The following is a 72,089-nucleotide window of genomic DNA, read 5'->3' as shown; positions in this document are numbered from 1 at the left end:
AAGTGTTGCAGAAAAAGATATTCCTAAAACCGCTTTCAGAACTCGCTATGGCCATTATGAATTTCTGGTCATGCCATTTGGTCTAACGAATGCACTGGATGTGTTCATGGACCTTATGAACACAATTTGTAAGCCATACTTGGATAAATTCGTGATAGTATTCATTGATGATATACTCATTTACTCACGAACTAAGAAGGACCACGAGCATCATCTGAAACTGATTCTAGAATTGCTACGAGATGAGAAGTTATATGCTAAATTCTCAAAGTGTGAATTCTGGATGAGAAAAGTACGCTTCCTTGGACACGTGATTAATTAACAAGGTATACACGTAGACCCCTCAAACATTGAAGCAATCAAAAATTGGGAGACACCAAAGTCACCTACCGAAGTGCGTCAATTTCTAGGCCTTGCTGGGTATTACCGTAGATTCATCGAGAATTTCTCTAAAATAGCTCAACCTTTGACGCTATTAACCCAGTAAGAAAGGAAGTATAATTGGACCGAAGATCAAGAAGAATCTTTCCGGATTTTAAAACAGAAGTTGTGTAGCGCGCCAATCTTGTCCTTACCAGAAGGAAACGATGAATTTGTAGTATATTGTGATGCGTCTCGCTTAGGTCTTGGTTGTGTGCTTATGCAATGAGACAAGGTGATAGCATACGCATCAAGACAGCTCAAAGTACATGAAAAGAATTATACAACTCATGATTTGGAATTGGGAGCGGTAGTGTTTGCTCTCAAGATTTGGAGGCATTATTTGTATGGAACGAAATATACAATATTTACTAATCATAAGAGTCAACAACATATCTTTGATCAGAAAGAGCTAAATATGAGGCAACGCCGATGGGTAGAGTTACTCAATGATTACGACTGTGATATTCGTTACCACCCACGTATAGCGAATGTTGTGGCTGATGCATTGAGTCGAAAGGAAAGAGATAAGCCTTTACGTGTTCGTGCATTAGGATTAACGATCCAAACGAGTCTCACTACTCAAATTCGTGATGCACAACGTGAAGCTTTGAAACCGTGAAACATAAGGTTTGAGAAATTGCGAGGACTTGAAAATGAATTTGTTACAATGTCTGATGGGACACTATATCTACTTGATCGAGTTTGGGTACCACTCTATGGAAATCTGCGTAATCTTGTTCTAGACGAAGCGCATAAGTCGGGATATTCAATCCACCCAGGATCAACCAAGATGTACAAGGATCTCAAAGAACATTATTGGTGGCCTAACTTGAAAAGAGACATAGCCGTTTATGTCAGCAAGTGTCTGACATGTTCAAAAGTAAAAGCTGAACATAGAAGACCACCTGGATTACTACAACAACCAGAGATTCCACAGTGGAAATGGGATAATATTACCATGGACTTCATAACCAAACTGCCAGTTATGTCGCGAAGTCATGATGCAATTTGGGTGATTGTGGATAGATTAATCAAATCCGCACATTTTATACCCATTAGAGAAAAAGACAGAATGGAAAAGTTAACTCAGCTTTATCTGAAAGAGATCGTAGCCAAACATGGCATACCTGTCTCAATCATTTCTGACAGAGATAGTCGCTTTGTTTCTCGTTTTTGGCAATCTCTTCACGAATCCCTAGGAACTTGCTTAGACATGAGCACCACCTATCACCCCCAGACAGACGGTCAAAGCGAGAGAACTATCCAAACATTGGAAGACATGCTGCGAGCCTGTATCATTGATTTCGGAAGTAGTTGGGATACTTATCTGCATTTAGCTAAATTCTCCTACAATAACAGCTACCACTCTAGTATTAAGGCTGCACCGTTTGAAGCTTTGTACAGAAGAAAATGTCAATCTCCTCTTTATTGGGCAAAAGTTGGAGAAAAGCAACTTACATGACCTGAAATTGTCCAAGAGACCACCGACAGGGTCTTTCAGATCAAGGACAGGTTAAAAGCTACAGCCGACAGACAGAAAAGTTATGCGGATAATCGCACGAGACCGTTGAAATTCCAGGTAGAAGACCAAGTGTTATTAAAAATATCGACTTGGAATGGCATTGTCAGATTCGGTAAAAGAGGAAAGCTAAGTCCAAGATACGTTGGACCATTCAAAATCACCGAACGAGTAGGGCCGGTAGCCTATCGACTTGACCTACCTTCGGAGCTCAGTGGAATACACGACGTGTTTCACGTATCCAACCTGAAGAAATGTCTATCTGACGAATCGCTGATCGTTCCTATTGAAGACATTAGGGTTGCCGATAAGCTTCGATTTGTAGAAGAACCTGTTGAAGTCATGGACTGGAAAATTCAGAAGCTAAGACGTAACAGGATTTAGCTAGTCAAAGTCCGCTGGAATTCAAGACTTGGTCCCGAATTCACGTGAGAACGTCAGGATCAAATGAAGGCGAAGTACCCCCACCTCTTCCCAGTAGAAACCGAAACCAGTACTACAACCTAAATTTCAGGACGAAATTTCTAAAAGGATGGGTTAATGAGACAACCGCCAAAAAATTAGACAAATCTGGTAATTATCTTAATCGTAATCGTGTAATTATTAGTAAAATAAATACATAGGAATAATATTTTTAGCTAAAGTTTTTGATTTTAGTTGAGTTTTAAAATATGGAACCCGAAAAAGTTCAATATGTGTAGCTGACACTGTACAGATTGACATCGGGTAATATCTCAAAACGAATAAATTCATAAACATGTCAATATGACCTCGAAAAATTAAATTTTACATTAGGATATTAGAGATAGTGTATAAACTTAATTTTAGAAGGTTCGAATCGCGAAAATTAGAAAATTAGTAACCGAAAGCCACCGTAAGGACCCGACATCAAGTTTCTCAGAAAATTATGTTTTTAGGCAGACATTGACTGTATTCAAATTTTGCTCAAACTCTGATAAAAATTATTAGAAACGGATGTCGTATGGCTAGATAAATTACGAGATATGTTAAACCTTAACACCTAGATAATACCACATGTTATTATTAATCCACAAAACCTTCCCACTCCCCCATCTCTCTCGGCGGCCAAATTTCCCCCAAAACCACCCACTTGTATTATTATATTAATATACATACATACAATGATTACACTAGGTTACTTGTAAACTCAACAAACCATCCAACACACCTATCCTAGAATACAACTCATAAATCTATGCCCTCCTTCTCTCTCCATATATATGTATACCACCACCACTTCACCATCATCACCATTTCAAATTATTATACCCACCATTATTGAAGATTAAGAGCATTTGGTGGAAGCTTAAGTAAATAACAAGAAGTAGGAAGCTAAGGAAAGGATTATAGCTAACACAAGGCCACATTATCATCTTCTTAGAAACCAAATCCGAAACCTAAGGTAACCCACTTCAAGATTTGTGTATATTAGTTACTATTTGATGTTTAAAGCTTAATTTTAGTATGTTTGATAATATACATGCAAGTATAATATGGATGTATGCATGAATGTGTGTGACCCATGAGTTTGCATGTGAATGTATAAGATGGGTTTTGTTGATTATAGGACTTGTATTGGTTGCATATTAGCTGGTACATATTGTCCATATAATGTTACTTGAGTTTGTTTAAATAGGTTTAAGCATTGTTTTAATAATGGAAGTAAATGTGTAAATGGCCAAAGATTAAAGATGGATTATGGGTAAAAACACCCACCTTTGGCCGTGGGTTTTGATTTTGGTGTTCGAATGAAGTTGTTAACTTGTTAAATGTTAAAATGGTTAAGAAAGAATGATAATTTTGAAAACCCACTTGGTTGATTTATTAAAAAGGTATTTGAAAAGTTGTAAGTAACAATAATAATGGTTTTGAAAAGGTAAATAGGATCTTGGAAAAGGGTTTACAAAGGTGTAGAGATTTGATTATCTTGAAAAGTTACTTACACATGCAAGTAATACAAAAATGTGATTCTTATAAAGTTCATACTTGTCTTGTATTGATTTTTTATATGGATTGAAAATGACGAACTAAATGATTTAATGAGACAAATGGAAAAGAATAAAATCTACTAGAAGTACTAGAATGCATGAAACATGATAACTTAAATAAACAAGAGTTTGTGTTAAACTTACTAATAAAAGAAACTTTGTAAATTATACAAGATGTTTTGCAAGATGATTTGATAAGTGAACATAATCTTGTGTGGATGATTAAAGACTTGTGGTTAGGATTACTTTATTAAAATCCATTGTAAAGATTGTTGGTATGATAATAAGGTTATTAAAAATTACTACATATTAGTAATAGAAACCTTGTTGTTAAAGAATCAAGAATGTGTTTGTTTAAAGGATGATAATGGGATGAAAAAAGAGGTTAATATGGGTTATTAAGATCTGGAAATTTTGGTACATAACACCTTGTAGAGACTGTAGAAATAACATGTTCATTGTGTAATTAAAAGCTTAAGTTAAGGTTTGAGTATGTGTAGAAAAAGAATTGTTTTGTGTGCATACTTGTTGCTAGATAATCAAACATGGGTATGATAATATATTACTTGTTATTATATGTATATTTTCTGTACCAAATGGTTTGGTTTTGACATTGTGACTTAAATAGTTTGTTGGTGACTTTAACGGTCGGAAAGTTCGACTTTTAAAGTGAACCGACATGAATTTTTGGAACTGAATTAAAACAGCTACTAATGTCATAATATTCTTATATTTAACATAAGTTAAAGTATAAGAAAAGTCAAGAATAGCAAAACTTAAACCAACCCGGTTCGTGTCGTGAAAACCGACACGAAAACGTCAAAAATTTGCATTTTTAAGAAATTGGCAACAAAATAAAAACCATAACATTTTTATTGAAAAACTAATAAAACTTGACTAGAAACTATATAAAAAGTTTTTTGATAATTTAAAACTAAAAGTTTTCACAAAATAACAACCGGCTCGTTTCTAAGCTCAAAACCGACTAAAATAGAGTCAAAATTCTAAATAAAATAATAACTTAAATTTTCCAAAACACTCCAGCAACTAAAGGTAATAATTTTTATAAATTTTAATAATTGATTTAAATTATTAAATAAAACAACTATTAGTTGATTACTACTTGTTTATATTTTTTTTAAATATGTATTTATATAATTATAAGTAGTAAACTTTATGGATTGTGTTCTTGTATGGATTTTTAGAATAAGAATATATATATATATTGGTCAAACATGTATATAGTTAACCATTTTTGGTCAAACACGAATTCAAAATTAACGAACGTGTACTAATATAGGACACGAGTGTTATACGAACAATCGGATTCAAAGGTGAGTTCTTCCTCCGAAAAGCATATTGTATATCTATATTCGTATTTATATATATGTTTTGAAATCGCATTATACTTACAAATTGTCGTTATTGTGGGACGAATCAATTTGGTTAAATAACTGTTAACCGAATTGAGGGCACAGAAGTGTTGGTAGGTCTATCGGGGTGACCCCCCCACTTCCATTCGCGATCGGTTAAAAGTGGGAATATTTCGAGTATGGTACGTTTCGAGTTATCAAATTGGTAGTCATACACGCGTTGTATTCTTAGCTAGTTTACAACTAACTCTTTTTGTGCTTAAAGGTAAAATGCGGGTTTCGTTATTGTGTTATACCGTGTATAGATCAGTATTGTTGGGAGTATAATGGCCGTACACCATTATATTCATGTGTTGTTCATATATGAATTGTTTATATTTATATGATAAGTTTTTCTCGGGAATAACTCACCAACATTCGTGTTGACCCAAATATTATTTAATTATGCTTTTCAGGTAAGTGAAGATTTCAAGGTGGTATGGAAATGAGAGCGTGGGATGTTTGAACAAAAGTAAAGTATTGTAAACCGTGTATTAGCACGTGTAATAAACTATGATTTTGTAAAATATTTTCTTATAATAAAAGATGATGCTTTTATTATCAATTGTCTATTAGTGTTGGCTATCGGCATCTGTCATAACCCGAACGGCTAAAGTTAAGACTTCCGCTGTGTTAAGTTAAGATTTTCGGGGTGTGACAGAAGTTGGTATCAGAGCCAATAGTTGTAGAGAATTAGAAAATATAAAGTTTTCTAAACTATAACGGTATGTTCAGACACGCGCTCCTTTCCCGCATCTCGAAACGAAATGGTAACAAGATATATATATATATATATATATATATATAATTGAGTATTACTAACTTGAATTGATATGTTCTTTTCAGATGTCGACCTCAGTAGCGATCGAATCCGACTCAGACTCCATTAGCAGCAGTATTCCCCTATCACCAGTTGAGTGGCGCCCGATGATTGCATCAGGAGATGCCGGGTCTACTTCGAGAGCCGCACCCTTAAAAGTGTACACCCGAAAGAGGACCAGGGCAAACCGCGATGCACTGGCTCCTATTGCTGCACTCCCATTGGCTGTGATTCCACTTCCTCCACCACCGCCTCCCGCACCGGAGCCTGTGGTCGAGGAACCCTCCGATCACGAGCTACTTATGGTTCTTCTCGCGAAGTTCTCAGCCTATGAGAACATTGTTCACAACATGGCAAACCGCGTCCTTGCTATTGAACATAAGCAAGGCATTGATGATCAAACACGTGACATGTTGTACCAGTTTGTGAACGAGTTGAGGAATCAGGGATTGCTGATAGAAGCATTTATTGTACTTATTCAATTGAATTTAAAGTTTTTCTTCGTGTGATGATTTGTGCTGCTTACCCTTTTACTAAGAAATGCATTTGCCATCAAGCTTGAACTACCTTGTTGGTAAACCAATTACATGTTTACCCTTAACAAATTTGGTCATGTTCTTTAAGTTAACATGACAAAACTTTTTGTGCCACAATTTTGTTTCATTTTCAGTGGCTTTGGATACAAAAGAAGTACCACCCATAGAGATAGCATCTTTCATTCTTAGTTCATACATATTTCCATTTCTAGAAGCCATCATCGTAATCATGTTAGGAGGGATTACAAATTCAAGTATGAGGATGAAACAGTGTGAATCATCAAAACCAACCTTATAACCTTTATCACACATTTGTGAGATCCTCAAAAGGTTATACTGCAATCCTTCCACATATAACATATTATCAAATGACACTTTGCCATTGGTTAGAATGCATTTCCCCATAATCTTTCCTCCATTCTCTTTACTCAAAAAAGCAACAGGTCCTTCAAACTTCTCTTTATAACTAACAAGAGTTTCCTTGGTCCTTAGAACCACTTTGACCCGCATCATGCTTGTTCTTTGGACAATTATTGTTCACTTTACCAAGCCGGCAATCTCTCTTAAAGTGACCCGGTTTGTGACAATTCTAACAACTCTATTTTGCCTTCTTGTTTGAACTCGTGTTGTTGTTTCCTAGAAACTTACGTTCCCTTTGTACTTATTCTTACCCTTGGATGTTCCAACATCCTCAAACATGTTAAAAGATTGACCAGCCTGTTTTTTGACATCATTGACATCAACAGTTTCAAATGTTCTCAAGCCCTCTTCAATTCTGAAGTGACCTCCAAGTTTATCCAAACTTAATTCACCATTCATGTGTTTCAGATTGTGTTTGAAATCTTTCCAAGAAGGAGGTAACTTGTCAATGATTGATGAAACGGAAATGGATTCATCCATGTTCATGTTTTGTTGTGAAAACTGCCCTAAAATTCGACACAATTCATGGTACTGTTCCACAACAGAACTAGATTCAACCATCTTATAATTGTTTAAATTACTAACAAGAAACTTCTTACTCGAAGAATCTTCTGCCATATACTTGGCTTCAAGTATATCCCATAGTTTCTTAGCGGTTTCAATGTTTTTGTATAAATCAAATAAGGCCTCGGTAGATGTAGTTATCATTCTCCCATTTCGATTTCCTCCTAATCTGTTCCAGATTTCCTTCTTCTTCAACCACCGTCATGGGCGTACTCAACACATGCACCACTTTCATGGTAATCAGAAGGAAGTGGATCTTTTTTTGCCATCTATGAAAGTCCTGGCCTTCGAATTTTTTCTGTTTGTCAAACTTTCATGCCATCTCCTTCAACGATGTCCATTCAACATCTTCACAAAATTAGTTATGATTCTTTTGTTGAGGATTTCTTGAATTTTATATCTTAGGAAAATCTTAGAGTAGTGAATCACTATCAGATTTAAACTATTTGTTGGTTCCCAAATGTTTTGACCGGATAAAACTCAAATTGAGTGCAAGAATCAGTATGGAGAATGAGAGAGTTTATTGAAACATATAACGTATCATATGATCAAACTACGTTATATTAGGGTTTGAAAAACAGGGATGAGAGAGTTCAACCCCAGCCAGGGGAGTTGCCCCTTAGACCCTGCCTGGGGATGCCGCACCTCGCACCTTGCTATCAGGGCCGCTACCCCCGGACCCCGCCAAGGGGGCGTTACCCCCTTGGAGCCCCCATGACTTTGGGGCTTTGCCCCTAAGTACCAAGAGGACAATCAATTATAATAAGATCAAATAAGTGTGCACCTCACACCCGACTTATTTATATTCGTATTACAATTAACTTGATAAACATGTTAATCCTTAATTACACTAAAATCACTAACAATTAGGATAACCCATCCTTAATAAGCATCCCTTAACCATCCTTCCGTCCAAAGCAGTCGGGTCAGTTGATTCATCACCAATCTCTAGTACATCACGTAAGACTTGATCGGACACGATGATTTCCATCTTTTGCACCACTGACTTTATACATTCCACCTCAAGCTTTGTATTTTTCCAGAACTTCTCCACGCTCTCCATTATAACAACTTTGTTAGCCGTAATCGCCTTTAGAATTCTCGATAGTTGAAAGAATGGCAATATCGGTCTAAACGGTTCCATCTAATTTCTTGTCCCGTCTAAAAATGCACAAATATTATGACTAACATCGTAATATTTAACCTTCTCCACAAACAACCAATCAACATATTAGAAAATTTTGAAAAATTTAACAGCTAAAAAAATTTCTAAGTATCAACGTATATGTTTTTCAATGCGTAAGTATACAACGTATAAGTATTATGGACGTATATGTATTTTAAACGTGTAAGTCCTTTAAGAGGATAAGTCATAACACACGTATAAGATACAACAACGTGTAAGTCTTGAATCAACGGGTATGTCATACGAACGGATAAGTCTTATAAGCGTGTAAGTCATGAGCCACGTGTAAGATTTATAAGGGGATAAGTCACTTCCACGTGTAAGATTTTAACCCTGTATATGATTTATAAATCTTAAGATTTTAGTAGTTTATACGCCGTATAAGTCCATGGGACTTATACGCCATATAAGCAACTACCAACTTATACGTTGAACACAATTAGGTCAAAAACAAATTTTCCAAAACAGACATCAATTGGTTATCCAACATGGCCACAAAGGTTCATTTATCCATCGCCAATGATGCAAAACCATAACCCCAATGATTTCTGTCCAAAACCAAATCCAATTTTGATAAAATAATTTTGCACTGTTCATCGGCTGTAAAACAAACAAATACAATAGATTAACCTCAATATTTACCTTCAAAGACTCAAGTGGTGTGCAAATCAACCACAAGAATAAATATCTCAATTATACTGAATATAGATAAAGATTCACATCGTATATGTCTCTCGAAAGAACGTATAAGCAGATAATGAATAGTCAGCGTATAAGATCCCCATATATATATCATAGACTTATAGGCCAGTAAAATAGAAGACTTATACGTTGTTAAATTTCAAACAACGTTAAACTGACAAATTTCACACTTTCGAGCCCAATCAAGTCCAAATTAATGACCTTGATTAATCCACTTGAATTTTAACACCAATTTTGAAAATTTTTTAATAAAAAACAACTACTCGATTCAGATTCTCGGATATCCAACCCCGATTAACCATTCACCAAATTCGAAAAAAATATAGAAATGTAAAATCATTTTGGTTTATAAACGAAAGTGGTAAACAAAACAAAAAGTTTTTCAAAAATAAAACTATTTACAAACACTAAAATATGAATAGTAAGAAACATATTTTTGTGAGTTGAGCAAGGAATCATATTGATCTATCCGTTATTCCACCACAGTTTTCTATTTTAGCTTTATTATGTATGATGTTAAACAAAAGGTTCAGAGACATCAATGATACGATTAAGGTTCAATTAAGCACATGATATCAGATAGTGATCAGATTCTAATCTTGATTCATGCTCAATTTGATTTTACCATGTCACCCCAACTTGACTTAAACCTTAGAACCAGCAGATCAAAACATTTTTAAACTTTTTATTTTGGCAATCTTCGCAAAAATTTTCCACAACAAGGCATACCCCCGTTATCAAGCAATATCCTAAGTTTCCTTTATCATGGATGAGTATGCACGATTTCATCTGTCGGTTTATAGACATTGTGTCCCCTGGGTCTATTTCTTACTAGTATTAAGACGCACGCAAGGGAGGAATAATGTATGTCTAACAACGTGTTTGATCAAGTCAGTAGTGTAGGTTCTACAGAGTACAAGGTGATCAAGTTTAATGATATTTCAAGGTTCGCTCTTCGGGCACATTTTTAAATATTCACCGAAATGAATACCTAGATGATGAACCTCATAAAAACCCAATGGTTCTAGAAACCTAAAGCATCCCATCAATACAAGATTTAAGGCCATAAACCATACACCGCTGAAGTGTTGATTATATAGTAGATGCCTAAAACACTTTTAATAACACTTTATATATGACAGTCTATTATTACATTTCTGCCTTCATTACCAAGAATTTATGCTAGAGTTTTAACCGATCTTTCAAATTGGTTAGTTAGGTGTATATCACTTATTCTGTTACTTTTTTGTTATAAAGCCTACCAATGCACCAAACATTAAGAAATATACCTTTAATCTTCATTTTAACGGTACTTGGAACAAGATGATCTATGTACTATCATTTTCCTATTTATGCTTCAAAACTCATTTTTGAGGAGCATTTTCTATTGTTTTTATATTTTTATACTTTTTCAATGTTTTTTTGGATGTTGTGCTTTTTCAAATGTTTTTGTATTTTAAGATTTTTATAAATGTTTTTGAATATTACCAAACCATTCCTCCCCCTAAAAACAAAAACTATTTATAATAGATAAAAATAAATAATGTTTACAAATAAACATGAAGTTGAAGAATAGTTACTCAAGGTCAGAATCCAAAACCTCGGGATCACTCTCTTTCACACCTCCCAAATTCTTAATAAAATTAAGCCCCAAAAATTTTGAAAATCTGTTTTTTTTTTTCGAAAGCTTAGTAAAAAGATCAGCTTTTTGTATGTCGGAATGAATTTTGTCTACGGTTATCAACTTCTTTTCGTAGCAATCAAGAATGAAGTGATACCGTATATCTATATGTTTAGTTTTAGAGTGTTTATGTGGTTTTTAGTTATGGAGATAGCAGCAGTGTTATCCACAAATATGGGAGTAATAAGAAATTTCAAACCAAATAGTGCATCTGCTGTTGTATCCATAAAACCTGAGAAGAACATCTGGATGCAGCCACGTACTTAGCTTCACAAGTAGAGAGAGATATATTTGTATTCTTCTTACACGACCATGTTACCAAACCGCTTGTTGGGATCGAAATTTGACAAAAGGAAGATTGGAATCTTCTCAACCTCCTCAGAAATGTCAAAGTATTGAAAGCGAGCAAACTTAGCCTTCGAGCAAGCTTAGACTTAATTCAAGCAAGGTATTTTACTCAACCAACAAAGTTATCTTCTTGAAATCTTCTCAGTGTTAGTTCGAGCAAGCTACACTTCATCAAGAAAGGTTGTTCTTCAATTCGAACAAGGTTTATATTAGAGTAAACCCTTGGCTAAACAAAACATTTTTTTTTGGAGGGGGGGTCGAGCAAGGTTTATTAATAAACAGTGGTCCAAGCACACTTGAAGGAAGTTATTGAAGAAATTATCCTAAGGACTTCCATCAAGCAAGATTTAACCTCGAGCAAGCTACAGTGTCACCAGCACACTTAACTTATTCAAATAACTTAAGTAACAAAAGGTTGAAGGGATCCAGGAAGAACAAGTTTGCTCGAAGGATATTATTGAACAATGTTTGATATTATCATGAAGATTGAAGTCTGATTGAAGGATATTTTCTAAGCAAAATATCCTAAGTAAAGCTTACTCGGAGAACTGTTCCAAGTAAACTTATGGTTACCAGGTCTGCTTGACAAGTATAAAAGCTTACAAGCTTACTCGAAGACTTGTTTACACTTGTAATATTTTGTAATATGTATGAATATGTTAACTATCAATCATTAGGGTGTCTTGAAGGTGTCAAGGCATGCCTATTTAATGAAACTTTAGTTCACTCCAATGATAACGAACACAGAGCGTATATTTTGATTTGACGGTTGCCATTTCCTGAAAAAGAATATCTTTGTACGAAAAAGTTGCCACAAATACAAACATTCAACTTAGAATGGATTTGAGTATTACTAATTCTGCATGTAATATTCACTAGAACTTCACAAAAACAGAACTCATAACCGTCTTTTCAACACGCTGATGTTGGTTGCGAGACAGATTGTTGTGTTGACTGATCGGTCCTACAAGTGGTATCAGAGCTAGATACACAACCGTTGCTCATAATTCTTACCCAAGTTTAGGCTTCCTTCTAATTCTGACTCGGTAAGCTTGAACTGAATGATTTCCGACACTCATTGTATGAGGTTAGGGTTTCAATTTCATGTTTACTAACATCTCTGTTTTCTGTGTAGGTTATTAATTAATCGAAGAACAGGTTCATAATGAATATCCTTTAATTTCTTTTTCAAATTTAACTTGATGCATAATAAAGTAATGAACTTTAATGACTAATTTTAGTTTGAATGTGTTTTTTTTTTGTGTTTGTTCCGAAATATGGTATACCCATTTGAGACGAAGCATAATATTTGCGCCTTTCTCAAAATCACATAAGAGAACAGGCCGGTGGAACTGATGATACAATGGCTCATACGATCAAATCTTCGGTTTGTTTTAACCAAAAGCCCTGTGATATACCGAAATCATCACCTTGACTTTTGGAGTACAACACAGTTGGATGCGATGTAAATGGCCATCGAATTGAGGCCACAGTGGTTGGACATACTGAAATTTTGTAAGGGAAATCATAATGTTGAATGATAACCTGGATGTTCCATTATCTTATACTTCCTAATGATTGTTGAGGATCTACCAAGAGACAATGGGGTACCAAGGTAATGTATATGAAGGGTAGTTCCAGAAGGGTATTTTCCCGGTGTTTTACCGTTTACACCACAAATGGGAACATGAACCCGGATGACCAGGGAGATATCAGCAGCCACAGTTGTTGTTGTTGTTGTTTATAATAGGCCATTCAACTACTCAAGAATAATTTTTGAAGGCTTGGTGGTAAACCTGAGAAAATGGGTAAAGGATCGATTCCTTATGTATCCGATTGTCCTGCAAATAATTAATGATGTTGTTATCCAGGAATACAATGTAAATGATGTTGAAGTGAATACTGATGAGAATGAAGCTGAGGGTGAAATGAATGATGACATGGTGGTTGAGAACAATGTTGTGACTGAGGTTGAAAAGGAGTTTGATGATAATTTAACTGAAGTTGATATGAATATGCAGTAGGTTGAGGTGAATGTGGAGGATGAGGATGAGGTAAATAAAGATGAAATTGTTTAAAATGTTGTTGAGAACATTGTTGAGAATCTGATAACTGATGATGTTGTGAATACTGGAGATAATAATGATCAAAATCAAGATGATTATGATCTTGAAATTTGTATGGAGACTTTGACAACATTGAGTCATTAATTTTGGTTAAACAGGATAAACAAGTTGAATTGAGCTAAATGACTAATTTACAGAAATTGATGATTTCCCAGAAGACTTCCCACCCACAGTGTTGAGAGAAGTAGGCCCATCTAGACCGGAAAATACTGAAAACGAAAGGATGAGAATCAAGGGGAAGGCAATGACTGAGCATGAAGGCCTGCTGCAACCCTTGAAACATAAAAGAATTGAGTCTAGTGATGAGGTACTCTTTGTTGATGAATCGACTGAAGAAGCGATTAATAGGCATGACAAGATTGTGGGGGAATGGATGCAGATGGAGATGATAAACAGATATTTGACTGACAAAGAATTAGAGGAACAAAGGGTTATGATGGAGGAGTTTGAACTCAAAAAGAAACTTTAGGAAGATAAATGAGAAATTGATCAAGAAGTCATTGAATGGTTGTTGAGGTTGCATCAAGAAGAAGATGTTGACAATGCTCTTTCTATTGTACTTCTGCAGACGAACAAGCTCATTATCACGACCTTCTGCAGACGAACAAGCTCATTATCATGATCAAAATCACTTTCATTCGTTCTCCATTTGTTCTCTGAAGGTGCAACATAATCAGGATCCCGTAGATGCCCATAAATAGCACAAAACATCGGAAGTTCTACCTCAGACTTTTCCTATAAAACTTCAACTTTGCACATCAATTCTCAGACATGTGAGCCAATTTCATTTCTTCAACAGTGTTAATCACCTCTGGAATTTATGATCTACAATTAACTGAATGAATCGCGGGTACATCCACCACTTACTTTCAAAGTACATCTTCATATGTTCAAATATAACCTTTGAAAAGTTATATTTCAAGTTTTAGCACAATGCGGTCATCATGCACATTAGATAATCCAAAATCTCCTCATAACCTCCTTTTTGATGACAAAAACAATGAACAATCATGTGAACCAAGAACTTGAACGACCTCGATAATCCAGTCTTCAAGTAAGCAAGGCAACTCTGTTTCTTAGATGCCTATGATACAGGACCTCCTCAAAGTAGAAAAGTCCATCAACTTGTAGAAGAATGATCTTCCATGTTATTGATCCAACTTGCATCTGAATAACCTTCTATAACTGAAGGAAATCCATTATTATTCAAACCATAATCCATGGTTTCTTTTGAGTACCTAAATACTCGATTTATTGCTTGCGAATGATTTGAACTTGATTTGCTTGTATATCTACTAAGTTTTCCAACATCATAAGCTATATCCGGTCGAGTACTTATCATTACATACATGAGAGATCCTATTGCTCTTCAATATTCAAGTTGATTCACTGCGTTACCTTTATTAGGTTAGAACTTATAAGCGAGATCCATAGAAATACTAACAGGAGAACAATTAAGAAAATTAAATTTCTTTAAAATTTTCTCAATATAGTGAGATTGATATATCGAAATACCATTGTTCTCATGCTTGATCCTTATACCAAGGATCACTCCAGCCTCCCCCATATCTTTCATATCAAAACAAGATGATTAATATTTCTTTGTTTTATCAACCTATCTTGGTTTGTACCAAATATCAACATGTCATCTACGTATAAACAAATTATGACTCCTTTACTAGAAGCATCAAATTTGCTACATACACACTTGTCTGACTGGTTCAATAGAAAACCATTAGACAACACCATATCATTAAATTTTTGATTCCATTGTTTTAGTGCTTGCTTTAAACCATAAACTATTTTAACAAGCTTACACACCTTATGCTCATTACCGGGCATAACAAAACCCTCCGCTTGTTTCATATATATCTCCTCGTCCAATTCACCAATCAAGAGTGGAATTTTTACATCCATTTGATGAATCACAAGATTACGTATTGCTGCTAAAGCAATCAACAATCTTATTGTAGATATTATTGCTACAGGAGCATATATATCAAAGTAGTCTATTCCTTCCTTTTGTGTAAAGCCTTCGATAACCAATCTGGCTTTGTATTTATCCATAGAACCATCTACTTTCATCTGCTTCTTGAAGATCCATTTACAACCAAGGGGTAAGTCAGATAATTTCCAAGAGTTATCTTGCATAATAGAATCCATCTCATCATTAATCTCTTCTTTCCAGAAAGCAATATCCCAAGATGCCATAGCCTCACTATAGGTTTTAGGATCTTCTTCAACATTAAAACAATATTCATATTTATTTTGAATCTCATTTCTAGATCCTTCAACTATATATAAGTGAAAATCAGAACCATAGTTCTTAGGCTTTCTAACTCTATTACTTTTTATTGGCTCAGTTGAAGTTGATGGAACATCATTTTCATGATTAATTGATTGAGAATTACTTGAACTTACAATCATGTTCTTTGGTCTAGGTATAGATGAAAACCTTTTTTCATCCCAAATTGCATACCTTGCCTCAATAACAGTGTTTACTGATACGTAGACATTAGGTTCTATAATATAGAACCTATATGCCTTGGAATGCTCAGCATATGCAACAAAAATGCAATCAATACCTCTTTCACTCAATTTTTTTCTTTTGAGTTCAGTAAGCCTTACTACAGCTCTACAGCCCCATATTTTAAAGTAATGAAATTTTGGACGTTCACCATGCTAAAGTTCCTAAGGGGTAATTTTATTCCTTTTATTAGGAATCCTATTTTACAAATAACAATTGTCAACATAGCTTCACCCCAAAACCCATCAATAAGTCCCGAATAGGATAACATAGAACTTGTTGGTGCATAGATGTTAGTAGTTCATATGTCTAATGTCTGTAATCGAGTCTGTAATATTGTTTATGTAATTGTTTGTGTAAAAGCGAAGTTGTTGACAAGTTCGCTTAGGCGAACTTGTTAACCAAGCAAAGTTGTGGACAAGTTCGCCTAGGCGAACTTGTTCAACGAGCGAAGTTATAGACAACTTTGCCTGAGGCGAAGTTGTCGTGTATTTATATTGTTTACTGTTTACTGTTTATGGGTTGTTCGTTAGAGAGTTTAGTTGATCGAGTCGTGTAATTCAGTGAGTCTATTGACGTGAGTCTGTAAGTAACACGGTTCGAGTTATCAATATAACGTGTGGTTGTTCGTATCGTGTGTACGTGTGTTCGTGAGCTAATATTCTCCGTCCGTAACGATCTACACAGGGATTCCGCACCTGTGTATATCGGGATATCTCGTGTAATCCGTCCAGGGAACCTACAATTGGTATCAGAGCTTTTGCTCGATTGTGTGGTTCGGGATATTCACGCGGGTGTAGAATTCGTTCCATTTCGGGTATTACCGGGACGAGTTTTTGGTGTTTTTGCTCATTCTAGCTTCCTACCAGTGTGTTTAAGCCTTCAAACCGTCAAAATCGACGTTAAAATCCGTTTTTCAGATCTGCAGAAAGTTCAAGTTCGTCAGGCGAAGTTGCTGTTCATCAGGTGAAGTTGCCGTCAGGATACTTAGGGTTTCAGCGAAGATATAAGGAGAAGCGAAGTTATTCACAACTTCGCCTTCCTCCTCAACTTCGCCTTACTCAGCGAAGTTCTTCTCAAGTTCGCCTAGTTCAGCGAAGTTCTCTTCAAGTTCGCTTACTTTCTAAGTTCGCTTACCCTAAGCGAAGTTATTCTCAACTTCGCTCAGTCACGCGAATTTAAGAAGAATCCAGCGAAGTTATTACTTAAGCGAAGTTATCCTTAACTTCGCCTACAGTACTGTTTCGAAGAAATTTTTTTTAACTTCGCCCTTTTCAGAATTTTTCGGGTTTCTTAGTCTTCAAGAAGGATGTCGTCGATCAACATTTCGGAGCTTGTAAAGATGGAAGTTGAAGCGGGGTCAGCTACAAAGGCCCCAAGGTTGCTTAAGGGAACCGACTTTGTTGCGTGGAAGGATCGGTTCATACAGTATGTTAAGTACCAGGATGCGAAAATGTGGGTATGCATCCAAGATGGATATATTCCACCGATCATGGAGTATGAGGGTCGAGACCAAATCAAGAAATACAGTAAAATGGAAGAAGAGGAGAAGAAGATGTATGAAGCCGAAAGCAAGGCTCATGCTGCAATCACAATGGCTCTTCCACAGGAGATCCTCCATACATTCAGAAAGTATACATCAGCTAGAGAGCTTTGGGAAGCTCTTGAGAGCAGATTCTAAGGAAATGTAGGCATTCGGGCCTCAAAGATAAAGTTACTCAAGACTCAATTTTCAGTCTTTAAGTACTTAAAGAACGAATCTCTTGATGATATTATCACTCGATATTATCATCTATTGACTGAATTGAGTAATTACTCCATTTCCTACCGAGAAGAAGAGATTGTAGAAAAACTTCTCGATGCTCTCCCACCAAAATGGGAGATGTATACTGTACTGATGAGAGAAAACAAAGACTTCTCTACTTATGATCTTGAAACCACGGTCAACAAGCTCAGAACTTTTGAGCTTAATATGGTAAGAAAAGAAACATCTATGGATCAGGTTCAAGATCCGGGCATGTACGGTGCTAAAGTAAACTCCAATACAAGTTCAAAGACTGATTCTGCCGCCTACTACTCGAAGGGTGAGTCGGGTGCCAATTCTTCACAGGAGGGGCATGTGTCAGTAAACTCAAATAGGGATGTTTGCTTTGTTGCGGGTGGATCAAGTGGTACTCAACAGATAGCAAGCCATAGTAGTGGATCTTCAAGTTCCTCAAGCAATAATTACTCTAAAATGCCAATGAGCGTCAAATCTGCTGAAGAGCAGTTTGGCCTCTATGCTTCATTTATTGCTTCATATGAAAACTATATTCAAGGAAAGGTGGTTGATCCAGCGATGCTAGATGAAGACTATGACCAGATCGATGCTGATGATCTGGAGGAGATGGATTTACAATGGCAGATGGCCATGATAGTGAGGAGAGTGAAGAAGTTCATGAGAAAGACGGGGAGAAAGTTCGTTGGTGGCAGGCCAGGGTTCGACAAGTCCAAGGTGAGGTGCTATAACTGTCAACAAAACGGGCACTTTGCCAAAGATTGCAGAAACGAGCGAGTTGAACGTGGTCAGGGCCGGTCTGCACAGCACACTGGAAGTATTAAAGAAGTCAATGCCATGCTGTCCAGAGAAGCAGGTGAATACAACTGGAACCTGCATTCGAATGAAACTGGTGAACAGGCAAATATGGCTAAGGTTGAGAATGAAGAACGTGAGAAGACTACCGGAGAAGAGAAAGCTACTGGTAAGGAAAAAGCTTTCATGGCAGATAACAATGATCAAATCTCCGAGGTAAGTTCTAAATCTATTTGTACTAAATGTGAGAATTTGTCTAAGCAACTTGCTACCATAACTGATCAATATGTTCGTTTAGATGCTGAATTTAAAACTCTTAAAGAAGATCATCACTTTACGAAAGCAAGAGAAAACAGTTACAAAGTTAAAATAAAAGCATGTGAAAAAGATGTTAAAAGCTTAAAAACTAAACTTGCTGAAAAAATTGAAGTAATTGATCTAAGTTATTAGGTTTTAGAAGAAAAGACTAAATTGATTGCTGAACGAGAAAAGCAGATTGCTGACCACCAGGTGAAAGTAGTGGAACTGAACCGAAAACTAGAACAGTTCAGAAATTCCTCAGCTATTCTTGATCACCTTGTTAGTGATCAAGGTACCTCTACAAAGAGAGGAGGAATTGGTTATCACGAGGTTCCACCACCGTATAACCACAATTACACTTTTAACCCTAGTGTTCAGAAATCTGCTGATTTTGAAGTTCCTCAGACAGCTCCAATCAAGGTTACGAGTAAAGAACCAAGTGTTAGTAGTGGCGAAACAAGTTCGCCTGTTTCAAGTGTAAATATTTCTGTTACGAGTCAAGTCTCATCGGATTCGGATAAGTTGTCCGAATCGGGTAAGACAAAAGAGAAGGTAGTGTTACCCACTGGTAGAGAAAAAGATAAAACTTCTAAAAGGAGTACTCCACTCAACCCGTACGTCCCACCTTATGTGAGACGAACGGCCGGTAACACTGCCTCGACATCCAAAACAACATTTGAAAAGAAAATGGAGTATAGATGTTGTTTTAGATGTAATAAGTTAGGACATCTTGTGGCAGATTGTCCTCTGACGCCGAAATTCAGAGGCGTGCGGCCTATCAAAACTGAGCATAAGGATAATGGTAATTTTAATACTGCTAAAAATGAAAACCCTTCAAAGTTTCGAAATGTAACTAATTCAGGTTTTCACAGAAACAAACCTCAGTTTTACAATGCTAATCACCAAACTGTAAGATATAATACTTTCAATACACATAGGTTTGGAAGGCCTCACACTCAATTTCCAAGGAGATTTCCTAATAGGACTGACAGGAATTATCCAAATGCTAACTTTGGAAAGCAGAAGTACGGGATGTATAGATCCAAGACCAATTGGTCTTGGGTCCCTAGATTCTAATCATTTGCTTTATTGTGCAGGAACAGTTGAACAGGGCTGCCCACAGTCTTTGGATTGTAGATAGCGGCTGTTCCCGGCACATGACGGGTAACAAATATTTGTTACACGACTTAAAACCTGTTCAAGGAGCGAGAGTTAGTTTTGCAGGTGAAAGTGGAGGAAGAATTACGGGAAAAGGAACGGTGTCCAATGGGAAAATGACACTTGAGAATGTGAACTTTGTAGAAGAGCTGAAGCACAATCTGCTGAGTGTGTCGCAGATTTGTGATAAGGAGTATACTGTTCATTTCACGAAGAATGAGGCGATCGTGTTGAAGCCTGGTTTTCAGATACCAGTCGAGTGGATAGTGATGACAGCTCCACGTGATACAAATACTTATGTGATGGATATGAGGTCTACTGAAATGGCCTCGGGAGAATCATGTTTAATGACGAAAGCAAGCGAATCAGAATCCGAACTATGGCACAGGAGAATGGGGCACATTCATCTTCGGAAGATGAACCACATTGTCAAAAATGGGCTTGTGATTGGCGTTCCCTTGAAAAGTTTTAACTTTGAGGACAAATGTATAGCATGCAAGAAGGGAAAGCAACACAAGAAATCCCATCTCACCAAGAAGGTCAACTCTATTGCCAGTACTCTAGAACTGCTTCACATGGATCTCTTCGGTCCAGTGAATATAAAAAGTCTAGGAGGTACTTCTTACTGCTTGGTGATCACTGATGACTACTCGCGATATTCGTGGGTATATTTTCTGAAATCGAAAGATGAGACGGCTCAAATGGTGAAGAATTTGATTACTAAAGTTGAGAACGTCATGAGTAAAACAGTTAAGTTCATCAGAAGTGACAATGGAACGGAGTTCAAGAATTTTGAAATGGAGATCTTCTGTCTTCAGAAAGGAATTGAACATCAATACAGCGCTCCGTATACTCCGCAACAGAATGGAGTGGCTGAAAGGAAGAACCGAACTTTAATTGAAGGAGCCAGGACTATGCTGGCAGATTCGAAGCTTCCTGTGATGTTCTGGGCTGAAGCGGTTGCTACAGCCTGCTATGTTCTGAATAGAGTGTTAACCGTTAAGAGACTTGGTAAAACTTGTTACGAGCTTATGCATGGAAGAAGGCCCAACTTGAGTGGTCTTGAACCATTCGGGTCCCCTTGTTCGATCTTGAAGACAAATTCGAAATTTGGAGAAGTAGCCGATGAAGGAATATTAGTCGGTTATGTTGTTGGTACTCCCAACCGACGTGTCTTCAATACTTCGACTTGCAAGGTGGAGGTGGTGTGTAACACCGATATCACAAGTTACCAACCGCCAAAACCAAGCAATGGACCTGCTGAGCTTTTCGACTATGTTAAGCTTTTTAAGTCGTTTAACGTACCGGATTTGGAGATTTCTGAAGAAAAAGAAAAAGTTGCGACGAAGATGATACTCGATGAGGAAGAAAATCTAATGCAAAGACAGCTGATTGATAAGTGTCAACCTTCCTCATCAAACACTATCGGTACCCCTGCTGCCTCAACTGAAGAAGAATTTATCAATCCTTTTCACTCTCAGCATGAAACAACCATTGATGAGATCTCTTCTAATTTGGAAGATAATTTGCATGTCGGTTCTGTTCCGACCACGAGAATTCATAAAGATCACCCTTTGGATAATGTGATTGGTGATGTGTCCTCAGGTGTACAAACGAGAAGTAGCTTGAATGAACACACCTGTGTTTATACAAGCATTAAGGAGACAAGAATAATCGATGAATGCCTGTATACCTGCTTTATAAGCCAGATTGAACCGAAAAATTATCAAATGGCTTTAAAGGACAGCTCGTGGGTCGAGGCCATGCAAGAAGAGTTGGCTCAATTCGAGAAGATGGAAGTTTGGACTTTGGTTGAAAAACCAAAGAATGTGCATGCGATAGGCACAAAATGGGTGTTTAAGTGCAAGAGAGATGATAAGGGGATTATTATCAGAAACAAGGCGAGGCTGGTCGTGAAAGGTTTTAATCAACAAGAGGGGATTGATTATAACGAAGTGTTTGCTCCTGTCTTCAGGTTGGAAGCCATAAGATTGTTTTTGGCGTTTGCTGCTTATGAAAAGATGAAGGTTTTTCAGCTAGATGTGAAGAGTGCGTTTTTGAATGGGAAAGTTGATGAGGTTGTGTATGTTGAGCAACCTCCGGGTTTTCCTGACCCAGACTATCCAGATCACGTGTACAGGTTGAGCAAGGCGTTGTATGGATTACATCAGGCACCTCGTGCCTGGTATGCAACTTTATCGGATTACTTGCTCGAGAATGGTTTTGAAAGAGGGAAAATTGATAGCACGTTGTTCTTCAAAAGAGATGGAAGCGACATCCTGCTGGTACAAGTCTACGTGGACGACATTATATTTGCTGCATCAAAAGTCTCCATGTGTCAGGAGTTTGAAGCCGTCATGAAGAAAAGGTTTGAAATGAGTGCTATGGGTGAACTAACTTTCTTTCTAGGACTGCAGGTTGATCAGAGGAAGGACGGGATGTTCATTCATCAGACGAAGTATGTTCAAGATGTGCTCAAGCGCTTCAAGATGGAGGACAGTTCTCCATGTGATACTCCAATCTGCGTCAATCACAAATTGGGTGCTGAAGTAGACGGTGATGCAGATGTGGACACAACTCAATATCGGGCAATAATAGGTTCTTTAATTTACTTAACTGCATCTAGGCCTGATATAATGTTTGCTGTTTGTCTTTGTGCACGTTTTCAGGCAAATCCAAAAGAATCTCATTTGAAAGGTGCAAAGAGGATACTGCGGTATCTCAAGGGCAAGCCGAAGCTGGGGTTGTGGTACCCGAGAGGAGGAGACTTGGAGCTGGTCGCTTACACAGACTCTGATTATGGAGGGTGCAATCAGAGTCGGAAGTCAACAACTGGAGGTTGTCAGTTTCTTGGTGGCAGATTGGTGTCGTGGCAATGCAAGAAGCAGACTTCAGTCGCAATCTCAACCTGCGAGGCAGAATACATGGCTGCATCCAACTGCTGCTCTCAGGTTCTTTGGATACAACAACAGCTGCGCGACTATGGTCTGAATTTCTTACTTACTCCTATTTGCATTGATAACACAGCTGCTATCTCAATAACTAACAATCCCGTGAAACATAGTAAGACTAAACACATTGACATACGTCATCATTTCATACGGGATTGTGCTGAGAAGAAACTGATTATTCTTGAAAAGGTGGATACGCTTGATAATTTCGCTGATTTATACACTAAAGCGTTTGACAAATCCAGATTTCAAAACCTTATTGAACTGAATGGGATGATCAATCCCGAGTAACCATGTTTTTCTTGTTTATTTAAAAAAAAAAAAAAAAAAAAAAACGTCATTAATCGCTTAAAATTATCTCGGTTACATTAGTTTGAAGGACTTGTCTTCGGATGTGTTTTGGTCCTCATTTTCTACTTGTAGATTTTGAGGATAGCCATTAACCAGATTACTGATAGTGACCGGGGCGGTTTATGATGAGTTTTTCTTTCTTTCGCTTAAAATTAGTCGATCATACTTAGTTAGAAGGACACATACTAGTATGTGGTCGGTCCAGCTGATCCATTGGATCTTCGGGATAGCCGTTTACCTGAAGACTTTGTTTTGGTCGGGGCGATAAATGTTAAAATTTTTTAAGGGAAATGAAATTATTTTTCAAGTCTGTTACTTCGTAAGAAGTTCGTTAGCTATGTTAAACGGAAAATTGATCCAACCTTGGAAAATGATAGATATACTAATTTTGTGTGCTTAGCTAGTGAAGTTATTAGGCTTAAAAGGCTTTAGGACAGTCATTGTGTGTCATGGTAACTTTTAATGGTGCGTAAAAGTAGACGTGATACAAACTAATTTTACTTGATTTTACGTGGAAACTCCTTAAGAGTTTTGCATGTCTTCATATATATCTTTCCGAATGATAGGCAGAAAAGCGTTTACCCAGTCATACACGAGCCCATGTGTGTTCTGATTCCCGTGAAGATAGCGTCTCAAGATACTGCAGTGATCCAGATTCGGGACTTGCAGTAAATTACTACTTTGAAGTCTATGTTTGTTTTAAAAAAAAAAAAATATAATATATATTTGGAGTTATTGAAACATATTAGTGATGATAGAATCAAGACTTCTCAATCTTAGAGTAAGAAGAAGAACGGGAACCAGAAGAAGAGTGCTTACATGTTTAATCAGACACTATGGGTCGAAGTCAATTCGGGATGACTTGGGGAAAGCCAAATACGCTTTGAGGATAGATAGGAGGCATCAATATTTCTGAGTTGTTGCCCACTTAAATTTTGAGGCATAATTGAACCTAACTCGTATCACAGAAACGATGAAAACCATCTTAAGTTATAACTGCTTACAACCTGTCTCTATATGTCATAATACAGCTAAACACGGATCTATGTGACAGTCACGTATTTAGTATGATTCCTGTTCGGATCTTTTCTAAAACGTAGCAGTCCCTATCGAGACTGAAATTTGATCCCTTATACTTTAAATTTTTAAGTTTTTGTACTTAGATAGTTTTATGATTTTTTTAACTGGTTACTTAGAATTGATCACGTCATTTATCTCTTCAAGGAAAGTTTTATAACTAAATTGAAAAATGTTCAAACTATAAGGTTAAATTTTGTAAATATATAGGCGATGTTGTTGAACAGGCGAAGTTGTGAATAACTTCGCCTAGGCGAAGTTATCCGTAACTTCGCCTGTACAACTACGCCCCTATATAAGGATGTTCAAATGTCAGAACTGTTCATTATATCAGCGAACATATCCACAGCGAACTTATTATTCTCCGGCGAACTTGTTATTAACCTCGATTACGTGTTATTTATTCTGATTTTCACACCGATCAAAGGTTCGAGATGTTGTTTTATCATATATTACAAGTTCCTTCATGCTAATCAAGGGTCGTTTCGACCCGGGTATTACCCTCGAACCGTCGGACCTTCAAACCGATTTTCAAAACTTGTTGTCACGTGTTAATCACCATTCTGATCGTCAACATGTCCTTAAAAACCTTGTTTTAAGGATCCTTAATCGTCTAAACTAGCCGAAACATCGGATTTCGATGTTTGCAGAATCTTACTGTCGACGTTTCAGATTCAGGCGAAGTTAGGATTTAGGCGAAGTTATCCGTAACTTCGCCTGGAGCTTAAGTTCGCCAGAGGCGAAGTTATCCTTAACTTCGCCCGAAGCTTAAGTTCGCCTGAGGCGAAGTTATCCGTAACTTCGCCTGAAACTTAAATTCGTCTGAGGCGATGTTGTGATGAGGCGAAGTTAACATTAACTTCGCCTAGATCATTTTTACTTATATTAATTAGACGAACTTAAAGCTGAAGCGAAGTTGTTCCCAACTTCGCCTCAACTTTAACTTCGCCTATACAGAGTTTATCACAACTTCGCTAATTGTAACAAAGCGAACTTGTGCTATGTCTATGTGTCGTTCTAACTTGGTTAGTTTGTTGCAGATATGGCTGCAGTAGCAGGTGCTGGAAGTGCAGGAGGAGATGATGGTGACAATCAGAGACAATTTTTCCCGGGTCACAATATGTACATTACACTTGACCCGGAGGCGAGCGGTGTGGACGACTATCGCGAGATCATCACCTTCTTCCTACGCTCGAGGATTTTTCACGCGATCACCAACACTCTGCCGATATCTCTGCCGAATATCAAAGACTTCTGGCAGACGGTCGAATACGACTGTCGTGTTGAGCCCCCGGTCATGAGAGCAACGGTGAACAATCAAGTAGTTCAGTTCAATTCTGAACAGATCCGGGTGGCACTACGGTTCGGAGAGGAGACTCGAGACGATCCAACTGAGTTCGTAGCTCCGTTTCGTGATGGAGCGTTTCTCCGAATGGGCTACTCTGGTCCATTAGGAGATATTCAGAGGAGGAAGGGTTTCCTTCTAGATCAGTGGCGCTTCCTCATGCACGTTATGATCGTTTGCATGTCTGGGATGAAGGCGGGCACTGACGGCATGGGTGCGACCATGCAGTCTGCAATGACTGCACTGACCTATAACAAACGTTATAGTTTCAGTCAAATGGTCTTTTACGAGATAGACAGGCAAAGAAGGGCGATGTCTCGGGAGCGGTTCATTATGTACCCACATTTTATTCAAATGATATTGAACCATGTGGCTCCGAGTCTACCTCAGAGACGCCCGATCAGATACGTCGAATCAGTGAGCAAACGTATCTTTGCTCAATGCCGCACGTCGAGTGCGAGGAGCAACCCTGAACGTCGTCCCAGGCATACTCCACTGTTTGGGTTTTTAATTAACCCAGAGTATGTTCCTGCTGGTGGGGACGAGTTCAGAGATCCTCAACCACGACAGGCAAGAGCAACTCAAGCTGTTCCTGCTCCTGCTGTGCCTGTTGTGTCTGCTGCTGAGGATATTGATCTTGAAGCTGTTTTTGGAGGTCAAGGCTATTTTGACATGGATCACGTTGAAGAGGTGCAGGTCTCGGCTGCACAAAGTTTGGGTATGACTAGAGCAGCTACGTCGATGGCTGACTCCGATTTAGATGAGATTATGAATGAGGGGAGACGGTTGATGGTGTCTCGGGAGAGAACGATTGGGAAGAGAAAGAGAACGGAAGATGATGAAGAGTCAGAAGAGGAAGAAGACATACATAAGCTGATTAGAAGATCAAGACGGGAGAGGACAGGTGCTGGCATGGGAGCTAGAGAGACTTCAAGGACTGTACGATTTGCTCCGGCCGCACTGTCTGGTATGTCCATTGTTCCTTCTTCTGTACAGGTGACAAGTACAAGCGCTGCGGATGTTCACGTGGTGGCTACATCAACGGCTGGCATTCCATCCACCACTACCATCCAGACGTCGACTCCGGAAATCGTGTCTCTACCGCCTCCAACGCTTACTCAGTCGGTGGTAGCAGCACGATTTGTAGAGTCAACGGTCGTTACTGCTGCAGGGTTATCAGGTATGGTATCACCTGCGGTTACGCCTGCTTCTGGTGTCTCGCCTTCGCCTACTTCAGATTCAGAAAGAATAGCTTCACCAGAGCGGATCGTGGCAGAACAATCGAAGACTATTCAAAGCCTAGTGGAAGCAAATCAACTTCAGGCATCCCTCCTGGTTGAGCATGGGAAAGTTATAGATGCCTTGAAGGAGTTCTTGGCATCTCAGGGGGAGATGAGCTGTAAGGGCGACGAGCTCAGAACGAAGAAGAGAAATGACCCTGACGATGATCCCAATGCATCGAAAGATGCAGGTGGTGAGCTGCCAAGAACTTCTCAAGCTCTTGGTACTTCCACAGCTGAGGGGGAGTCTACCGACGTGGCTGGTGGTTCTGGTGATGATGTAGTGTTGGTGGAAGATGATGTGATTGATGCGCTGAAGGAGCTTGATGATGATATGTTCAGCGACGATGTGCTGTTTGATGAAGATGTGCTGCCGAGTGATGTGATTGAAAAGATCGGTGAGCAGATTGTGATTGAAGATGGAATAGAAGAGGGGGAGATAGTAGAAGAAGGAGTTGAACACGAGATCCCTGATGTAGAGAAAGCCGACATGGGTGCTGAGATGGATGAGACTGAGTGGGAGGAGCAGCCTAGGTGGAAGGAAGGCTGTGCTCATTGGTTTATTAAGACCAAGAAGCCTGATGTTCCAGCCATGTTCAAGAAAAGTTATAACATCAAAGGCTATGCTGAGTCGAAGAAGGGAATTATCTGTTGGATTTATGATGAACAGATAAAGTTGTTTGTGGTGAAGAGTTATGATGGTATTCAATACTTCAAGAGAATGTTGAGATCTCTCAATACGTTGCCGGAATGCGAGGTGAAGGATTTGGCCAGATTGGGCCTGATAAATAGAAGTGACAACAATATGGCAAGAATGATTGAGAAGATTGTGTGGAAAGAAGGCATAAAAGAAAAAAAGTTTGAACTATTAAAGCCACAGAAGGGAAAGCTCGTGGAGGATACAGAGAGGGGATTGAGAGCAGATGGCAAGCCATGGATGGTGATGAAGTACAAGCCGATCCGATGCATCAAGGAGGTTCCGATGAAGAATATGCCTCAAGATGTGTTGAAGAATCTAAAATGGTGGTACGTTGATTGCCAGACTGCTGAAGCTGTGATGGAAGATGAGGATGAACAAGAGATCCTTAGAGTTTACGATCCGATGCATCTTGTAAACTTATCGCAAGCTGATCTGAAGATGCTCAACGAGAAAAAGATCTTTTATATTCCAGCTTGGAAGGATGAAGCAAGAAAGTATCAACGAGTTGTGACGGTATGTGTTAGAGAAGGAGTGCACGCGTGAAGATACAGGATTACGAGACAAGAGCTGAAAGATCAAGATATGAAGCTACTGCCAAGGGGGAGTCTGTTGGTGCATAGATGTCAGTAGTTCATATGTCTAATGTCTGTAATCGAGTCTGTAATATTGTTTATGTAATTGTTTGTGTAAAAGCGAAGTTGTTGACAAGTTCGCTTAGGCGAACTTGTTAACCAAGCGAAGTTGTTGACAAGTTCGCCTAGGCGAACTTGTTCAAAGAGCGAAGTTATAGACAACTTCGCCCGAGGCGAAGTTGTCGTGTATTTATATTGTTTACTGTTTACTGTTTATGGGTTGGTCGTTAGAGAGTTTAGTTGATCGAGTCGTGTAATTCAGTGAGTCTATTGACGTGAGTCTGTAAGTAACACGGTTCGAGTTATCAATATAACGTGTGGTTGTTCGTATCGTGTGTACGTGTGTTCGTGAGCTAATATTCTACGTCCGTAACGATCTACACAGGGATTCCGCACCTGTGTATATCGGGATATCTCGTGTGATCCGTCCAGGGAACCTACAGAACTTATCATTTCTTTTAATGTTCTATTCTTTGTCTCGGTTACACCATTTTGTTTTGGTGTATAAGGAGACGTGGTTTGATGTATAATTCCCACCCATTGAAAATAACATGGATCGGAATATTCACCTCCCCTATTCGTGCGTAACGTCTTAATTAAAGCATTTCTTTGAAACTCTACTTCGGTTTTGTATATTTTAAACCTATCTAAAGGCTCATCTTTAGAATGCAAAAGATACACATAACAAAACCTAGAAGCATCATCTATAAATGTAACAATATATTTTTTATTTCCTAAAGTTGGAGTTGCATGATAATTACATAAGTCAATATGTATTAATTCAAGCACCTTTGTTTCTCTTTTAACAGGAGCTTTAAACGGTTCTCTAGTTATCTTAGTTAACTTACAAGTATTACATTTTTCACTATTTAAATCAAAAGCCAGAATCAAACTCATTTTTGACATATCTTTTAATCTTTTATTATGAGCATGTCCTAATCTAGCATGCCACATTTCAGATTCATTTAAAACAATATTAGAACTGGTGGAAGCCATTCAAACAGATTGATTAACAAACAAAACATCAACATTTAACTTAAACATACCATTACATAGATAACCGAAACCAACAAAAGTACCATGTCTTGACAACATATACTTGTCACTTTCATACACTTGCTTATAACCACAATTACTTAAAACAACACCAGACAAGAGATTCTTTAGAATCCTGGGAACATATAAAACATTGTCTAAACACAAACAATTTCCAGAAGTAAAAGCAAGCTTGACTTTGCCTAGTCCCTTGATTGGTTCGGTTGCAACATTCCCCATTTTTAAAATAAATCCATCTTCAACGTCTTGAATTTCTACAAACCATTGAAAATTTTTTCATACATGGCTAGTTTCACCCGAATCAACACACCAAGCAATATCATCATCCTGCACAAAACATGTTTCATAAATTAGTGAAACATAATTCTCAACCTAATTAAAATTGTGTACAAAATTCTGATCTTGTTCTTTCCTTGGTCATTAGAACCACTTTGACCCGCATCATGCTTTTTCTTTGGACCATTATTGTTCACTTTTCCAACCCAGTAATATCTCTTAAAGTGACCCGGTTTGCCACAATTCCAACAGCCCTCTTTTGCCTTCGTATTTTGACCCGTGTATTGTTTCCTTGAAACTTACGTTTCTCTTTGTACGTATTCTTACCCTTGGATGTTCCAACATCCTCAACCATGTTAACAGATTGACCAGCCTGATTTTTGATATCATTGACATCAACAGTTTCATATGTTCTTAAGCCCTCTTCAATTCTGGAGTGACCTTCAAGTTCAACCAAACTTAATTCACCCTTCACGTTTTTCAGATTGTGTTTTAAATCATTCCATGAAGGGGTAACTTGTCAATGAATGATGAAACGGAAATGGATTCATCCATGTTCATGTTTTGTTGGGAAAACTACCCTAAAAATTTGACACATTCATGGTATTGTTACACAATAGACCTGGACTCGACCATCTTGTAATTATTAAAACTACTCACAAGAAACTTCTTACTCGAGGAATCTTCTTCCATATACTTGGCTTCAAGTATATCCCACAGTTCCTTAGCGGATTCAATGATTTGGTACAAATCAAATAACGTATCACACATACCGTTCAAATTAAGGCCGAGGCAGATGTAGTTATCATTCTCCCATTTCGATTTCCTCCTAATATGTTCCAGATTTCCTTCTTCAATCATCGGCATGGCGTGCTCAACACGTGCACCACTTTCATGGTAGTTAGAAGGAAGAACATCTTCTTTTTCCATATGCGAAAGTCCTGGGCTTTGAATTTCTCAAGTTTGTCAAACTTGCCCGTCGTCTCCTTCAACGATTGTCCATTCGTCATCTTCACATAATTAGTTTTGATATTTTGTTGGGGATTTCTGCAATTGTATATCTTTGGAAAATCTAAGAGTCGTGAATCACTTTCAGATCAAAACTATTTTCTGGTTCCCAAATGTTTTGACCGGATAAAACTCACATTGAGTGCAAGAATCAGTATGGATAATGAGAGAGTTTCTTGAACCATGGAACTTATCATATGATCAAACAACGTTATATTAGGGTTTGAAAAACTTGGATGAGAGAGTTCCACCCCAGCAGGGACGCTGCCCCTTGGACCCTGCCAGGGGATGACGCCCCTAGCACCCCGCTACCAGGGCGCTACCCCTGGACCCCCGCCAAGGGGGCGTTTCCCCCTTGGAACCCCATGACTTATACCAATAGGATAATCAATTATAATAAGATCAAATAAGTGTGCACCCCGCACCCCGACTTATATAGATTCGTATTACGATTAACTTGATCAACAATTTAATCCTTAATTACACTAAATCACTAACAATTAGGATAACCCATCCTTAATAGGCATCCCTTAACAAAATTCATCCAAAGCGGTCGAGTCAATTGATTTATCACCAATCTCTAGTACATCACGTATGACTTGATCGGAAACGATGATTTCCTTCTTTTGCACCACTGACTTTATACATTCCTCCTCAAGCTTTGCAATTTTCCAGAACTCCTCCACTCTCTCCATTATAAAAACTCTATAGCCGTAATCGCCTTTAGAATTCTTGATCATTGAAAGAATGGCAATATCGGTCTAAATGGTTCCATCTTATTCCTTGACACGTCCAAAAATGCACAAATACTATGACTAACATCATAATCTTTCACCATCTACACACAAATAAAAAATCAACATATTAGAAAACATTGAAAAATTTAACAGTTAAAAAAATTTCTATGTATCAACGTATATGTTTTTCAACGTGTAAGTATACAACGGACAAGTATTATGGACGTATATGTATTTTAAACGTGTAAGTCCTTTAAGAGGATAAGTCAAAGCAAAAGTATAAGATACAACAACGTGAAAGTCTTGAATCAACGGGTATGTCATACGAAAGGATAAGTCTTATAAGAGTGTAAGTCTTGAGCAACGTGTAAGATTTAAAAGCGGATAAGTCACTTCCACGAGTAAGATTTTATCCCCGTATATGATTTGTAAGATCATATGATTTTAGAAGTTTATACGCCGTATGAGTCCATTGGACTTGTACGCCGTATAAGCAACTACCAACTTATACGTTGAACACAATTACGTTAAAATAAAGTTTTCCAAAACAGACATCAATTGATTATCAAACAAGGACACAAAGGTTCGTTTATCCATCGCCAACATTGCAAAACCAAAACCCCAATTATTTCTGTCCAAAACCAAGTCCAATTTTGAACAAATAATCCTGCGCTGTTCATCGGCTATAAAACAAACAAATCCAATAGATTAACCTCAGTTTTTACCTTCAAAGACTCAAGTGGTGTGCAAATCAACCACAAGAATCAATAATCTCAATTATACTCAATATAGATAAAGTTATACGGTTAAAAAGATCAAGAACAAGATTCACAGCGTATATGTATCTCGGAAGAACGTATAAGCAGATAATGAATAGTCAGCGTATAGGATCCCAATATATATATATATACCATAGACTTATACGCCCGTACAATTGAAGACTTATACGCTGTTAAATTTCAAACAACGTTTAACTAACAAATTTCACACTTTCGAGCTCATTAAAGTCCAAATTAATGACCTTGATAAATCCACTTGAATTTAACACCAATTTTGAAATTTTTTTATTAAAAAACAACCACTCGATTCAGATTCTTGGATATCCAAACCCGATTAACCATTCACTAAAGTCGAAAAAATATAGAAATGTAAAATCTTTTTGGTTTATAAACGAAAGTGGTAATCAAAACAAAAAGTTTTTCAAAAATAAAACTATTTACAAACACTAAAATATGAAGAGTAAGAAACATATTTATGTGAGTTGAGCAAGGAATCATATTGATCTATCCGTTCTTCCACCACGGTTTTATATTATAGCTTTATTATGTCTGATGATAAGCCAATCATTGTTATTGTTATTCACTTAAACTCTTAAACAAAAGATTCAGAGACATCACTGATACGATTAAGGTTCAATTAAGCACACAATATTAGATAGTGATCAATTTCTAATCTTGATTCAGGCTCAATTTGATCTTTACCATGTCCCCCAACTTGGCTTAAACCTTAGAACCATCAGATCAAAACATTTTTAAACTTTTTAATTTGGAAATCTTCGCAACAATTTTCCACGACAAGGCATACCTCCGTTATCAAGCAATATCCTAAGTTTCCTTTACCATGGATGAGTATGCACGATTTCATCAGTTGGCATGCAAACATTGTGTCCCCGGGGGTCTGTTTCTTACTAGTATTAAGACGCACGCAAGGGAGGAAAAATGTATGTCTAACAACAAGTTTTATCAAGTCAGTAGTGTAGGTTGTACAAAGTAAAACTGATCAAGTTTAATGACTTTTCAAGGTTCGCTCTTCGAGCACATTTTTAAATATTCACCGAAATAAATACCCTGATGACAAACTGCATAAAGACCTAATGGTTCTAGAAACCTAAAGCATTCCATCAATACAGGATTTAAGGCCATACAACCATACACCGTTGAAGTATAGATTATATAGTAGATGCTTAAAATACTTTTAATAACACTTTATCTATGACAGGCTAATATTAAATATTTGCCTTCATTACCAAGACTATATGCTAGAATTCTAACCCATCTTTTAAACTGGTTTGTTAGGTTTATATCACTTATTCTCTTAGTGCTTTTGTTTTAAAGCTTACCAATGCACCAAATATTAAGCAATATACCTTTATACTTCATTTTACCGGTACTTAGAACAAGATGATCAATGTACTATCATTTTCCTATTTAAGCTTCAAAACTCATTTTGAGGAGCATTTTCTGTTGTTTTTGTATATTTTATACTTTTTCAAAATTTTTGGATTTTTTTCTTTATCAAATGTTTTTGTATTTTAAGATTTTTATAAATGTTTTTTGAATTTTACCAAATCATTTCTCCCCCTAAAACCAAAGACAATTTATAAAAGATAAAAAGAAAGAATATTTACAAAGAAACATGAACTTGATGAATAGTTACTCAAGGTCGGAATCCATAACCACGAGATCACTCTCTTTCTCACCTCCCAAAATCTCAATAACATTAAGCCCCAACAAATACGAAAATATATTTTTATCGAAAGCCTTAGTAAAAAGATCAGCTTTTTGTTCGTCGGTGTGAATTTTGTCTACGGTTATCAACTTCTTTTCGTAGCAATCAAGAATGAAATGATACCGTATATCTATATGTTTAGTTTTAGAGTGATTTATTGGGTTTTTAATTTTGGAGATAGCAACAGTGTTATCTACAAATGTGGGAGAAATAAGAAATTTCAAACCGTAATCGCGCATATACTATTGTATCCGTAAAACCTGAGAACAAAATTTAGATGCAGCCACGTACTCAGCTTCACGTGTAGAGAGCAATATAGTTGTCTACGGTTAGTAAAAAGATCAGCTTTTTGTTCGTCGGTGTGAATTTTGTTTACGGTTATCAACTTCTTTTCGTAGCAATAAAAAATGAAGTGATATCGTATAACTATATGTTTAGTTTTAGAGTGATTTATCGGTTTTTTAGTTTTGTAGATAGCAGCAGTGTTATCTACAAATGTGGGGGCAATATGAAATTTCAAACGGTAATCGCGCATATACTGTTGTATCCATAAAACCTGAGAAGAACATTTAGATGCAGCCACGTACTCAGCTTCACGTGTAGAGAGTGATATAGTTGTCTGCTTCTTACACTGCCATGTTACCAACGTGCCATGTTACCTCCTCAGAAATTTCTAAGTATTGAAAACGAGAAAACATAGCCTTCAAGCAAGCTTAGACTTAATTCAAGCATGGTATTTTACTCAACGAGCAAAGTTATCTTCTAGAATTCTTCTCAGTGTTAGTTCGAGCAAGCTACACTTCATCAAGCAAGGTTGTTCTTCAAGTCGAGCAAGGTTTGTTTTAGAGTAAACCTGTAACACCCCGCAACCGCAGCGGAAACGTGAACGGGATGCAACAGACACCTCTGATATCAACCACATTGTTTATAAAGAAACTGAATGCATTAATATACTTCAAAATTACAATATCTCATCTTTCATTATCGTCTAGGTGATACACACTTCATACAATACGATTCATAATTCTATCTGATATAATGTATCCTAACGTCCAGCACACAAAACTTACACACATCAAGCACTTAGCACGTAATCAATCACTTTATCTTAGTTGTACCTGAAAAGCATGTGAGAAAACGGGTCAACTACGAATAGTTGGTGAGTTTCACAATTTTAGTAATCCATGATAAATCCATATCATAACATAATAATACCTGGGGACACAGTCAACCCATAAATACATTTAATAACCTCTGGGAACTCTGTTACCCCAGAAACATACTTCCAATAACCTCTGGGAACTCTGTTACCCCAGAAACACACTTCCAATAACCTCTGGGAACTCTGTTACCCCATAAACATACTTCCAATAACCTCTGGGAACTCTGTTACCCTAGAAACACACTTCCAATAACCTCTGGGAACTCTGTTACCCCAGAAACATACTTCCAATAACCTCTGGGAACTCTGTTACCCCAGAAACTGTTGCGGGACCTTACAATATTAACCACTCAAACAATTACCATTTCAATACATTACCGTACGATTCCCGTACATTAAACATTATATAAATACATTCATTTCCATGCGTTCAGCACGTACTTAATCATTTTGATAAAAACATGCTTTCCGCCCCGGGAAAATATTTAAAACAGTTCAGTAAAAGGGGCTCGTGAAAACTCACCTTAGCACATGCAAGTAGGTAACAACAATCAATATCAGTTAACTCGTCCAATCTGTAATATGATCCCTACGATCATTATTATACAATTATTGTTTATATAATCTTATCAATCGGTACACCTGGGGACACTGTCAACCCAGCACTGTACCCGTTCTGGGGGCAAGGTTAACCCAGAAACACTTCTCCGGACTTAGATTGTGATGTCGTTTAGAGTTCCAAGGTCACAACTACTATTAGTCGTTTTTCTCGTTTTGCGTGCCTAGCACTGTTATCCGTTTTTATGTTTCAAAAATGAGTTTGGTCACACACGACCCGAAAATAGTGGTTGACGGATAATTTAATTAAAGATGTGAAATTATAGCTCGGTTTAGACGTCCCGATTGGCCGCGGGACCCGTTTCCGTCTTTGGCGTACCGGAAACTATTAAAATAGATTAAAATTACTCAAATCATCCGAATTATTTTCGGATGATTTATTTTTACTTGTTTAGCTCATTTATATGAAAATAGTTCATTTTTAGGGTTTTTGTACACCAGTCAGCTCGCTTAAGCGAACTTCACCGGTTTACGCGTTTTACTTTAAAAGTTTGATAATTAGCACGATTAATTATCCGTTTACTCTCGGATCTTGAAATTTTGAACAAATCACTTTTTAACAGTGGGGAATTCTATAAAAATATTTCCAGAATTAATTCTTATATCTAACATTTACTTATCTATTTTTAAACACCATTTAAACACTAAATATGTCGTAAATACCAAACGATCTTAGAAAAATCCCAAATTTCTTCTGGATGTCCCCTGCCATCCACATAGTCCCCTGTAATTTTTCCAAAACCAAAATCTTCTTTTAAATGACATTTTTACTAAAACCGAGCTAGGAATCCCTAGAACTCGTTTAACCGAAAAGCCTACTTAGACTTCTCCAACGGACCTCAAATTTTGTGTGTGACTTATACATGATATGAAAAGCTTATCCACAATTGTCCAGAATTTTTCATGATATTTAACTATTTTTCACCATTTTTGGCCATAACCGAGCATTAAATTCACCAAATATTCATCCTTCATCCAAAAATTACCAAAATTTCACAGAACTCATATTTCCATGTGTTTAACACCTCTGTAAAATTTCGTGACCTAACTCTAAACGACCAACAATCTGTCCAAAAACACATACACCGACAAAAACCGAATATACCTTTCGTTTTCCGCCACTACAAGCTACAAACTCATCTTTCCGCCTTATCTACCACTAAATACAGAGCCTACAAACAACATACCACAATACCAAGCAAGTTACACTCACGATCAAGCCATTTCTTTCATGGTTACGGTTATGATACTAAGAACAAAGATTTAACCGTAAAAATTCGTTTTTGACTCGTTTAACTCATTTCTTGGACCAAGATCCCTTGTATAACTTGTATACATCACTTGATCATGCAAGAATCGGTTTCATCTCGGGTTTTCACCCATTTTTCATTTGAAACCTCATTTTCTTGAAAGAAAACTTAAGAAAATAAGATAAACACGTATATAACACGATCATTACCTCATTATTCTTGCTAGAATTGTCGGTTTTTGGATTATGAGTTAGAGAGAATTGAAGAATGTTGAGTTTGGTTTTTGAAAAAAAGAAAATGAATTTGTTGTTTGGTGAGGTTGGTCCGATCGGACCTAGTGGATGGGTGGGGTGGGACCCACTTGTTCAATCTTGGCCACTCATTCGGATTACGCAATCCGGATAATGTTGTGGATAATCTGGTTCAGTTCGTTTTTCGGTTAAACGTTTAATTCGGCTTAAAACGGTCGTTTTTTTTCGAATTAAAAATGAAATTTATATAAAACCGATTTAAAAACTTTAAAAACTTTAACCATGATGTTTATTAACTTAAAACATCATATCATTAATTATCGCGCATCTTTTTCGGCTTGATCGATCGTCTCTTGCTCGGTTTGGTATTAAAGGTTTCGTTTAAGGTACCGACGTACCATTAAATCGAATTTCTTTTTCTGTGCCGTAAATCACTTATCCCGAAGCTTTAATACTTCGTAGTCATTACTAAACATCATATAATTCGTCATTAACGTAATCCCCTAGTCGTTCGGGTTTCAATAAATATCGATCGATTGATCGCATATTCAATACGGTGATTTATATATTCACGTACAATCAATACAATGAACCATGTATTCTCGTATAATTACCATGGTAACTCCTGTACCCGACATTACATATGACGTAACTAACGTCTATCGGTTAGGGCATACCTGGTTTCGTCGGAATCGTTACATTCTCCCCCCGTTAAGAAATTTCGTCCTCGAAATTTTACACGCCCACAATCTCCCTTCGAGAGAAAGGTGGGGGGTTTTTCCCTCAGAATTCATCCTCGCGTTACCAATTATAATCTGGTCTTCGCTGTGAATTCCACTTAATCTTACTTACTAAAGCTTGGTATCTCCAAACTGTTTAGTTTTTCCGTCTATTATCTTTTCGGAATTAATTATGATAACAAACATGTCTTCTAAGAGTACCTCTATTACTATTACTTTCGTTGCCTCATCGCTTAGGCACTTTTCAATCCGTATACATGGCAAAATATCATGTATAGTACTTAGCCACTAGAATACTATAATCGATAAACTAGATGACCAACCATGGAGATAGTTCTCATGGGGTCCAATTTATTAAGAAGCTATTTTCGGTTTTGCCAAACCTCATATCACCTCTCTAAGGTGACGCCTTAAAATACCTTGTCACCTCTCTCCGGCGACAATGGTTCCCTTTGAATGTTGACATAACTCCTTTGCCAATCACGCGCTGCTTTCAACTTGTCTTAAATATTATAAATCCGATTGGTTGTTTCTCGAATCAATTCAAATCTTATGGCTTGATTGACGCCCATTTTCAATTTAACAAATTGGTGATAATTACTTCACCCATAGAAAGCTTCAAGCTCTCGATGCTTCCTTCCTCTCCTTCCAATAATGAAAGTAGGATGACTATTTCGATTTGAGATCATCGAAAATGGTACTCCACGACGAGTTACCATTTCAACATTATGAATTTGGGCGAGAATACATCGTGGTAATCGTCGTAGATTAGGATGAAATGTGAGGATTGGTTAATCAACCCGCGATTACCCAATTTTCCTCATGCCTTTGATATATACCTTGGGAATTTGCATCCCGAAATCCAATGTAATTTATTCCCACTATCATTGGCGAATTTTCTGTCATTGTGGCGTTCCCAAGGGTTTTCGGTATGCAGCCTTATCTCTTGCATAACTCAATATTCACCAATACACGTGACCATATCTTTCTCCAAACTCGACCATTAATAAAAATCCTTTCAGATATCCGTATCATCAATAGTCAAATCCGATCCCGGATGTATGGATTATTTCGATCTATGCGCTTCGTCAATGATTAATTCACGAAGGTCATGGAGGGTCGGGATCCAAACCCGATTTTTGAAATAGAGAATTTAGTCCACACGCTGTTCGAAACTCTTCTCATTGCCGTAAAGTTCCTCCTTTTCCAATTGTCCCTCTTTCAACGCCTCACGTTGACCGACTCGAATCAGATCCGAAAAGTTCGACTGGGCTATCATCCCCAACGCCCTCATTGGCAATGGCTTCACCCGATCTTTCCTACTCAAGGCATCGGTTCCGACGTTAGCCTTGTCGGGGTGGTAACGGATGTCACAGTCATAATTGTTTAACAACTCAACCCATCTTCGTTGCCTCATATTTAGTTCTTTCTGATCGAATATGTGATGCAAACTTTTATGATCGGTGAAGATGGTGCACTTCGTATCGTAGAGACAATGTCTCAATATTTTAAGTGCATAGATAACCGCTCCCAGTTCTAAGTCGTGAGTAGTGTAATCTTACTCGTGCACTTTTAACTGTCGGGAAGTATAGGCAATGACCTTATTATACCGCGTCGACACGCATCCTAATCCTCTACGCAACGCGTCACAATACGCGACAGAACCATCGTCTCCATCGGGGAGACTTAAAATCGGCGCTTGGTACAATTTTAACGGTTTCTATTTTATTTGGATCTTTGCGTAATCCTTGTTGCTTTACAACATGACCAAGGGATTATGCCCTCTTTATTCAAAATCACATTTCGAAAACTTCGCGTATAGCTCATCTTGCTTTAACACTTCCATAATTTTCCTTAAATGTCGTTCGTGCTCTTCTTTATGTTGCAAATATATCAAAATATTATCAATGAATGCTATGACAAATTTGTCAAAATAAAGTTTACAGACTCGGTTCATGAGTTCCATGAACACTGCCGGCCCATTTGTTAGCCTGAACGGCATGAATAAGAATTCACAATGGCCGAACGAGTCCAAAACGCTGTTGTTGCAACGTCCCCTTCTTGGATTTCTCATTTGGTGATAACTATAGCTAAGATCAATTTTTCTAAAGATAAATCGCCCTTTGCAGTTGGTTAAACAGATCATTTACTTCGAAGAAGTGGATACCTATTCTTGATCGTCACTTTATTCAATTCTCCCTACTCGATACATATCCTAACACTTCCGTCCTTCATTTCCCAAATACACCGGTGCACCCCATGGCGAATAACTAGGTCGTATACAACCTTTATCCAATAATTCTTGCATTTCAGTTGGCGCAAGTCGGTAAGATGCTTTAGCAACAGGGCCAGCTTGAGGTATTAAATCGATTCTGAATTCGACCTGTCGGGTTGGCGGTAATCCAGGAAGTTCTTCTGGGAAAACTTGTGGATATTTGTGTACCACCGGGATATTTTCTATATGTTTTCTTTTAAAATACTTTGGCAATAACGTTTGTTAAATACACCACGTCTTCTTGTCGTAAATATTATAACATCTCAAGATGAGATTTGAGTGGCAACATAATACCGTACACTTTTCTCTGTATTTAATCGCTTCATCGTCCGAAAGAGAACTTCTAATCATCTTCTTTTCATATTTGATTTCTGCTTCATGTTGAGTTAGCCAATCCATGCTAACTATTACGTCAAAACTTCTTTGCTTTACTGGTCGTAGGTCAATAAGGAAAGGTTAATCGTTCAGAATAATAGGACAATTCCGTACAATTTAGTTAACCATTAGGGATTTACCGTTAGCGATTCTACAGTATAGGGTTCTATAGTTTCACTATTCGGTATCTTTCCAAAGGGTAGGAGGTTAGCAGGAACTAACTTCCATCGACGACCGTAACAAATATCACTGAAGCCTATTGATTTAAAACTACAACGTACTTAATACCGCTTTTGGATCATGACATGCTTTATTGGAATTACTCACAAAAGCACGGCTCCTTGCTTGTTCGGAGGTTGATGCTTGTCATGAGGTTCGTCTTCCAACGACACCTTGGTTCATCTTTGGGCAATTTTTCTTGAAACGTTCTGTACTGCCACATTCATAGCAAATACAACTGTTTGGCATAATTTGATTTCTTTGGGTGGATTGTTATTGAAGTTGTTGGGTTCGGAGTGGTTGTACAGGAATGGGTTGGGGGTTGCCGGTTCACATGGCTTCAATTGGTTCTACAATTGGGGCATTACGTCCATCTTTACTACACCTGTGGCCCACTATCACTCGCCATTCTTCTTTCTGCCGATAACTATATTTCCCACATTTAAGGGAGGACCCTTTACGCGGTTCATGGTTTCACACCAGAACAAGTCTTAGTATAATTCTGGGTTGTAGGACATACCTACTTATTCACAAGTCTATCTTGCACTATACCTTTATCATTTCCCTTCTTTAACACTCGACGTCTCACCTAACGTCCTTCCAGTCCGTTTCTCATAGAGTAACATATATCAATGCTGGCTTGTGACACAACCCTTCCCAAGGTTGTATATTTTACAGGATTGACTATACTCCTTATCGATGGAGTTAGTCCCCAATATTGCGCTTACTTCGCTTAGTTTCAGGAGTAATTAGCCATGTTACCAGACATGACAATTCCTTTAAACGATTAGCGCGTTCTAAGTGATCAGCACACCACATTTCTATCTTTCATAGCTCAGTTTCAAATCTCTGAACTCAATTACTCGAATAAAAGTGCTCTAGCACAAGAATTTTAAATCCTAACCATATTATCTGAACAAAAATTTTCTAACTATAATTTTGTACCATCGTGTTCCATCACGATACAACATAATCTCCCAACATATCTGTAGCATATTTCACTACACAATATTCTAGACTCTTACCAATATCCTTAACCATTTCGATCTTTTCCATCCACTCGCTAATCTATTCCTCCCTTTACCATCAGTAAACTATTAATAATTTCCTTACCACAAACAACAAACATATCCTTCACACAGGATCTAATTCATTACGACTACTATTCATGTTTAGTTTATAACTAATACTTGTAGTTATAATAGCATTCGGGGTAACATTTTCACTCTTAGTAATTACATTAAGAGTTGAAATATTCATAATCATGTGATTGCTCGATCCATAATTCTGCGATCACATTTGCATCAATACTAGCAGTGAACAGTGATACGACATTCGGTATCATCAACTACTATCTTTGAGCAATCAACTGAATCATATCAATCTCCATCATTGGAGTTACTCTTTTTATGTCATTCTGCCGTACTCAACCCGTACGCAGTAATCAATACTAATCTCACCGTATAACTCGTTACCAGTTCAATCATAACAGCAGGTACACATACACACCAAATATTATCATATATATTACACATATCAGTATCTAATATATATGTCCCACAAATATAAAAACATATGAACTTAACCTGACGTCGGTTAACGTCTACTTATGGTTCATAACCCTTGTCACCCTCTGACATATAGGTCTTTCTCAACAAAGATCAATGTTTAACATGCTTGATTTCAATATCCTTCTGCATGTCAGCATAACCGATACATGCTCACCGTGAGCACCAAACGATTACATACCACGGAGTTATAATATGCGTGTTTATTCGTATATCCGGCATACACAGTATACCACCTACGAACAAACAACCAACTATGCTATAATGATTCCAACACTTCTTTGTGTATAGGTAATCATTCTATTCGAGCATACATGGGTGTAAACATCTAACGGATGTAAGGATAACATAGGAAGTTATTAGAATAGGCAGTACCGGTGTTGGTAGGGTATGGGATTTATCAATTTTTGGTTGGGAGTGACGGTTACTAGACATTTCGGGTTAATGTCAAACGAGAGATTTGACTTGGTACCATCACAACTATAACCCGATAAGTCCGACTTATCACCAACCGATGCTCTAGAAATTTCAGCATCCTCGGTACTTTTTATTATCACATCCCCCGGTTCCTTATCCGGGTCTTATTTCCCAATACTTGAACCCACAAGATATGCACACGTATATATATATATACACACTAGCACATATAAATAATATTATATACTGTACACATATGTTGCCCTTTTTTACCTATTAATGTACCCCGTGACATTCCCCTGAATTCCCTCGTGCGGAAAAGTCTGTTATTATGTTCCGGACCATAACAACTCACTTGTCCATCCAAATTCATCCAGACCTCGTCACTATAAATTATTAGTTGTAGTTTCCTGGACGGATCGTACACGGGATATCGCTATCTACGCAGGTGCGGAATCCCTGCGTGGGTAGATACGAGCGTAGAATATGTAAAACACGAACACACGATACAAACGAAACCACCTTATATTATAACTCGAACCACGTCTATTACAGACACTTGACACGTGAAATGATCACAGCTATATCGAACTCTGAAACAAACTCTCTAAAAAAACCAGTAAACAGTAACCCGTAGGTTACTTAAATACACGACAACTTTGCCTCAGGCGAAGTTGTCAATAACTTCGCTCGTTGAACAAGTTCGCCTAGGCGAACTTGTCAACAACTTCGCTTGGTTAACAAGTTCGCCTAAGCGAACTTGTCAACAACTTCGCTGTTACACAAACAATTACATAAACAATATTACAGACTCGATTACAGACTTTATACATATGAACTACTGACATCTATGTACCAACAGACTCCCCCTTGGCAGTAGCTTCATATCTTGATCTTTCAACTCTTGTCTTGTAATCCTGTATCTTCATGCGTGCACTCCTTCTCTAACACACACCGTGACTACTCGCTGATATTTCCTTGCTTCATCCTTCCAAGCAGGAATATAGAATATCTTCTTTTCGTTCAACGCTTGTAAATCAGCTTTCGATAAGTTAACAAGATGCATCGGGTCATACACCCTCAGCACTTCTTGTTCATCTTCTTCTTCCATCACGGCTTCAGCAGTCTGGCAATCAACGTACCACCATTTTAGATTCTTCAACACATCTTGAGGCATATTCTTCATTGGAACCTCCTTGATGCATCGGATCGGCTTGTACTTCATCACCATCCATGGCTTGCCATCTGCTCTCAATCCCCTCTCTGTATCCTCCACGAGCTTTCCCTTCTATGGCGTTAATAGTTCAAACTTCTTTTCTTTTACGCCTTCTTTCCACACAATCTTCTCAATCATTCTTGCCATATTGTTGTCACTTCTGTTTATCAGGCCCAATCTGCCTAAATCTTTCACCTCGCATTCCGGCAACGTGTTGAAAGATCTCAACATTCTCTTGAAGTATTGAATGCCATCATAACGTTTTACCACAAATAACTTGATCTGTTCATCATAAATCCAACAGATGATTCCCTTCTTCGCCTCAGCATAGCCTTTAATGTTATAGCTTTTCTTGAACATGGCTGGAACAGCAGGCTTCTTGGTCTTGATAAACCAATGAGCACAGCCTTCCTTCCACCTAGGCTGCTCCTCCCACTCAGTAGTCTCATCCATCTCAGCCCTCACATCGGCTTTCTCAACCTCAGGGATCTCGTGCTCGACATTTTCATCAACAATCTCTCCTTCCTCTATCACATTTTCAACCATAATTTCTGCACCAATCTTTTCAATCTCACTGATTGGCAGAACATCTTCATTAAATAATACATCGTCGCTGAACATGTCATCATCAAGTTCCTTCAGCGCATCGATCACGTCATCCTCCACCATCACTACATTATCACCACCAGCCGCTTCGGTAGACTCCCCCTCAGCTGTGGAAGCCCCAAGAACTTGAGAGGTTCTTGGCAGCTCACCACCTGCACCTTCCGGTGCATTGGGATCATCGTCTCGGTCTTCTCTACGCTTGGTCCTCAACTCATCACCTCTACAGCTCATCTCCCCCTGAGATGCCAAGAACGCTTTCAAGGCATCTATGATTTTCCCGTGCTCAGCCAGGAGGGATGCCTGCAGTTGATTTGCTTCCACTAGGCTTTGAATGGTCTTTGACTGCTCAGCTACAATCCGCTCTAGTGAAGCTATCCGTTCCGAGTCAAAAGAGGGCGTGTCCGCAGGTGGTACCGTACCCGATACTCCTGTAGTAGTGGTGACCGTAGACTCAACAAATCGTGCTACTACCACCGATGGAGTAAACGTTGGAGGTGGTAGAGACACAATTGCTGGAGCCGACGTCTGGACGGCCGTGACCGATGGAGTGTCAGCCGACGATGTAGCCACTACGGGAACAACCGTAGCGCTTGTACTCGATACCTGCACAGAGGTAGGAACAAGGGACATACCAGACAAGGCAGGTGGAGCAAAACGTGCAAACCTTGAAGTCTCTCCGGCTCCTACACCCATACCTGTCGTTTCCCTTCTTGAGCGCTTTCGCACCAGCTGCACAGCCTCTTCTTCATCATCTTCCTCATCGTCGTCGTCAACAATTCTTTTCTGCTTACCCACCGTTCTCTCATGCCTCACCATCATCCGTCTGGCTTCTTCCATCACATCATCAAAATCAGCTTGTGGACCCGAGACTGGTATATTCTCATGTGGATCAAATCGGTCCATATCAAACAACCCTTGCCCGCCGAACATGGCGTCAAGATCAATCTCAGAAGCTGGCACAGCAGCAGATACAGCAGTAGATACAGCAGGCGCAGCTGATACAGCCTGGGGTGCTGCCGCCTGTTGTGGTCTTGGGTCTCTGAACTCTTCCCCCGCCGCAGGCACATACTCCGGGTTTATAAGATACCCAAAGAGCGGAGTATGCCTGGGACGCAGCTCAGGCTTGGTTCGTGCGCTGGAAGTGCGACACTGAGCAAAGATACGTTTCGTCACACATTCCACGTATCGAATAGGGCGTCTTTGAGGTAGCGACGGAGCCACATGATTTAAAATCATCTGTAGGAATCGTGGATACATTGTAAACCGCTCACGCGCCACAGCCCTCCTCTGACGATCGATCTTGGAAAAGATCATCTGAGTAAAAGAATATCTTTTATTGTAAGTCAGGGCAGTCATAGCAGACTGCATCGTCGCACCCATTCCATCAGTGCCCGCCTTCCGTCCTGACATACATACTATCATGACGTGCATTAGGAAGCGCCACTGATCTAATAAAAATCCTTTCCTTCGCTGTGTATCTCCTAAGAGACCTGAATACCCCATCCTCAGGAACGCACCATCACGAAAAGGAGCAACAAACTCCGTGGGGTCATCTCTTGTTTCTTCTCCAAATTGCAACGCCACCCGTATGTGTTCAGAGGAAAACTGAACAACTTGACCATTAACGGTGGCTCGCATCACCGGGGGCTCAACCCTGCAATCATACTCTACCGTCTGCCAAAAGTCTTCAATATTTGGTAGTGAAATAGGCAGGGTAGTTGTGATAGCGTGAAATATTCTTGAGCGCAGTAGAAAGGTAATAATCTCCCTGTAGTCTTCCACGCCTTTTGCATCTGGATCTAGAGTGATGAACTGGTTATGAGCTGGAAAGAATTGCCTCTGATCGTCACCGTCATCACCACCAGCTCCTCCAACAGCAGCCATATCTGCACTAAACGAACCAAGTTAGATAACCGTTAAGCAACTCACAAGTTCGCTTTATACCATGAGCGAAGTTGTGATCAAACATGTATAGGCGAACTTATAGGTGAGGCGAAGTTGGGAACAACTTCGCTTCATCTGTAAGTTCGTCTAATTAATTTTAAGTAAAATGATCAAGGCGAAGTTGATGTTAACTTCGCCTTATCACAACATCGCCTAGGCGAAGATAAGAGTTAGGCGAAATTAAGCTTCAGGCGAAGTTGCGGATAACTTCGCCTCAAGCGAATTTAAGCCCCAGGCGAAGTTGCGGATAACTTCGCCTAAACCCTAACTTCGCCTACATCTGAATCGGCGACTGTTCAGATTCAAACGGCCAAAAATCCGATGATTTCACACGATTTGACGATCCAGGAGAGAAGAACACAACATATTAATGTTATTAAGACGAAAAGTTCGTCCATGAACACGTAACACAAGTTTGAAAAACTCGGTTTTGAAGGTCCGACGACCCGAGGTCTCGAACCGGGTAAAAACGACCAAGAAAAGAACATGTTTGTGAGGTATATCGACAACACGTACCATCAACCGATAATAGAAACTGAGAAAAGAAGATCGAAAACGAATAGGAATCAAGTTCGCCGGATAATTCTTAAGTTCGCCGGAAAACTCGGAGCTTAAGTTCGCTGATAATTTTGAAAATAATGAAATTTACTGTTTGAAAAACCTTATATAGGGTCAGTGTAGTTCAGGCGAAGTTACGGATAACTTCGCCTAGGCGAAGTTAAGCACAAGTTCACCTGATTCAACAACTTCGCCTATAATTTCAAAATCACACCTTTAAGTTTGAACATTTTGCAATTAACATTTGAAACTTCCAAAAAGAGTTAAACAAAAATGATCATGTCTAAGTAACCGGTTATAAAATAATACAACTACAAAAATAGGAAAAACTTATAAAAATTTAACAAATAAGGGATCAAATTTCAGTCTAGTCAGGGACACCACGTTTTAGAAAAGATCCTAACAGGAATCATACTAACTACGTGACTGTTACATAGATCCGTGTTTAGCTGTATTATGACATATAGAGACAGGTTGTAAGCAGGTAATATACTTAAGATGGTTTTCATCGTTTCTGTGATACGAGTTAGGTTCAATTAATCCTTAAAATTTAAGTGGGCAACAACTCAGAAATATTGATGCCTCCTATCTATCCTCAAAGCGTATTTGGCTTTTCCCAAGTCACCCCGAATTGACTTCGACCCATAGTGTCTGATTAACTTGTAAGTATTCTCCTTCTGGTTCCCGTTCTTCTTCTTGCTCTAAGATAGAGAAGTCTTGATTTTATGATTACTAATATGTACAATAACTCCAAATATTTTTTATTTTTTTTTTTTATTTTTTTTTTTTCAACAACATAGACTTCAACGTAGAAATTAACTGCAAGTCCCGAATCTGGATCACTGCAGTGTCTTGAAACGCTTTCTTCACGGGAATCAGAACACACATGGGCTCGTGTATGACTGGGTAATCGCTTTTCTGCCTATCATTCGAAAAGATATATATGAAGACACGCAAAACTCTTAAGGAGTTTCCACGTAAAATCAAGTAAAATTAGTTTGTATCACATCTACTTTTACGCACCATAAAAAGTTACCATGACATACAATGATTGTCCTAAAGCCTTTTAAGCCTAATAACTTCACTAGTTAAGCACACACAATCAGTATATATATCATTTTCCAAGGTTAGATCAATTTTCCGTTTAACATAGCTAACGAACTTCTTACGAAGTAACAGACTTGAAAAATAATTTCATTTCCCTTTAACAAAACTTTTGACTTCAATCGCCCCGATCACGTCAAAGCCTTCAGGTAAACGGCAATCCTGAAGATCCAATGGATCAACTGGACCGACCACATACAAGTATGTGTCCTTCTAACTAAGTATGACTGACTAATTTTCAGCGACAGAAAGAAAACACATCATAACCGCCCCGGTCACTTTCAGTCGTCTGGTTAATGGCGACCCTCATTCTCTACAGGTAGAAACGAGGACCAAAACATATCCGAGGATATGTCCATCAAACTGAGGTAACCGACTAATTTTAAGCAATAGTGACGTTTTTTTTTTTTTTTTTTTTTTTTTTTTTTTTTTTTTTTAAACACAAAAACATGGTTACTCGGGATTGATCATCCCGTTCAGCTCAATTAGGTTTTGAAATCTGGATTTATCAAACGCTTTTGTAAATAAATCAGCGAAATTTTCTAGCGTATCAACCTTTTCGACCTTAATCAGTTTCTTCTCAGCACAATCCCGTATGAAATGATGACGAATGTCAATATGTTTAGTTTTACTATGTTTCACGGGATTGTTAATTACTGATATGGCAGCAGTGTTATCAATTAAAATAGGAGTGAGTAAGAAATTCAGACCATAGTCGCGCAATTGTTGCTGAATCCACAAAACCTGAGAACAGCAGTTGGATGCTGCCATATATTCAGCTTCGCACGTTGAGATTGCGACTGACGTCTGTTTCTTGCACTGCCATGAAACTAATCTTCCACCGAGAAACTGACATCCTCCTGTTGTCGACTTCCGACTCTGATTGCACCCTCCATAATCAGAATCCGTATAAGCAACCAGTTCCACGTCTCCTCCCTTCGGGTACCACAACCCTAGCTTCGGCTTGCCTTTGAGATACCGCAAAATCCTCTTCACACCCTTCATGTGAGATTCCTTTGGGTTTGCCTGAAAACGAGCACAAAGACAAACAGAAAACATTATATCAGGCCTAGAAGCAGTCAAATACATCAAAGAACCTATTATAGCCCGATACAAAGTTGGGTCCACATCTGCGTCACCGTCTACTTCAACTCCCAACTTGTGGTTGACGCAAATTGGAGTGTCAAATGGAGAAGAGTCCTGCATCTTGAAGCGCTTGAGTACATCATGAACATATTTTGTTTGATGAATGAACATCCCATCCTTCTTTTGATCAACCTGCAAACCTAAAAAGACGTTAGTTCACCCATAGCACTCATCTCGAATCTTTTCTTCATAACGGCCTCAAAATCCTGACACATGGAGACTCTTGATGCAGCAAATATGATGTCATCCACGTAGACTTGAACTAGCAGGAAGTCACTTCCTTCTCTCTTCACAAACAAAGTACTGTCGATCAAACCCCTTTCAAAACCATTCTCTAGCAAGTAGTCCGATAACGTTGAATACCAGGCACGAGGTGCCTGATGTAATCCATACAGCGCCTTGCTCAACTTGTATACATGATCAGGAAAGTCTGGGTCAGGAAAACCCGGAGGTTGCTCAACATACACAAACTCATCCACTTTCCCATTGAGGAACGCACTCTTCACGTCCAACTGAAACACTTTCATCTTCTTGAAAGCAGCAAACGCCAAAAACAATCTTATCGCTTCCAACCTGGCCACCGGAGCAAACACTTCATTATAATCTATCCCCTCTTGCTGATTAAATCCTTTAACGACCAGTCTCGCCTTGTTTCTTATAATGATCCCCTTTTCATCTCTCTTGCATTTAAACACCCATTTTGTGCCTATTGCATGCACATTCCTTGGTTTTTCAACCAAAGTCCAAACTTCCATCTTCTTAAATTGAGCCAACTCTTCTTGCATGGCCTCGACCCACGAGCTGTCCTTAAGAGCCATTTGATAATTTTTCGGTTCAATCTGGCTAATAAAGCATGAGTACAAACATTCGTTCATTATACCCGTTTCCTTAATGCTTGTATAAACACAGGTGTGCTCATTCAAGCTACTTCTGGTTTGTACACTGGAGGACACATCACCTATAACAGTCTCCAGAGGGTGATCTTTGTGAATTCTCGTGGTCGGCACAGCACCGACATGCAAATTATCTTCTAAATTAGTAGAGAGCTCATCAATGGTTGTTTCTGGCTGAGAGTGAAAAGGATTGATAAACTCATCTTCAGGAGAGACAGCAGGGGAACCGATAGAATTTGATGAGGAAGGTTGACAATCATCAAATAGTTGTCTATGTGCCAAATTTTCCTCCTCATCTAGAATCATCTTCGTAGCAACACGTTCTTCTTCTTCTGTACGAACCAAATCAGGTATGTTAAAAGACTTGAAGAGCCTATCATAGTCGAAAATCCCAGGAGGTCCGATGCTCGGTCTTGGCGATTTGTAACTCGTAATGTCGGTGTTACATACCACTTCAACCTTGCCGTTCGTTGTATTAAAGACACGCCTGTTGGGAGTCCCAACTTCATAGCCGACTAAGATTCCTTCATCGGCTGCTTCACCAAACTTTGAATGTGCCTTTAAAATTGAACACGGGGACCCGAAAGCTTCAAGTCCACACAAATTGGGCTTTCTTCCATGCATCAGCTCGTAGCATGTTTTATTAAGTCTTTTTACCGTTAACACTCTATTCGGGACATAACAAGCTGTAGAAACAGCTTCAGCCCAGAACACCACCGGAAGCTTCGAATCAGCCAGCATCGTCCTGGCTCCTTCAATTAAAGTTCTATTCTTCCTTTCAGCCACTCCATTCTGTTGCGGAGTATACGGAGCGCTGAATTGGTGTTCAATCCCTCTTGACAGACAGAAGATCTCCATTTCAAAATTTTTAAACTCAGAACCATTGTCACTTCTGATGAACTTCACTCGTTTATCCATAATGTTCTCAACTTTGGTAATCAGATTCTTCACCAGTTGAGCAGTTTCGTCCTTTGATTTCAGGAAGTATACCCACGAGTATCGTGAGTAGTCATCAGTAATCACCAAGCAATAAGTTGTACCACCTAGACTTCTTACATTCACAGGACCGAAGAGATCCATGTGAAGCAGCTCTAGTGTACTAGCAATTGAGTTTACTTTCTTGGTGAGATGGGACTTCTTGTGCTGCTTTCCCTTTTTGCATGCAAGACATTTGTCTTCAAAATTGAAACTTTTTAAGGGAACACCCAACACAAGCCCATGTCTGACAATATGGTTCATCTTCCGAAGATGAATGTGCCCCATTCTCCTGTGCCACAGTTCAGATTCCGATTCGCTTGCTTTCGTCAAAAGGCACGAATCTTCCGTTGACATTTCAGTTGAACTTAGATCCATCATATACGTATTTCGATCACGTGGAGCCTTCATTACTATCCACTCTTCTGGTATTTGAAAACCAGGCTTCAACACAATCGCATCAGTCTTCGTGAAGTGTACGGTATAATCTTTATCACAAATCTGCGACACACTCAGCAGATTGTGCTTTAGCTCTTCAACAAAGTTCACATTTTCTAACGTCATCTTCCCGTTAGTTACCGTACCCCTTCCAGTTATTCTGCCACCACTCTCACCGGCAAAACTGACTCTTGCTCCCTGAACAGGTTTTAAATCTTGTAACAAATTCTTGTTACCAGTCATGTGCCGGGAACAGCCGCTGTCCACAACCCAAAGATTATTGGAAGCCCTGTTCAACTGTTCCTGCACAAACAAAAAGATTATTAAAATTTGGGGACCCAAGACCTCTTGGTCTTGGGTCGACTAACCTTCTTATCAGAACTCACACACCTTGACTGACCATAGTTAGCATTAGGAAAATTTTCACGATTCCTAACAGGATACCTCCTTAGAGACTGATAGTGAGGCCAACAAAACCGACGAACATTAAGAGAATCAAAAGAATTATAGCATTTGGTTTGGTTATTAGTAGTGTGAAAACGAGATGTGTTTCTTTGAAAACCGGTATTATATCTCAAATTTAAATGGTTTTCATTTTTAACATTTAAACGATTTCCAGAAACCTTAGTCTCAGTTTTCGACGGCCTCACCTCTCTGAAACGCTGCTTCAAAGGGCAATCAGCAACAAGGTGCCCTGTTTGATTACATCTAAAACAACATCTATATTCAGCTTTCTTTTCAGCAGATGTTTTAGATGTGGAGGCAGTATTACCACCCGTACGTCTCACATAAGGTGGGACATATGGGTTGAGTGGAGTACTCTTTTGAGTTGATTTAACCTTTTCTCCACTAGTGGGTAATACTTCCTTCTCTTTTGTCTTACCCGACTCGGATGACTTATCCGAATCAGATGAGACTGGACTTGAAATTTTAATTTTTGAGACAGGCGAACTTGTTTCGCCTTTACTAACTTCCGGTACTTTACCAGTTTCCTTAGCAGTACCTGTCTGATCAGCTACAAAATTAACAGATTCATGAACACTAGGATTGAAAGTATAATTATGGTTATATGGTGGTGGTACCTCATGGTAACCAATTCCTCCCCTCTTAGGTGAGGAACCTTGATCACTGACGAGGTGATCAAGAATAACAGAGGAATTCCGGAATTGCTCCAGTTTCCTATTTAGTTCCACCACTTTTACCTGGTGGTCAGCAATCTGTTTTTCTTTTTCAGCGATTAATTTGGTTTTCTCTTCTAAAACCTCGTAGCTTAGATCGATCACATCAATTTTTTCAGCTAATTTTGTTTTTAAACTTTTAATGTCCTTTTCACACGCTTTAATTTTTATTCTATAATTATTTTCTCTTGTCTTTGTAAAATGATGATCTTCTTTCAAGGTTTTAAATTCGGCATCCAATTTAACATACTGATCAGTAATTGTTGCAAGCTGTTCAGACAAGTTTTCACACTTAGTACAGATAGGTTTAGTACATACCTCGGTGTTCTGATCATCAGCCATGAAGGCTTTTTCATTTTCAGCAGCTTTCACACCCTCTTCAGCTGCAACCTTCGCCATGTGAGCTTGTTCAAAGAGTTCTCCAGAGAACATATTCCAGTTGTATTCACCAGCATCAGACATCATGGCTCTATTCCCATTGTTATTTCCACTTTGCTGTGTAGTCCTCCCCTGACTACGTTCTACCCGTGCATTAGTGCACTCTTTTGCAAAGTGTCCATTCTGTTGGCAATTGTAACACCTCACCCTTGACTTGTCAAATCCTGGCTTTCCACCTACGAACTTTCTGCCAGTCTTCTTCATGAAACGCTTCACTCTTCTGACTATCATCGCCATCTGCCACTGCAAATCCATCTCCTCCAGATCATCAGGATCGATCTGGTCATAGTCTTCTTCCAAAAAAGCAGGGTCCACAATCTTCCCTTGTATGTAGTTCTCGTAAGAAGCAATAAAAGATGCATAGACTGCAAACTGCTCTTCAGCAGATTTGACACTCATTGGCATCTTAGTGTAGTTATTGCTTGAAGCACTGGGAGAGAAACTACTTTTGGATGCTTGAGGTTTTGAAGCACTTGATCCTCCAACAACGAAGCAAACATCACCGTTCATGTTTACAGACACATTTCCTTCATGAGAAGAGTCAGAACCTGACTCTCCTTTGGAGTAGTAAGCAGCAGAGTCAGGCTTCGAACTTGAGCCTGAGTTAACTTTGGCACCATACATACCATGGTCTTGAATCTGATCTGTTGGTGTCTCTTTACGAACCATATTAAGCTCAAAGGTTCTGAGCTTGTTTACTGCTGTCTCCAAATCACAATTAGGAAAGTCTCTGTCTTCCCTCATTAGAACAGTGTACATTTCCCACTTCGGTGGGAGAGCATCGAGAAGTTTCTCAACTATTTCCTCTTCTCTGTAAGCAATCGAATAGTTGTTCAGCTCTGTCATTAGATGATAATATCGGGTGATAATATCATCGAGTGATTCGTTCTTCAAATGCTTGAATACAGAGAACTGGGTCTTTAACAGCTTAATCTTCGAGGCACGAATACCCACGTTCCCTTCGAATCTATTCTCAAGAGCATCCCAAAGCTCTCGTGCAGAAGTGTACTTCCTGAATGTATGGAGAACCTCTTGAGGAAGAGCCATAGTAATTGCTGTTGGGTTTCTATGGAATTTATAAACTTAGTTAACCATTTAACTAGTCACAATTAAGGCGGAAGCGTGATATTTACAAACTAAACATATGTATCCATGTGTTTATATATGTATATGTTCATGAATAACCTAGTTTATTCATGTTATAAGATTACCAATAATCTATTTACTAGAAACCCGAAGCAAGGATCAAATGATACGGAAAAGCTAAACTATCAAGCTTGTAAACACTTACATTCTTAACCCTTTAAGAGTTTAGTAGATGGTTGAAGAAGATGATGATGTGAATGCTAGACTTTCAAAGGAAAACCCTCAAACGGAATATACCCCGAGCCTCCAACACACACCGAGCTATGCTAGGAAGCTTGAACACGAAAAACCCGAGACCCGAGCCCTTCCTTTTTCTTTTTGCCGTAAACAAGAAAGAAAGAAAGAAAGGAAGAGTTGTGTTGTTGTTTTGTTTTCTTGAAAGTATATAAATAATGATCTTGATCTTTCATACTTATGATTACACACCATAATGCAAAACATGGTGTTAGGTTAGTAGTCAAGTAAACTACACACAACCATTCACCAAATGCATGACAAGATCTTGACCAAATCATGGGGTGTGGGGCCCACCCAAAACCGGCCCCAATTATTATATATATATTTTTTTTTTTTTATTATTTTATTTATTTTATAAAGTATAAAATAAATATATAAACACCCCATCTTTTATAAACCTTTTTACAAAAGAACACATAGTTAAATAATCATTCCAATAATAATTATTTGAATAAATAAATTAACCAATTAATTTATTTAACACTTTCAAGTAATTATTCAGAAACCCGATTTCTGAATGTGTCGTGTTCTGTATTTGTTTTATAGATCATACCTCAACAAATACATAATTGGTGTGTGTCTAACTCGTTATTGGGTATGACCCGACTTGGATCAAACACAACTAGCCACATTAACCTAATTACGTGTCTCGGGCATACGATATTCCAACAATCTCCCACTTGCACGAGACTCATAGGTAGTTAACGCTAATGGTGAATACCGCCTAACAACAGTTCACCATCGCTAGTGTGTTTGACTAAGTGCCATTCAATAACATCATCCCCTTCAAGTCCATACTTGATATGATATAGGTAAGTCTTATCATTACATCCCTTTGTTGCTAGATGTCCTGTCAAATCGAAGAGACACAGATTGATCATTCTCTCATTGATTTAACTTAACAGGCCTTAGACATCTAAACTCTCAACACATAAGAGGAACAAATCCCATCTTGACTGCATACATCCTTGTTGACATCTCGTATGATATCTGAGCTCTTTCTTTTACGTCATCGTGTTACCGAAAAACAAAGAAGAGAGTCAAGTTATCAGACTTGATGAAAAGACCAGATCCAATATGCATCTCAGGTCAAAGGACACAATGATACTCGCCTTTACTCAAGGATTACTTATGATCAGTTGCACTAACTCTATGAAGTGATCCTTGAGAGCGGATCATGTCCAATATTTGTATCCCACAAATATCTATGAACCTTGGTGGCAAACCTATGCCCTATATTCATCACATGAATATCAACCAATCCGGGTTCATAATAGTCTTAACTTCATACTTGTTCCCACAAATATGATCGACTACGGACGTTTAGAACAACATAAGTCATTCATGGATTAAACATGCAAATATAGAACATAACTCATTGAATAATTAAAACATAATTAATTTTCATGAGATACCCATTACATTCGTTCTTATACAAACACTAAATACAGATTAAATCCACTCACTAGAATACCGAAGTCCTAATGCACAAACATGACCCTCATGCTTTGGCCTATCGAGGAGCTTCGTGAGTGGGTCCGCAATATTTTGATCGGTATGAACTTTATGAATACATATCTTTCTCTTTTCAACTTCATCCCTTATGTAGTTGAATCTGCGCTCAATGTGCCTCGTTTTCTGATGAGCACGAGGCTCCTTGATCTGTGCAATAGCACCCTCATTGTCACAGAATATCTCTAGGGGCTCCTGAATGGTAGAGATAATCCCTAGATCCATGATGAACTTTTTCATCCATGCAGCTTCTTGGGCTGCCATTGAAGCGGCGATGTACTCAGATTCTGTAGTGGATAACGCGACAACATCCTGCTTCGAACTCTTCCAAGAGACAGCGCCTCCATTTAAGATGAAGACATATCCCGACTGTGACCGAGAATCATCTCGGTCAGTTTGGAAACTCGCATCCACGTAACCCTTTACGACGAGTTCCTCCTCACCAGACCCATATATTAAAAACATATCCTTAGTCCTTCTAAGGTATTTTAATATATTCTTGACAGCCATCCAATGACTGTCACCTGGGTTGTGCTGGTATCTACTCGTTATGCTTAAAGCATACGAGACGTCCGGTCTGGTGCACATCATTGCATACATAATAGATCCTATTGCCGAAGCATAAGGAACATGCTTCATCCTATCCTGCTCTTCCTTAGAGCTAGGACTTTGGGATGAGCTTAACACGGTTCCTCTAGGAATAGGTACCAAACCTTTCTTAGAGTTTTCCATCCTGAACCTTTTTAGGATTTTATCAATGTATGCACTTTGATTGAGTCCGATCAATTTCCTTTGTCTATCCCTATAGACCTTTATTCCCAAGATATATGTCGCTTCTCCAAGATCCTTAATTGAGAAACGACTACTTAACCACGTTTTAACGCTTTCCATACTTGGTATATCATTTCCAAATAAAAGTATATCATCGACATACAAAATAAGGAACATGATTATACTCCCACTAGCCCATTTATACACACACGCCTCATCACCGTTTTGGACGAAACCAAACGCTTTGATTTCTTCATTAAAACGATGATTCCACATCCGTGATGCTTGTTTCAACCCGTAGATTGATTTCCTTAACTTACATACTTTATCAGGATTAGATGGATCGACAAAACCTTCAGGCTGAACCATGTGGACATCTTCCTCAAGATATCCATTAAGAAAAGCGGTCTTGACATCCATTTGCCATATCTCATAATCAAAATGAGCTGCAATGGCAAATAATATCCTGATCGACTTAAGCATCGCGACCGGCGAGAAGGTTTCATCATAATCAATCCCTTGAGTTTGCGTGAAACCTTTTGCGACAAGTCGGGCTTTGTAAGTATCTAAATTTCCATGCATATCGGTCTTCTTCTTGAAGACCCACTTACATCCAACCATTTTGGAGTTAAGTGGACGATCAACCAATTCCCAAACTTGGTTATCGTGCATGGATTGCATCTCGGCGCTCATGGCTTCAAGCCACTTGTCACAATCAGGTTGTGACATAGCATCTTTGTAGGAGATCGGTTCATCCGAATCGACCAAGTAGCAATCATCCACGAGAAATCCATATCTCTCGGGAGGTTGACTAATCCTACTAGATCTGCGAGCAATGTGTGTATGATCAACCATTTGATCACTTTCAACATCCTCGTGTTGAAAACTAGTATCGACCAACTGTGTATCATCCAGTGATTCTTGAACCTCTTCAAGTTCCACTCTCTTTTCACTAGGTCCTTCCATAAGGAACTTAGTTTCTAAGAAGTATCCTTTGCGTGAAACAAACACCTTTTGTTCACTAGGATCATAGAATATATATCCTATATCATCCTTTGGGTATCCTATGAAGATACACCTGATGGATCGAGCCTCAAGCTTATTTGGGGTGTCACGTTTAACATAAACTATGCATCCCCATACCCTTAAATATGAAAAGGATGGAACCTTTCCATGCCATATTTCATAGGGTATTCGATCCACCTTTTTGGTCGGGGCCATATTCAAAATACGAGCCGCTGTAAGTAGCGCATATCCCCAAAATGACGGTGGTAGCGAGCTTCGTGCCATCATTGATCGAACCATGTCCAACAGTGTTCGATTCCTCCTCTCGGATACTCCGTTATGTTGAGGAGTACCAGGAGGAGTGAGCTGTGAAATAATTCCACAATCTCTAAGATGACTTTGAAAAGCATCACTTAGGTATTCGCCTCCTCTATCGGAGCGGAGTACCTTGATTGTTCGGTCGAGCTGATTTTGTACTTCTTTTTGAAATTCCTTGAACATTTCAAAGGCTTCATGTTTGTGTTTCATTAGATACACATACCCATATCGACTAAAATCGTCGGTAAAGGTAATGAAGTACCTTTCACTATTCCTACTAGTGGGCTTGAGAGGTCCGCATACATCCGTATGTATGATACCTAACAAGTCCTTAGCCCTTTCATTTGTACCTTTAAAAGGTTCTTTGGTCATCTTGCCTTGAATACAAGATTCACACTCATCAAACGAACCTAACTCATTTGTTTTCAAAAGACCATTCTTTTGGAGAGTATTTACACGATTCTTATTTATGTGTCCAAGACGACAATGCCAAATGTAGGAATCACTCAAATCCTTTTTGAGTCTTTTAGTGGAAGTTTGATATAATGAGCTATTTAAGGTATTGTCATGAACCAATTCATAAATACCGTTGTTTGGTATAGCTTTAAAATAAAAGATACCATTAGATGATACATGCATTTCTGATTTTACAAATTTAAAGTCAAAGTTACATTGTCTAAGAAGGTGCACAGAAATAATGTTCCTAGTCAAACTAGGAGCATACAAAACATTTCTCAAAACAACTTCCAAACCACTTGGAAGCGATAAAGTGAAGTCTCCTCTAGCGACCACGTGCACCCTTGCACCGTTGCCCATGAAAAGACTCACTTCGCCCTTCTTTAAGTCTTCATTCCTTTTGAACCCCTGCAACCAATTGCAAATATGAGTTCCACATCCGGTATCCAATACCCATGTGTTAGAAGAAATAAGATTTAGCTCAATATTAATCATAAAGACATTACCCGAGGTATGCCCCGCATTCCTCTTGTCTCTTAGCTCCTTTAGGTAGACCGGGCAATTGCGTTTCCAATGTCCGGTCTCCCCACAACCAAAACAAGGATCATCCTTATGACCCCTCGGTTCCATAACCTTTTGTTTCTTTGCCATAACCGGTGATTTGCCCTTACCCTTAAGATGCACAGGAGGACCCTTTCTTTTTGCTACCTTAGCCTTAGAATTGGGTTGAGATCGATTCTTGGATTTACCTTCATTGATCGCAAACACGGGTAAAACCCTTTTACCCATGCTCGCCTCGGCTGTTTTAAGCATTGAGTGAAGTTCTCCAATGTTTTTGTCCCACCCGTTCATGTTATAATTTAACACAAAAGTGTCGAACCTTTTCGACAAAGAGTTAAGGATCAAATCCGTTGCTAACTCTTTTGAGATGGGACAATTGAGCTTGGCGAGTCGATCAATGTAACTTTTCATCTTAAGTACATAAGTTGAAACTGGTTGATTATCATCCATTCTACATGCATGCAAGGCTCGAACCGTTTCGAACCTTTCAACTCTTGATTGCTTAAGGAACATTTCCTTAAGTTGAGTAATCATGTCGTACGCATTATGGTTTTCGAAATCCTTTTGGATTTCGGGAACCATAGTCGCCAACATGAGGCATGACACTTGAATGGAATCTTCCGTGAGTTTGACCCAATTCATATATTCGACCTCACTTCCCTCTTCCGGTTCTTCGGGGATAGGTGTTTCCAAAACATGATATAATTTTTCTTGTTTTAGAACAATCCTTAAATTTCGGAACCAATCCGAAAAGTTATTGTGGTTAAGACGGTCTTTAGCGAGAATAGATCGGAGAGATACGTTTTGGACGTTAGGGATTATGTTGTCGTCGACGTGTGCGGCCATCTGCAGAATTTTAATTAAGTTCATTTTAGTGTTTTACCTTTTAATTATTAATACCCTTTTTATATATACCAAATATAATTAATAATTAAAATCTAGAATCCAACGATAAACCCGACTCCGGTTAGGTGACCTTTTTCCCATTGTCGGTTTATCAAGGTAGTTATTCATAACAATTGCAAACCCTTTTGCAACTTCTAGAGTTTATGGGACCGGTTCGAAATCATATTTCGTGTCGGCATGTTTATCCCATCAACACCTATTAGACCCCATGCTTGGGTGACCCTCTTCACATGGTTCTAATTTAAGTCGTCCTACTTGTATCAACTTGTAATATTAACATACAAACAGTTAGGTGACCTTTTTCCCATTTATATGCCAATATTACCTCAACATATTAATTTACTCTGCGCGGTTAGGTGACCTTTTTCCCACTAAGAGCTTACTAATATGTTAAGCGTTATACAAAAGGATGGTGTTTAACTTATTATCCTTAATTTTAAAAGGGATTTTTAGTTTTAATAATTCTAGTTGTAAAACTTTAAATCATGTTCTAACATGCATTTAGTAACATGATATTTTGAAACCATTTTCAAAATTCTAATTTATAATAAAGCCATTTTATTATGGGCGTGAGACGGCTAGTTAATAAATCCATTTTATTAAACTATGTGTCACGTAATTACCGATAATTATTAGAACCCGTTTTATGCTTTGTTAATTAATTCTATGTGACGAAGTTGATATCCTAATATCTAACAACCACACAATCAAACAATCAATTAATTAACAAGCACACACAATTATACTAGACACGAGCCACTAAGTTAGACCACACTTGTTAGCCGAAACAAGTGTGTGTCTTAGGTCCGATCCTAAGGGACACATGACACATGGATGTTGTAGCTCCCACTCGATCCCGCATCCAAATGCTTCGAGCATCTTCTTCAACCCCGTTGTGATCCATTGGGCTTGAACTTGGGCCTTAGCTTCCATAAGCTTCCATTTGGGCTTAATTGGTGGGCTTAGGTCCTTTTGGGCTTGAATCCCTTTAATGGGCTTGTGAGACCCATTATCACCATACCCGGCCCAATTAGGCCCAAATTTCCAATTTTGCAATCTTCTTTAATTTTACAAAATCAAATGTCCTAATACATTTTTTCTATAAAATAAAGATATTACAAATAACCTATTTATTACATACCCATATGAATAAATAATTACAAAATAGCCCCTAATTAATTATTACAAACCGAAACTTTGAATAATTAACAACAATCACAACATCAACCACAAACAAACATCCACTTTGGTCTACGGCTCGGTCTAGTTTTAACAAACATAACCCGTTATGTTTTAGGAACCCGTTCCAAAACCCCTTGACTTTATCGGGCCTAGCCCAACCCATTTGGGCTTGACCCAATAACTAGATTATGGGCTTCGGCCCACATGTGCAAAACACATGGGCTTCGGCCCAATTAAAAAACTCATGGGCTCGGCCCATTTAACCAAAAATGGGCTTCGGCCCATATAGCTTTTCCCTTTAATTTCCGGTTAGCCCAATAACCATATTAAAGTGGGCTTCGGCCCAAATTCACCCGAATTGGGCTTCGGCCCATTTACTCGGTTTTAATTTTTTTTTTTTTTTTTTTTTGAACAAAGCCAAAAACAATAACAAGATTAAATACAAAAAAAAATCATGCATGTTAATTTTTGTATAAAATCTTTCAAGGGGAAAAAATATAAAACCGAGAACCCGAAGCTTAGTTTCCCGTATCCCGGCTCTTGATGCCATTTGTTGGGTTTCTATGGAATTTATAAACTTAGTTAACCATTTAACTAGTCACAATTAAGGCGGAAGCGTGATATTTACAAACTAAACATATGTATCCATGTGTTTATATATGTATATGTTCATGAATAACCTAGTTTATTCATGTTATAAGATTACCAATAATCTATTTACTAGAAACCCGAAGCAAGGATCAAATGATACGGAAAAGCTAAACTATCAAGCTTGTAAACACTTACATTCTTAACCCTTTAAGAGTTTAGTAGATGGTTGAAGAAGATGATGATGTGAATGCTAGACTTTCAAAGGAAAACCCTCAAACGGAATATACCCCGAGCCTCCAACACACACCGAGCTATGCTAGGAAGCTTGAACACGAAAAACCCGAGACCCGAGCCCTTCCTTTTTCTTTTTGCCGTAAACAAGAAAGAAAGAAAGAAAGGAAGAGTTGTGTTGTTGTTTTGTTTTCTTGAAAGTATATAAATAATGATCTTGATCTTTCATACTTATGATTACACACCATAATGCAAAACATGGTGTTAGGTTAGTAGTCAAGTAAACTACACACAACCATTCACCAAATGCATGACAAGATCTTGACCAAATCATGGGGTGTGGGGCCCACCCAAAACCGGCCCCAATTATTATATTTTTTTTTTTTTTATTATTTTATTTATTTTATAAAGTATAAAATAAATATATAAACACCCCATCTTTTATAAACCTTTTTACAAAAGAACACATAGTTAAATAATCATTCCAATAATAATTATTTGAATAAATAAATTAACCAATTAATTTATTTAACACTTTCAAGTAATTATTCAGAAACCCGATTTCTGAATGTGTCGTGTTCTGTATTTGTTTTATAGATCATACCTCAACAAATACATAATTGGTGTGTGTCTAACTCGTTATTGGGTATGACCCGACTTGGATCAAACACAACTAGCCACATTAACCTAATTACGTGTCTCGGGCATACGATATTCCAACAATTGCAGCATGGGCCTTGCTCTCGGCCTCATACATTTTCCTCTCTTCTTCCTCCATCTTGCTGTACTTCTTAACCACATCACGACCTTCGTACTCCATTGTCGGTGGGATATATCCATCCTGGATGCACACCCACATCTTTGCATCCTGGTATTTAATATACTGAATGAATCTATCTTTCCACGCTACGAAGTCAGTTCCTTTCATCAACCTTGGGGCCTTAGTAGCCGACCCCGCTTCGACTTCCATTTTGACTAACTTTGAGATGTTAATCGGCGACATCTTCTCGAAAACACGAAAAAACTGAAAAATCAAAAAATTCTTCCAAACAGTACTATAGGCGAAGTTAAGGCTAACTTCGCTTAAGTGTTAACTTCGCTGGAAAAAATCTTAAATTCGCGTGACTTGGCGAAGTTGAGAATAACTTCGCTTAAGTTAAGCGAACTTAGGAGGTAAGCGAAGTTTGGGAAGAACTTCGCTTAGGCGAACTTATGAGGTAGGCGAAGTTGTGGATAACTTCGCTTAGCCTTATATCTTCGCCGAAACCCTACTTCCAGTGGCGGCAACTTCGCCTGAAGAACAACAACTTCGCCCGAAGAACACTGAAAATATTCAGATCTGTTTTCGACGATTTAGCAGTTTCCGGTCGTAGTAACAACTTGAATATGACTGTATAAGGTGAGTATAACACAATCCCAACGAAAACGTGTCCCGCGAATAGGTCAAACGAGACGTTTTCTACACCCGCGTGAAATCCCGAACCTCACAATCGAGCCAATGGCTCTGATACCAATTGTAGTTTCCTGGACGGATCGTACACGGGATATCGCTATCTACGCAGGTGCGGAATCCCTGCGTGGGTAGATACGAGCGTAGAATATGTAAAACACGAACACACGATACAAACGAAACCACGTTATATTATAACTCGAACCACGTCTATTACAGACACTTGACACGTGAAATGATCACAGCTATATCGAACTCTGAAACAAACTCTCTAAAAAAACCAGTAAACAGTAACCCGTAGGTTACTTAAATACACGACAACTTCGCCTCAGGCGAAGTTGTCAATAACTTCGCTCGTTGAACAAGTTCGCCTAGGCGAACTTGTCAACAACTTCGCTGTTACACAAACAATTACATAAACAATATTACAGACTCGATTACAGACTTTATACATATGAACTACTGACATCTATGTACCAACATTAGTTGATATTCAGATCCTATAACACTTGAGCTACTGGTTATATTTTAGGTATCTTTTAAAGACATCCTAATTCTTTTATAACCAATGGCTCTGATACCAAGTTCTGTAACACCCCGCAACCGCAGCGGAAACGTGAACGGGATGCAACAGACACCTCTGATATCAACCACATTGTTTATAAAGAAACTGAATGCATTAATATACTTCAAAATTACAATATCTCGTCTTTCATTATCGTCTAGGTGATACACACTTCATACAATACGATTCATAATTCTATCTGATATAATGTATCCTAACGTCCAGCACGCAAAACTTACACACATCAAGCACTTAGCACGTAATCAATCACTTTATCTTAGTTGTACCTGAAAAGCATGTGACAAAACGGGTCAACTACGAATAGTTGGTGAGTTTCACAATTTTAGTAAACCATGATAAATCCATATCATAACATAATATTACCTGGGGACACAGTCAACCCATAAATACATTTAATAACCTCTGGGAACTCTGTTACCCCAGAAACATACTTCCAATAACCTCTGGGAACTCTGTTACCCCAGAAACACACTTCCAATAACCTCTGGGAACTCTGTTACCCCATAAACATACTTCCAATAACCTCTGGGAACTCTGTTACCCCAGAAACACACTTCCAATAACCTCTGGGAACTCTGTTACCCCAGAAACATACTTCCAATAACCTCTGGGAACTCTGTTACCCCAGAAACATACTTCCAATAACCTCTGGGAACTCTGTTACCCCAGAAACTGTTGCGGGACCTTACAATATTAACCACTCAAACAATTACCATTTCAATACATTACCGTACGATTCCCGTACATTAAACATTATATAAATACATTCATTTCCATGCGTTCAGCAAGTACTTAATCATTTTGATAAAAACATGTTTTCCGCCCCGGGAAAATATTTAAAACAGTTCAGTAAAAGGGGCTCGTGAAAACTCACCTTAGCACATGCAAGTAGGTAACAACAATCAATATCAGTTAACTCGTCCAATCTGTAATATGATCCCTACGATCATTATTATACAATTATTGTTTATATAATCTTATCAATCGGTACACCTGGGGACACTGTCAACCCAGCACTGTACCCGTTCTGGGGGCAAGGTTAACCCAGAAACACTTCTCCGGACTTAGATTGTGATGTCGTTTAGAGTTCCAAGGTCACAACTACTATTAGTCGTTTTTCTCGTTTTGCGTGCCTAGCACTGTTATCCGTTTTTATGTTTCAAAAATGAGTTTGGTCACACACGACCCGAAAATAGTGGTTGACGGATAATTTAATTAAATATGTGAAATTATAGCTCGGTTTAGACGTCCCGATTGGCCGCGGGACCCGTTTCCGTCTTTGGCGTACCGGAAAATATTAAAATAGATTAAAATTACTCAAATCATCCGAATTATTTTCGGATGATTTATTTTTACTTGTTTAGCTCATTTATATGAAAATAGTTCATTTTTAGGGTTTTTGTACACCAGTCAGCTCGCTTAAGCGAACTTCACCGGTTTACGCGTTTTACTTTAAAAGTTTGATAATTAGCACGATTAATTATCCGTTTACTCTCGGTTCTTGAAATTTTACAAAAATCACTTTTTAACAGTGGGGAATTCTATAAAAATATTTCCAGAATTAATTCTTATATTTAACATTTACTTATCTATTTTTAAACACCATTTAAACACTAAATATGTCATAAATACCAAACGATCTTAGAAAAATCCCAAATTTCTCCTGGATGTCCCCTGCCATCCACATAGTCCCCTGTAATTTTTCCAAAACCAAAATCTTCTTTTAAATGCCATTTTTACTAAAACCGAGCTAGGAATCCCTAGAACTCGTTTAACCGAAAAGCCTACTTAGACTTCTCCAACGGACGTCAAATTTTGTGTGTGACTTATACATGATATGAAAAGCTTATCCACAATTTTCCAGAATTTATCATGATATTTAACTATTTTTCACCATTTTTGGCCATAACCGAGCATTAAATTCACCAAATATTCATCCTTCATCTAAAAATTACCAAAAATTCACAGAACTCATATTTCCATGTGTTTAACACCTCTGTAAAATTTCGTGACCTAACTCTAAACGACCAACAATCTGTCCAAAAACACATACACCGACAAAAACCGAATATACCTTTCGTTTTCCGCCACTACAAGCTACAAACTCATCTTTCCGCCTTATCTACCACTAAATACAGAGCCTACAAACAACATACCACAATACCAAGCAAGTTACACTCACGATCAAGCCATTTCTTTCATGGTTACGGTTATGATACTAAGAACAAAGATTTAACCGTAAAAATTCGTTTTTGACTCGTTTAACTCATTTCTTGGACCAAGATCCCTTGTATAACTTGTATACATCACTTGATCATGCAAGAATCGGTTTCATCTCGGGTTTTCACCCATTTTTCATTTGAAACCTCATTTTCTTGAAAGAAAACTTAAGAAAAGAAGATAAACACGTATATAACACGATCATTACCTCATTATTCTTGCTAGAATTGTCGGTTTTTGGATTATGAGTTAGAGAGAATTGAAGAATGTTGAGTTTGGTTTTTGAAAAAAAGAAAATGAATTTGTTGTTTGGTGAGGTTGGTCCGATCGGACCTAGTGGATGGGTGGGGTGGGACCCACTTGTTCAATCTTGGCCACTCATTCGGATTACGCAATCCGGATAATGTTGTGGATAATCTGGTTCAGTTCGTTTTTCGGTTAAACGTTTAATTCGGCTTAAAACGGTCGTTTTTTTTCGAATTAAAAATGAAATTTATATAAAATCGATTTAAAAACTTTAAAAACTTAAACCATGATGTTTATTAACTTAAAACATCATATCATTAATTATCGCGCATCTTTTTCGGCTTGATCGATCGTCTCTTGCTCGGTTTGGTATTAAAGGTTTCGTTTAATGTACCGACGTACCATTAAATCGAATTTCTTTTTCTATGCCGTAAATCACTTATCCCGAAGCTTTAATACTTCGTAGTCATTACTAAACATCATATAATTCGTCATTAACGTAATCCCCGAGTCGTTCGGGTTTCAATAAATATCGATCGATTGATCGCATATTCAATACGGTGATTTATATATTCACGTACAATCAATACAATGAACCATGTATTCTCGTATAATTACCATGGTAACTCCTGTACCCGACATTACATATGACGTAACTAACGTCTATCGGTTAGGGCATACCTGGTTTCGTCGGAATCGTTACAAAACCCTTGGCTAAACCAAGCTAAAACCAAATATTTCGGGGGATCGAGCAAGGTTTATTAATAAACAGTGGTCCAAGCACACTTGAAGGAAGTTATTGAAGAAATTATCCTAAGGACTTCCATCAAGAAAGGTTCAACCTCGAGAAAGCTACAGTGTCACCAGCACACTTAACTTATTCAAATAAGTTAAGTAACAAAAGGTTGAAGGGATCCAAGAAGAACAAGTTTGCTCGTAGGATATTATCGAGCAAAAGTTTGATATTATCATGAAGATTGAAGTCTGATTGAAGGATATTTTCTAAGCTAAATATCCTAAGAAAAGCTTACTCGGAGAACTGTTCCAAGTATACTTATGGTTGCCAGGTCTGCTCGACAAGGATAAAAGCTTACAAGCTTACTCGAAGAGCTCTTTACACTTGTAATATTTCATAATATGTTTGAATATGTTAATTATCAATTATTAGGGTTTTTAGAAGGTGTCAGGGCATGCCTATTGAAGGAAACTTTAGTTCACGCCTACAATTTTACGGATGCCATTTCCTGAAAAGGAATAACTTTGTACGAAAAAGCTGCCACAAATACAAACATTCCACCTAGAAACCCTAATCTATTTTCATTTTATCCTTCACAATATTAATGGAAATCTTTTTAGTTACTTTGTTTGTTGTTACATTTCTATCTGTTTAGCAACAATTTGAGTATTACTAATTTCGGCTATAATATTCACTGGATCTTCACAAAAGCAGAACTCATAACCGTCTTGTCAACACGTTGTTGTTGGTTATGAGACTGATTGTTGTGTTGATTGATCGGTCCTGACAAGTGGTATCAGAGCTAGATACTCAACCGTTGCTCATAATTCTTACCCAAATTTAGTCTACCTCAAGAGCTAGATTGTTGTGTTTGTTGATTCAATTGAATGATTTCCAACACTCATTGTATGAGTTTAAGGTTTCAATTTCATGTTTACTAACTTCTCTGTCTTCTATGTAGGTTATTAATTAATCGATGAACAGGTTCATAAAGAGTATCCTTTAATTTCTTCTTCAAATTTAACTTGATGCATAATAAATTAATGTACTTTAGTGACTAATTTTAGTTTGAATGTATTTTTTTGTTTGTGTTTGTTCAGAAATATGGTTTACCCATTTGAGCTTAAGCACAATATATGTGTCTTTCTCCAAATCACATAGGAGAATAGACCAGTGGAACTGATGATACAATGGGTCATATGATCAAATCTTCAGTATTCTTTAACCGAAAGGCTTGTGATATACCAAAATCATCACCTTGATTTTTGGAGTACAACACAGTTGGAAGGCGATGTAAATGGCCGTCGAATTGAGGCCACAGTGGCTGTACATGTAGTGGAGATTACTAATAATTTAATAAGAGAAAGCCTACAGTTGAATGATAACCTGGAGGTTCCATTATCTTATACTCCCCAACGATTGTTGAGGATCTTCCAAGAGACAATGGGGGTACCAAGATAATGTACATGAAGGGCAGTTCAAGAAGGGTATTTTCCCGGTGTTGTATTGTTTTCTGATTCACCACAGAGGGGAACATGGACCCTGATGACTAGGGAGATACCAATAGCCACAGTTGTTGTTGTTTATATTAGGCCGTTCAACTTCTCAAGAATAATTTTTGAAGGCCTGGTGGTGAACCTGAGAGAATGGGTAAAGGATTGGTTTCTTATTTATCCGAGATTCTTGCAAATAATTTTTAACATTTTTGTGTCCAGATCTTCCATCATCTGGTATTACAAATGTCCTCCAAGACTCGAATGTGTTTAGAAGAATTTAAAGGTTAGGACCAATATGCCATTTCAATCCGGATGTGGACTATCATATTCTCCCATGGCTTGTTCATAATAACATGGAGATTATGGAAGTAACTGAGTCACCAAGGTTGACTAGTGATGAAGAAAGCAGTGAGAGTGATGATGATGATGTTGACATATCAGATTCTGATGATGAAGATGATGATGGAGGAGAAATCTTTTTGTCTAAAATGATGATGAAAGAGAGGAGGAGATTGTAAATGTTGATGATGTGATCATTACAGTTGTGAATGAAATTGGAACACAAGTTCAGGGGGAGACAACTAATGATGAATTCCACGATGATTTGATTCCTGAAAACATTGTTTCTACACCACCCACTTCACCACAACACCAATCACCACTCGAAGATCATACCCATGAGCCATATATACCTTCTCCACCTTACCATGACCAAATATATGAACCATACATTCCATCACCACCTACATCACTACCAAACCAAACTCAGACCCAATCCCAACCTGAAACCCACAACAACCTAAAACTCAAACTCAAACCCAAGACCAACCTGAACATGAACCATACATACCAGAAGACATTCCATCCCACCTCATAAACCAACCTAACACTGCGTACGAATCACCATTACACTCCATCAATAAAGAACAAAATGCAACATCCCAATCCCCACTCACACTTAATCAATCAACACTTATCCAAACACTCAACCCATTACCATCTACCTCTGACCATACTATTCCCATTTCCCCAGTCTCATCCCACTACCTTTTGAAGAGAAATTTTGATTTACTTATTGAAAATGTTGATATAAGAAAAAAAAAATGAAGACTTAAAGCTAAGAAACACAGAGTTGGAATCTCAACTGAAGTAGGCTCTCCTAAAAATTCAAGCCCTGCTGGCTGAGGTTGAGAAGACCTCATATGCACCAAAACAACGGGATAATTTGTCTGTTTCTTGTGATAGAAGAAGAGAATGTTTTAAAAATTCTCGGTGATATTTATGTATGTGAGGAGGAAGAGGAAAGTATGGATGATAAGGGAGGGTATAAGGCAGATGTTTCTGATGATGTTGTCTAGGAATACAATGTAAATGATGTTGAAGTGAATACTGATGAGAATGAAGCTGAGGTTGAAATAGTTGATCACATGGTGGTTGAGAACATTGTTGTGAATGAGGTTGAAAAGGATTTTGATGATAATTTAACTGAAGTTGATACGAATATGTAGGAGATTGAGGTGAATGTGGAGGATGAGGATGAGGTAAATAATGATGAAATTTTTGAAAATGTTGTTGAGAACATTGTTGAGAATATGATAACTGATGTTGTGAATACTGGATATAATAATGACCAAAATCAAGATGATTCTGATCTTGACATTTTGTATGGAGACTTTGACAACATTGAGTCATTAATTCTGGTGGAAAAGGATAAAGAAGTTTATGATGAGCTAAATGACATATATAAAGTAACTGATGATTTTCCAGAAGACTTCCCACCCACAGTGTTAAGGAAAGTAGGCCCATCTAGGCCGGTAAATATTGAAAACGAAAGGAGGAGAATCATGGGGAAGGTTGTGGCTGAGCATGAAGGCCCGCAACCCTTGAAACATAAAACAATTGAGTCTAGTGATGAGGTACTCTTTGTTGAAGAATCGACTGAAGAAGCTATTAATAGGCATGACAAGATTGTGAGAGAATGGATGCAGATGGAGATGATAAACAGATATTTGACTGACAAAAAATTAGAGGAACAAAGGGTTATGATGGAGGAGTTTGAACTGAAAAAGAAACTTGAGGAAGATAAAGGAGAAATTGATCAAAAAGTCATTGAAGGGTTGTTGAGGTTGCAACAAGTAGAAGATGCTGATAATGCTCTTGCTATTGTCATTTATCAATTCCATCAACCCAAAACCCACAAACCAAAACCCCTGAGCCTGATATAGTTGTTCCCATTTTTGAACCTGAAATTGAAAATCTAATATGCAGTTGGTGACTAATCTGGATGGAAATAAAATTCAAGATGAAATGATGAAGAAAGCTAGTGAAATGATGAATCAAAGCTTAATTGATGAGACTAAGAAAGATGAAAAGAGACGGCCAACTAATGTGTTAAGATACACAAGATAAAGGAAGAGTTTCGGGGTTGGAAACAATCCTGAAGAGGCTATGCGCAAGGAAAAGAAACGGCCTATTCATGTTGAGCCTTTAGAAATAATAAAACTTGAAGACTGTGTGGAGAATGAGCCACTGATTGATTCTCTTAATGATTTGACTGATGCTGAAGATGATGAGATTGATGAAAATAAAGAGGAGGCTCATGATTCTCCCCATGTGGATCTAACTAAGATACACAGAGAAAATATCCAAGCTGGGCTTGATGAAATAAAAAGGGAAAATCCAAGAATCATATATCTGATGTGCCATAGGCATAAATTTGAAGATTTGGCTAAATTGAGTGATGAAGAGTTGGACATTCAGCATGAAAAGAATAGTGAGGAACTCAAAAAAGTAAGGGAGAAGAAAAACAAAAATACAAAAAATATCTTGCTTATCTGAGGCTCC

Source organism: Bidens hawaiensis, unplaced genomic scaffold (genome assembly GCF_021521415.1).
Source record: "Bidens hawaiensis isolate Kalapana, Puna unplaced genomic scaffold, B.hawaiensis_p1.1 tig00036365_1, whole genome shotgun sequence".
NCBI classification, from domain to species: domain Eukaryota; kingdom Viridiplantae; phylum Streptophyta; class Magnoliopsida; order Asterales; family Asteraceae; genus Bidens; species Bidens hawaiensis.
This window is presented reverse-complemented; position numbering follows the sequence as displayed.